Source organism: Triticum urartu, chromosome 5 (assembly GCF_003073215.2).
Source record: "Triticum urartu cultivar G1812 chromosome 5, Tu2.1, whole genome shotgun sequence".
NCBI lineage: Eukaryota > Viridiplantae > Streptophyta > Magnoliopsida > Poales > Poaceae > Triticum > Triticum urartu.
The window spans coordinates 121,619,123-121,691,211 of record NC_053026.1 but is presented as its reverse complement, the minus strand read 5'-3'; positions in this window follow the sequence as shown (position 1 = coordinate 121,691,211).

Here is a 72,089-nt window from a genome sequence, read left to right as displayed (position 1 = left end):
GCCCTTGCCGACAAAGCATTCCAGCAAGGCTTCTTCTGGCCCACTGCCCTCCAGGATGCGACGGCACTAGTAACCAGGTGTGAAGCGTGCCAGTTCCATTCAAAGAAGCTTCATCAACCAGCTCAAGCCCTTCAAACAATTCCTCTCTCCTGGTCATTTTCGGTCTGGGGTCTCGACATACTGGGCCCCTTCCCCCCATGTTGTCTGGGGCTTTGAGTACTTGTACGTTGCAATCGACATGTTCACAAAGTGGCCGGAAGTGGAAGCAGTGAGGAAGGTGACAACACAGTCAGCCGTCAAGTTCTTCAAGGGGCTAGTCTGCCGTTTTGGTGTGCCAAACAGAGTCATCACCGACAACAGCATGCAGTTCACAAGCCACACCTTCATGCAGTACACCCAAGACCTCGACAGCAAGGTCTGTTTTGCTTCCATGGCACACCCACGGAGCAACGGCCAGGCGGAGAGGGAAAATGCTGAAGTACTGCGAGGCCTGAGAACAAAGACTTTTGACAAGCTGCATAAAAGCGGAAGGCGCTGGATTGATGAGTTGCCGACGGTTCTTTGGTCGATCAGGACGACGCCAAATCGAGCCACCGGCCTGACACCCTTTGCCCTGGTATACGGGGCAGAAGCAGTTCTCCCCATGGAACTCATATACGGGTCATCTCGAGTGCTCACTTATGACGAGTTTGAGAAAGAGCGATTGCGGCAAGATGACGCAACGCTCCTTGAGGAAGATCGTCTTCGGGCGGCTGCTGTGAGAGCAGCACACTACCAGCAAGCCCTGCGCCGCTACCATAGCCGCAAGGTCCATGTCCGAAGCCTTGAGGAAGGCGACCTTGTTCTTCGGCGTGTTCAGTCGGCCAAGAATTTCAACAAGTTGACGCCAAAGTGGGAAGGCTCTTATCAGGTAATACGAGTCACCAAGCCCGGCGTAGTCCTTCTAGAGACCGAAGATGCTATCCTAGTAAGCAATTCCTAGAACATCGAACATCTTCGCAAGTTTTACCCACAAGGCATGGTTGCCAGGCCTCCCGGCGAACCACCTTTTGTATGAGCCTTGCCGGCAAGGCATGTAACCCTCTGTACAAAGCCAGGCGCAGACCCTGAGCATAAATAAACGAAGAGCTGGTGCCCTAAGTTATAGCATGCATGCTAGGTCAAGTCTTTCCCTCGGTTAGGGTTAACAGTGCTTAGCAGCGACTAACCCCTAGCCTAGAGGTCAAGTGTGCGTCTTTCTGTTCTCTTTGGTTCGCAGGGCACACGTACACTTCTGCTGAGCCGCTTGGGAAAACGAGATCGAACCGGCGCTCCGGCCCCGGCAAGCCAAGACTGCCGGGGGCTGAAGATACAAGGATCCAACCACGGCAAGCCAAGGTTGCCGGGGGCTGTGGATTCAGATAAGTCTTTCATCCCCCTGTTGTGCATTTCCATATAGAACTGGGACATGTGAAACCTCGTTTATGTTCTTGAAAACACCGTGCTCCCCCTTTCTTGTACCCAAGAGTTACCTCCTGGGTCGGAATTTGGTAGTAGTCGCAGTGGCGAGGAGATGAACGAGGGGCCTAACTCTACTTCGCCCCTGTCTCCGCCAAGAGCGCGAGAATGGTGGACCGAAGTGGGGGGACGACAAGGCATGTTGCCGGGCGACATGTTTATATTAAAAATAACAAGGATTCATCCTTGGCATGGGCCTCGCTCACGCACAAAGAACCCGGCAAGCACCCTTTTTCATTAAAAACATCCCATACAGGTACAGTTCATACAGAATTAAAAACATGAGCAAGGGTATAACAAGTCTTAAAATTAACAAGTGCCCGCAGGCTTACAAACTAAAAAAAGATAAGATGCCCGTAATCCCTTTCTTGTCCCTCTCCTCAAAAGGTGGAACAAGAGGGCAGGAGGGTGAAAAGAGCGCCTAGGTGAGGTGCGAGGAGCAGAAGGCGCCAAGAGAACGTCCTGGTGCCGCGAGGGGTGCTGGAAGATGAGGCAGTGGGCCGGCAATACGCGACAACGGCATCGGTGCCCGCGTACTCTGACTTGACGGCCGCCACCCGCCTTCTTCGCCCTCTACGGCCCTCCTACGCCAGCTGCCCAAGGAGACGATGGGGAGCACCCCGATGGAGAGCTTGGTGAGGATGGCCCCCGGCAAGGTGCGTGGCCGAGGGAGGGGTGGCGCGGTCAGTTGGAGTCGGCATCCCGCCGCTTGACTCCCTCGCCGTCGTTGTTGCTGTCCTCCCTGTCACTCCCGCTTGAGGAGGAATCTTCATCGTTGGAGGAGCTCTCCACGCAACACTTCAAGCGAGTTCCGAGATCTCTGAAGACCTTGTTGGAGAGCAGGTTGCCCTCCGGTAACTTGAAGTAGAGGACAATCCCCGCCGTCAGGCTGTGGTTGCTTGTGAACGTCTTCCATCCGCGGCGGAGGTACATGACGTGAGGGGCAGGGAAGTCGACATCGACCCACGTGCCGCCGTACCAGCAGCCCTTCATGTGCAACCAGAGGGTCTGGGTGGATCGAGCTCCATCTCTCGAGCAAAGGCAGTAGGGAGACGGAGGCGGCGACGCGGTGGCCGGTGCAGCCTGATGAAGAACTCGCGGGGCTGGTCCCTGACATTGTGCTTCGTCGGGGGAGGCATCACTGGCGGAGGCAAGGCCGATACGCCGCCCCATCCTCCTCTCCCCCGAGCGCCACGATGACCTCGACCTCGCCCCCTCCCCCGTACTCTTGTAGCCGGTTCCACCACCACGAGCTCTTGGGAAGGAGGAACGCGCTGGCGAGCAGCAACCCTCGCCGCCACCGTCGAAGGGCCAGCGCTTCCTCTCGCCATGGAGGATGGAAGGAAGAAGAGGAGGTGGAAGGAGACGGATGATGGAAGAATGTGGAATGCCGCCCCATCCCCTCCTTATAAAGGGGCAGAGTTGGGGCTCGGCCGCCCCACTCGACCAATCCGGTCATCGGGGGCGCAGGGAATCAGGACCGGCCTGCTGCCCCAATCAACGATGGCCCGGTTTCTCGCCTCCACCTCCTGCCACCTGCACGAGGGACGCATGGCGAGCGAGCAGCATTGAAGGGACAGGAGAAGCAGCTGCTCCCCACCCCATGATCATGGGGTGCGGGCGCCTTGAAGGCCACGACCCGAGTCCACCTGATTAAATGGGTCGTGCCTCTGCGCCTCCCTCCTTTTACAGGGAAGGCATGGGCCGCCTCTTTACCACGATGTGACGCATGCGTGCGGGAACTGCCCCACGCATGACCCCCACGTCACGCATGACCCTCCACGTCACGCGTTCAACGCGGGTCGTGGGGAAGCACAACGGACGGGAAGTTACTATAGTAAAAATCCGCCCCACCTGCCCGCACACCGTTATGGGCCTAGCCCAACAACGTGTCGCGCTTATGTGTGGCCTAGGCCCGGGGCTCCTGCCGGTGTAAAAAAGTAAGGGCTCTCCTTTTGACCCCTTTACTTGTGCATGGGTAGTCAGAGCCACGCGCCGCAGCCACACCTAGCATGGCAGAGGAGGGAAGACGGAGAGAAGCCAAAGCACAAGATGACTAAGGCGACGCCAAGACCGGAAGCGCGGGAGGGCAAGAGGGCGAGGTGGACTCCCTCGGCAAGATCCTTGCCGAGGCGGCCCCCCGCAGCCCCGGCAAGAGCCTTGCCGGGGCTACTTGCCCGATGCTAGCGGAGTGAACCACCCTTGAGCCCACCGGCTCCAACCTAACCAACTGCGTTGAAACCAAGGCTCAGGAGGCGCCTCTGTGGTGGCATGCAAATCTTCGTCAAGCTCTTAAATATATGAGTTCAGATGAGGACTAGAAGACGGCGACCCTCGGCAGGATCCTAGCCGAGGAAATCCACAAGACCCCCGGCAAGACCCTTGTCGAGCCCTCGGCAAGACCCTTACCGAGGGCGTCAGCAGGGCCACTGCCAGGCCCGCACCAGCCAAGACTCCGCTATCGTTCGCACGCAGCTGCCAGCCCAACCAGCTGGCCAGGCACTTGCGTGGCAACATGCAGCTTCTAGGCCAAATCAGCAAACACCTACGTGGCGGCATGGAGATCTCCATAAAGGCCCTACCACCGCGCCACCTCGGCTGCCTGCCTGCCTACGTCGCGCTGCATGCATCACCAGCCTGGGCGCGTGTCGAAGTGAGGCGAAGCGGCGACGGACGGGACAGGCCTCCTTCCCGTCCCCGATAAAGCTAATGGACACCTACGTGGTGCATTTAATGCACCTTGTCCCGTAATACCATGCGATAAGCTCGCGCACTGTAGGCCTATCCACCTCCTGTGTGCCACTATGGCAGCCCCTTTTTCCTACAAAAGGAGCCCCGAGGCGACCAGGAGAGGGATTCGGCTTTTTGGAACGGGACAGCCACCGTAGCTAGTTCAGAAAGCTCAAGAACAGTTAATACATCCACCAAAGCAGGACTAGGGTTTTATGCGTCCTCGCGGCCCGAACCTGGGTAAACGATCTGTGTGCTTGCTCCTAAACCTACTCTTCTCATGACCCCGTGTCCGCCGACCGTAGAAGGGATCCCAGTGATCCTATATGTGTCATTCTCGCCGACAATACGTCTCCAATGTATCTATATTTTTTAATTGTTCCATGCTATTATATTATCTGTTGTGGATGTTAATGGGCTTATTTATACACTTCTATATTATTTTTGGGACTGACCTACTAACCCAAGGCCCAGTGCAAATTGTTGTTTTTTTGCCTATTTTAGTGTTTCGCAGAAAACGAATATCAAACGGAATGAAACATTCGGGAGAGTTATTTTTGGAACAAACGTGATCCAGGGGACTTGGAGTGGACGTCAAGAAATCAACGAGGAGGCCACGAGGCAGGGAGGCGCGCCTGCCCCCTGGGCGCGCCCCCACCCTCGTGGCTCCACCAACCTACTTCTTCCTCCTATATATATCCATATACCCCGAAAACATCCAGGAGCACCACGAAACCATATTTCCACCGCGACAACCTTATGTACCCAAGAGATCCCATCTTGGGGCCTTATCCGAAGCTCCACCAGAAGGGGAATCGATCACGGATGGCTTCTACATCAACACCATAGCCTCTCCGATGATGTGTGAGTAGTTTACCATAGACCTTCGGGTCCATAATTACTAGCTAGATGGCTTCTTCTCTCTCTTTGAATCTCAATACAATGTTCTCCTAGATCTTCTTGGAGATCTATTTTATGTAGCTCTTTTTGCGGTGTGTTTGTCGAGATCCGATGAATTGTGGGTTTATGATCAAGTTTATCTATGAACAATATTTGATTCTTCTCTGAAATATTTTATGTATGATTGGTTATCTTTGCAAGTCTCTTCGAATTATCAGTTTGGTTTGGCCTACTAGATTGATCTTTCTTGCAATGGGAGAAGTGCTTAGCTTTGGGTTCAATCTTGCGGTGTCCTTTCCCAGTGACAGCAGGGGCAGCAAGGCACGTATTGTATTGTTGCCATCGAGGATAAAAAGGTGGGGTTTATATCATATTGCTTGAGTTTATCCCTCTACATCATGTCATCTTGCCTAATCCGTTACTCTGTTCTTATGAACTTAATACTCTAGATGCATGCTGGATAGCGGGCGATGTGTGGAGTAATAGTAGTAGATGCAGAATCGTTTCGGTCTACTTGTCGCGGACGTGATGCCTATATACACGATCATGCCTAGATATTCTCATAATTATGCACTTTTCTATCAATTTCTCGACAGTAATTTGTTCACCCACCGTAATACTTGCGCTATCTTTAGAGAAGCCACTAGTGAAACCTATGGCCCCCGGGTCTATCTTTTATCATATAAGTTTCCAATCTATTTTATTTTGCAATCTTTACTTTCAATCTTTATCATAAAAATACCAAAAATATTTATCTTATTATTATTATCTCGATCAGATCCCCCGAGTTTTGTGTTGTGAAGTTTTCAAGTTTTGGGTAAAGATTTGATGGATTATGGAATAAGGAGTGGCAAGAGCCTAAGCTTGGGGATGCCCAAGGCACCCCAAGGTAAAATTCAAGGACAACCAAAAGCCTAAGCTTGGGGATGCCCCGGAAGGCATCCCCTCTTTCGTCTTCTTCCATCGGTTACTTTACTTGATGCTATATTTTTATTCACCACATGATATGTGTTTTGCTTGGAGCATCTTGTATGATTTGAGTCTTTGCTTTTTAGTTTACCACAATCATCCTTGATGTACACCTTTTGGGAGAGACACACATTGGAATTTATTAGAATACTCTACGTGCTTCACTTATATCTTTTGAGCTAGATAATTTTGCTCTAGTGCTTCACTTATATATTTTATAGCACGGTGGTGGTTTTATTTTATAGAAATTATTGATCTCTCATGCTTCGCTTATATTATTTTGAGAGTCCTTTAGAACAGCATGTTAATTTGCTTTGGTTATGAAATTAGTCCTAATATGATAGGCATCCAAGATGGGTATAATAAAAACTATCATAGAAAGTGCATTGAATACTATGAGAAGTTTGATACTTGATAATTTTTTTGAGATATAAAGATGGTGATATTAGAGTGTGCTAGTTGAGTAGTTGTGAATTTGAGAAATACTTGTGTTAAAGATTGCAAGTCCCGTAGCATGCACGTATGGTAACCGTTGTGTAATAAATTTGAAACATGAGGTGTTCTTTGATTGTCTTCCTTATGAGTGGCGGTTGGGGACGAGCGATGGTCTTTTCCTACCAATCTATCCCCCTAGGAGCATGCGCGTAATGCTTGGTTTTTGATGACTTGTAGATTTTGGCAATAAGTATGTGAGTTCTTCATGACTAATTTTGAGTCCATGGATTACTCGCACTCTCACCCATCCATCATTGCTAGCCTCTTCGGTATTGTGCGTTGCCCTTTCTCACCTTGAGAGTTCATGAAAACTTCGCTGGTGCATCCAAATCCCATGATATGATATGCTCTATCACACATAAACCTCCTTATATCTTCCTCAAAACAGCCACCATATCTACCTATTATGGCATATCCATAGCCATTCTGAGATACATTGCCATGCAACTTTCCACCGTTTCATTCATGACACGCTTCATCATTGTCATATTGCTTTGTGCTACCTCTTGAGCACCGTGTTGGTTTTCCCCGAAGAGGAAGGGGTGATGCAGCAAAGTAGCATAAGTATTTCCCTCAGTTTTTGAGAACCAAGGTATCAATCCAGTACGAGGCTATGCGCGAGTCCCTCGTACCTGCACAAAACAAATAAATCCTCGCAACCAACGCGAATAGGGGTTGTCAATCCCTACACGGCCACTTACGAGAGTGAGATCTGATAGATATGATAAGATAATATTTTGGTATTTTTGTGATAAAGATGCAAAGTAAAATAAAGGCAAAGTAAAAAAGCAAAGGAAATAACTAAGTAGTAGGAGATTAATATGATAAAGATTGACCCGGGGGCCATAGGTTTCACTACTGGCTTCTCTCGAGAGCATAAGTATTCTACGGTGGGTGAATAAATTACTGTTGATCAATTGACAGAATTGAGCGTAGTCATGAGAATATCTATGTATGATCATGTATATAGGCATCACGTCCGAGACAACTAGACCGACTCCTGCCTGCATCTACTACTATTACTCCACTCATCGACCGCTATCCAGCATGCATCTAGAGTATTAAGTTAAAAACAGAGTAACGCCTTAAGCAAGATGACATGATGTAGAGGGATAGACTCATGCAATATGATGAAAACCCAATCTTGTTATCCTCGATGGCAACAATACAATACGTGCCTTGCTGCCCTACTGTCACTGGGAAAGGACACCGCAAGATTGAACCCAAAGCTAAGCACTTCTCCCATTGCAAGAAAGATCAATCTAGTAGGCCAAACCAAACTGATAATTCGAAGAGACTTGCAAAGATAACCAATCATACATTAAAGAATTCAGAGAAGATTCAAATATTGTTCATAGATAGACTTGATCATAAACCCACAATTCATCGATCTCAACAAACACACCGCAAAAAGAAGATTACATCGAATAGTTCTCCACAAGAGATGGGGAGAACATTGTATTGAGATCCAAAAAGAGAGAATAAGCCATCTAGCTAATAACTATGGACCCGTAGGTCTAAGGTGAACTACTCACACTTCATTGGAGGGGCTATGGTGTTGATGTAGAAGCCCTCCGTGATCGATGCCCCCTCCGGCGGAGCTCCAGAACAGGCCCCAAGATGGGATCTCGTGGATACATAAAGTTGCGGTGGTGGAATTAGGGTTTTGGATCCGTATCTGATCGTTTGGGGGTACGTAGGTGTATATAGGAGGAAGGAGTACGTCGGTCGAGCAACAGGGGGCCCACGAGGGTGGAGGGAGCGCCTGGTGGGGGTAGGCGCGCCCCTACCTTGTGGCCTCCTCTTTTGTGTCTTGACGTAGGGTCCAAGTCTCCCGAGTCTTGTTCGTTGAGAAAATCATGTTCCCGAAGGTTTCATTCCGTTTGGACTCCGTTTGATATTCCTTTTCTTCGAAACCCTAAAACAGGCAAAAACAACAATTCTGGGCTGGGCCTCCGGTTAATTGGTTAGTCCCAAAAATAATATAAACGTGGATAATAATGCCCAATAATGTCGAAAACAGTAGATAATATAGCATGGAGCAATCAAAAATTATAGGCACGTTGGAGGCGTATGAAGCATCCCCAAGCTTAATTCCTGCTCGTCCTCGAATAGGTAAATGATAAAAACAAAATTTTTGATGCGGAGTGCTACTTGGCATATATTTAATGTAATTCTTCTTAATTGTGGTATGAATATTCAGATCCAAAAGATTCAAGACAAATGTTCATATTGACATAAAAATAATAATACTTCAAGCATACTAACTAAGCAATTATGTCTTCTCAAAATAACATGGCCAAAGAAAGTTCATCCCTACAAAATCATATAGTTTAGTCATGTTTATTTTTCGTCACACAAGAGTGCTCTCATCATGCACAACCCCGATGAAAAGCCAAGCAATTGTTTCATACTTTAGTAATCTCAAACCTATAAACTTTCACGCAATATATGAGCGCGAGCCATGGACATAGCATTATGGGTGGAATAGAATATAATGAGGGGGTTATGTGCAGGGGCGGAGACAGGGGGGCGAGCAGGGGCTAGACCCCCCCCCCCAATGATCGGCCCCCCTCAACAATACGTATGTACGCATACGTGTACTAGCTAGCCGGACTTTGATTACAATTAGGACTAATCCCCCGGAAAACAAAAAAATAGGCCTAATATTTCCTGGCATGTACTTACGTTCGTACGACAAAGAAGCCCACTAAACTTTGCAGCCCAGCTGTCCATTTTAGTTAGGCTATCGTAGACATTCCTTTCGCCAGACATCGTATCAATCTCCTCTCCAACCCTAAAATAAAGATTGAACTTCTGTATGCGACGCCGTCGGCCACCTGCGGCCGATCTCGCCCGCTCGCCATCTGCAGGGGCCAGGTGATCTGACCAAGACAATGGAGAGGTGCAGCTGGTGCTTGTACCTTCTCCTTTCACGCTCTGCTGATCCTGACAGACTACCGACTGGCTCAATCTGCCTCGGTGCGGTGCCATCGATTCTACCGGCCGTCACAGCGTCGATCAAGTAGGTATTAACTTGTACATGATTATCTGATGAATAAACACTCAATTCTGAAGTTACATCAGTACTATATACAACCTTTAGCTAGTATCTAAGGCAATTGAATAATAATGTTTCTATTTCTTAATTATGATGCCACAAGGATTAAGAGAACACACCAACAATAAATTCCTTGGTTATAATATACTAATATAAAAAAACTTCTGTTCTCTATAGACAAACATATGTTGCCATAAGATACACATATGGTTAGCAAACTCCAAATTCAATGCTATATCGACACTCAATATATTGTGATGTTTTATGTCTTTCGTGATCACTTTGTCATTCCGCCCCCCTCTATGGTCAAATCCAGGCTCCGCCCCTGGTTATGTGGAGAAGACAAAAAGGGAGAAAGTCTCACATCAACGAGGGTAATCAATGGCCTATGGAGATGCCCATCGATTGATGTTAATGCAAGGAGTAGTGATTGCCATGCAACGGATGCACTAGAGCTATAAATGTATGAAAGCTCAACAAAAGAAAACTAAGTGGGTGTGCATCCAACTTGCTTGCTCACGAAGACCTAGGGCACTTGGGGAGGCCCATTGTTGGAATATACAAGCCAAGTTTTATAATGAAAAATTCCCATTAGTATATGAAAATGACAAAACAAGAGACTCTCTATCATGAAGATTAAGGTGCTACTTTGAAGCACAAGTGTGGCAAAGGATAGTAACATTGTCCCTTCTCTCTTTTTCTCTCATTTTTTGGGCCTTCTCTTTTTTATGGCCTTTCTTTTTTTATATTCCTCACTTGGGACGATGCTCTAAAATAATGATCATCACACTTCTATTTGTTTAAAACTCAATGGTTACAACTCGGTACTAGAACAAAAGATGACTCTATATGAATGCCTCTGGCGGTGTACCGGGATATGCAATGGATCAAGAGTGACATGTATGAAAGAATTATGAACGATGGCTTTGCCACAAATACTATGTCAACTACATGATCATGCTAAGCAATATGACAATGATGAATGTGTCATGATAAACGGAATGGTGGAAAGTTGCATGGAAATATATCTCGGAATGGCTATGGAAATGCCATAATAGGTAGGTATGGTGGCTGTTTTGAGGAAGATATAAGGAGGTTTATGTGTGAAAGAGCATATCATATCACGAGGTTTGGATGCACCGGCGAAGTTTGCGCCAACTCTCGATGTGAGAAAGGGCAATGCACGGTACTGAAGAGGCTAGCAAGGATGGAAGGGTGAGAGTGCGTATAATCCATGGACTCAACATTAGTCATAAAGAACTCACATACTTATTGCAAAAATCTACAAGTCATCAAAAACCTCGGTAATACATGCATGCTCCTAGGGGGATAGATTGGTAGGAAAATACCATCGCTCGTCCCCGACCGCCACTCATAAGGAAGACAATCAAATAACACCTCATGTTTCAAATTTGTTACATAACGTTTACCATACGTGCATGTTACAGGACTTGCAAACTTCAACACAAGTATTTCTCAATTTCACAACTACTAAACTAGCACGACTTTGATATTATTACCTCAATATCTCAAAACAATCACCAAGCATCAAACTTCTCTTAGTATTCAAAACACTCTTAAGAAAATTTTACTAATCTTGAATACCTAGAATATTAGGATTTTAAGCAAATTACCATGCTATTTAAGACTCTCAAAATAATCTAAGTGAAGCATGAGAGATCAATAGTTTCTATAAAACAAATCCACCACCGTGCTCTAAAAGATATAAGTGAAGTACTAGAGCAAAACTATATAACTCAAAAGATATAAGCGAAGCACATAGAGTATTCTAACAAATTCCAAATCATGTATGGCTCTCTCAAAAGGTGTGTACTGCAAGGATGATTGTGGTAAACTAGAAAGTAAAGACTCAAATAATACAAGACACTCCAAGCAAAACACATATCATGTGGCGAATAAAAATATAGCTCCAAGTAAAGTTACCGATAGAAGTAGACGAAAGAGGGGATGCCTTCCGGAGCATCCCCAAGATTTGGCTTTTAGGTGTCCTTAGATTATCTTGGGTGTGCCATGGGCATCCCCAATCTTAGGCTCTTGCCACTCCTTGTTCCATAATCCATCAAATCTTTACCCAAAACTTGAAAACTTCACAACACAAAACTTAAAGTAGAAAATCTCGTGAGCTCCGTTAGCGAAAGAAAATAAAAGGCCACTTCAAGGTACAGTAATGAACTAATTCTTTATTTATATTGGTGTTATACCTACTGTATTCCAACTTCTCTATGGTTTATAACTATTTTACTATCCATATATTCATCAAAATAAGCAAACAACACACGCAAAACAGAATCTGTCAAAAACAGAACAGTCTGTAGTAATCTGTAGCTAGCGCAAGATCTGGAACCCCCAAAATTCTAAAATAAATTTCTGGATGTGAGGAATTTATCAATTAATCATATGCAAAAATAATTAACTAGATAGACTCTCCAAATAAAAATGACAGCAGTTCTCGTGAGCGCTAAAGTTTCTGTTTTTTACAGCAAGTGTAACAAGACTTTCCCCAAGTCTTCCCAACGGTTCTACTTGGCACAAACACTAACTAAACACAAAAAACACAACCAAAACATAGGATAGATAAATTATTTATTACTAAACAGGGGCAAAAATCAAGGAATAAAAATAAAATTGGGTTGCCTCCCAACAAGCGCTATCGTTTAACGCCCCTGGCTAGGCATAACAAGCAAGGATAGATCTAGGTATTGTGCCATCTTTGGTAGGCAATCCATAAGTGGCTCTCATAATAGATTAATAAGGTAATTTAATTTTATTTCTAGGAAAGTGTTCCATGCCTTTGCTTAATGGAAATTGGAATCTAATATTTTCTTCCTTCATATCAATAATTGCACCAATCGTTTTAAGGAAAGGTCTACCAAGAATAATAGGACATGAAGGATTGCAATCTATGTCAAGAACAAAAAAAAATCTGCGGGTACATAATTCCTATTTGCAACAATAAGAACATCATTAATTCTTCCAATAGGTTTCTTAATAGTGGAATCCGCAAGGTGCAAGTTTAGAGAGCAAACATCAAAATCACGGAAACCTAACAAATCACACAAAGTCTTTGGATCGTGGAAACACTAGCACCCAAATCACATAAAGCATAGCATTCATGATATTCAATTTTAATTTTAATAGTTGGTTCCCACTCATCATAAAGTTTTCTAGGGATAGAAAGTTCCAATTCAAGTTTTTCTTCATAAGATTGCATCAAGGCATCAACGATATGTTTAGTAAACACTTTATTTTGACTATAAGCATGAGGAAAATTTAGCACGGATTGCAACAAGGAAATACAATCAATCAAAGAGCAATTGTCATAGTTAAATTCCTTGAAATCCATAATAGTGGGTTTAGCATTATCTAGGGTTTTAATTTCTTCAATCCCACTTTTATCAATTTTAGCATCAAGATCAACAAATTCCGAATTCTTGGAACGCCTTATAGGTAAAGGTGGATCATATTCAGTCCCATCATTATCAAGATTCATATTGCAAAACAAAGATTTAATAGGGGACACATCAGTAACTTTTAGATCTTCATCATTATTTTCATAGCAATCCGGTTTAGCGGCCATCTTATTAACTAAGGTAGCCCGCCTATCCGAAATTTCAGCAGTTAATTACTCAAGATGAGCAATTTGGTATCTTAAACCATCAAATTCTTTAGACATATCATCAAGCTCTTTATTCATAAAACTCATAAAACTTTTCTGTTCTTTAAGCTCGTTTCTGAAGAAACTATTATGTTCGAATTACAAGACCATGAAACTCCTGACATTGCTTTCGATCTCTTCTAACCTTTTAAGGTGAAGGTCACCAAATTTAGGTAGAGCCATCGCGACAAGCAAGCAAACTAACACACAAGCAAAAAGCAAGCGGGCAAAAAGAGGCAAATAGAGAAAGAGAGGGAGGATAGAGAGAGAGGGCGAATAAAACGACAAGGGTGAAGTGGGGGAGAGGAAAACGAGAGGCAAATGGCAAATAATGTAATGCGGGAGATAAGGGTATGTGATGGGTACTTGGTATGTTGACTTTTGCGTAGACCTCCCCGGCAACGGCGCCAGAAATCCTTCTTGCTACCTCTTCAGCACTGCGTTGGTTTTCCTCGAAGAGGAAGGGGTGATGCAGAAAAGTAGCGTAAGTATTTCCCTCAGTTTTTAAGAACCAAGGTATCAATCCAGTAGGAGGCTACGTGTGAGTCCCTCGTACCTGCACAAAACAAATAAATCCTCGCAACCAACGCGAATAGGGGTTGTCAATCCCTACACGGCCACTTACGAGAGTGAGATCTGATAGATACGATAAGATAATATTTTTGGTATTTTTGTGATAAAGATGCAAAGTAAAATAAAGGCAAAGTAAAAAAGCAAAGGAAATTACTTAGTACTAGGAGATTAATATGATAAAGATAGACCCGAGGGCCATAGGTTTCACTAGTGGCTTCTCTCGAGAGCATAAGTATTCTACGGCGGGTGAACAAATTACTGTTGAGCAATTGACAAAATTGAGCATAGTTATGAGAATATCTAGGCATGATCATGTATATAGCCATCACATTCGAGACAAGTAGACCGACTCCTGCCTGCATCTACTACTATTACTCCACTCATCGACCGCTATCCAGCATGCATCTAGAGTATTAAGTTAAAAACAGAGTAACACCTTAAGCAAGATGACATGATGTAGAGGGATAGACTCATGCAATATGATGAAAACCCCATCTTGTTATCCTCGATGGCAACAATACAATACGTGCCTTGCGCCCCTACTGTCACCGGGAAAGGACACCGCAAGATTGAACCCAAAGATAAGCACTTCTCCCATTGCAAGAAAGATCAATCTAGTAGGCCAAACCAAACTGATAATTCGAAGAGACTTGCAAACATAACCAATCATACATAAAAGAATTCAGAGAAGATTCAAATATTGTTCATAGATAGACTTGATCATAAACCCACAATTCATCGGTCTCAACAAACACACCGCAAAAAGAAGATTACATTGAATAGTTCTCCACAAGAGAGGGGGAGAACATTGTATTGAGATCCAAAAAGAGAGAAGAAGCCATCTAGCTAATAACTATGGACCCGTAGGTCTGAGGTGAACTACTCACACTTCATCGGAGGGGCTATGGTGTTGATGTAGAAGCCCTCCGTGATCGATGCCCCCTCTGGCGGAGCTCCGGAACAGGCCCCAAGATGGGATCTCGTGGATACAGAAAGTTGCGGCGGTGGAATTAGGGTTTTGGCTCCGTATCTGATCGTTTGGGGGTACGTAGGTATATATAGGAGGAAGGAGTACGTCGGTGGAGCAACAGGGGGCCCACGAGGGTGGACGGCGCGCCTGGTGGGGGTAGGCGCGCCCCCTACCTCGTGGCCTCCTCTTTTGTGTCTTGACGTAGGGTCCAAGTCTCCCGAGTCTTGCTCGTTGAGAAAATCACGTTCCCGAAGGTTTCATTCCGTTTGGGCTCCGGTTGATATTCTTTTTCTTCAAAACCCTAAAATAGGCAAAAAACAACAATTCTGGGTTGGGCCTCCGGTTAATAGGTTAGTCCCAAAAATAATATAAAAGTGGATAATAAAGCCCAATAATGTCCAAAACAGTAGATAATATAGCACGGAGCAATCAAAAATTATAGATACCTTGGAGACGTATCACTTTGCATGATCATGTAGTTGACATCGTATTTGTTGCAAAGCCACCATGCATAATTTATCATACCTGTCACTCTTGATTCATTGCCCTTCCCGGTACACCGTCGGAGGCATTCATATAGAGTCATATTTTGTTCTACTATCGAGTTGTAATCATTGAGTTGTAAATAAATAGAAGTGTGATGATCATCATTAATAGAGCATTGTCCAAAATAAAAAAATAAGAAGAAATGCCAAATAAAAAAAGAAAGGCCCAAAAAAAGAAAAAAGAAAAAAGGGACAATGCTACTATCCTCTTTTTCCACACTTGTGCTTCAAAGTAGCACCATGATCTTTATGATAGAGAGTCTCTTGTTTTGTCACTTTCATATACTAGTGGGAATTTTTCATTATAGAACTTGGCTTGTATATTCCAACAACGGGCTTCCTCAAATGCCCTAGGTCTTCGTGAGCAAGCAAGTTGGATGCACACCCACTTAGTTTCTTTTGTTGAGCTTTCATACATTTATAGCTCTAGTGCATCCATTGCATGGCAATCCCTACTCCTTTCATTGACATCAATTGATGGGCATCTCCCTAGCCCATTGATTAACCATGTCAATGTGAGACTTTCTCCTTTTTTGTCTTCTCCACATAACCCCCATCGTCATATTCTATTCCACCCATAGTGCTATATCCATGGCTCACGCTCATGTATTGCGTGAAAGTTGAAAAAAGTTTGAGATTACTAAAGTATGAAACAATTTCTTGGCTTGTCATTGGGCTTGTGCATGATGAGAGCATTCTTGTGTGACGAAAATGGAGCATGACCAAACTATATAATTTTGTAGGGATGAACTTTCTTTTGCCATGTTATTTTGAGAGGACATGATTGCTTAGTTAGTATGCTTGAAGTATTATTATTTTTATGTCAATATTAAACTTTTGTCTTGAATCTTTCGGATCTGAACATTCATGCCACAATAAAGAAAAATACATTGAGAATTATGCTAGGTAGCATTCTACATCAAAAATTCTGTTTTTTATCATTTACCTACTCGAGGACGAGCAGGAATTAAGCTTGGGGATGCTTGATACGTCTCCAACGTATCTATAATTTTTGATTGTTCCATGCTATTATATTATCTATTTTGGATGTTAATGGGCTTATTTATACACTTTTATATTATTTTTGGGACTAACCTACTAACCAAAGGCCCAGTGCAAATTGTTATTTTTTGCCTATTTCAGTGTTTCGCAGAAAAGGAATATCAAACGGAATCCAAACGGAATGAAACCTTCGGGAGAGTTATTTATGGAACAAACGTGATCCAGGGGACTTGGAGTGGACGTCAAGAAATCAATGAGGAGGACACGAGGCAGGGAGGCGCGCCTGTAGCCTGGGCGCGCCCCCACCCTCGTGGGCCCCTCGTGGCTCCACCGACCTACTTCTTCCTCCTATATATATCCATATACCCCGAAAACATCCAGGAGCACCACGAAACCATATTTCCACCGCCGCAACCTTCTGTACCCAAGAGATCCCATCTTGGGGCCTTTTCTGGAGCTCCGTCGGTGGGGGAATCGATCACGGAGGGCTTCTACATCAACACCATAGCATCTTCGATGATGTGTGAGTAGTTTACCACAGACCTTCGGGTCCATACTTATTAGCTAGATGCGCTACAAAAAAAATACACTTCCATGATGATACGTGTTTGTCACAGTAGGTCGCGTTTTTTGTCATGCATGTACATCCATGACAAATTTATGACAGAATCAAGATAGTCATACCTGTGCTGTCGTAGAAGTGTTTCATGACATTACCAAAATTATCATCACGGAAGTGTCCACTTCCATGACGGTAAATCGCGCATCACAGAAGTGCTTTCTTCAAGGGTGGCCGACACGTGACATCCACCGTAACGGAACGCCGTTAAGCTATCGGGTCGGATTTTGGATCCGATAACCCGTTAACAGCCCCGACCAATGGGAAATTTACACGTGGAAAATTCTTATTGGCCGGATGAAACACGTGTCAGCTCGTCTGTGGGTCAGATAGGCGCCTATGATACGTCGACATGTGGCACGGCCCAACAAAGGCCCATTCTTGTGAAAAGGCCAGCCCGTTTGACTTGGTCAAAAGGTGCGGGTCGGCCCATGGAAAGCCTGTTAACGGCATGTTCGCATATAGCCCATTTACAGCCCGCTAACCCAAGGCCCGTTACGCCCTATCCGAATTAGGCCCAGTAGCGTTATCTGGGCCATCCAATATGATTCCAGCCCATTTTCACTTCTGGCCCATGTATGGCCCATGACGTCTTTCGGCCCATATGAGGCCCTATGTAACTCTTGGCCTATTAACGGCCCGTGGTGAAACTGGCCTGTAATGAATAGTGTATCACTTTACACCCATTAACGGCCCGTGGTGAAACTGGCCCGTAATGAAAAGTGTATCACTTTATACCCATTAACGGCCCGTTATTCCATTGGGCCGTTTCCAGCCCATGTTATCTTTTGGCCTTCTCAGAGCCCATTTATTCTTGGGCTCATTTCCAGCATTCGTTTACTTACGGCCCGTTACTGTCATTTTCTGTTTGTGGGCCAAATTCAGCCCGTGGTTACAGTCGGCCCGTTTGTGATCCGTTAATACGTTGGGCCGTTTTCATAGCGTCATCAAATACGACATATTAACGATGGCCCATTACGGTCGGCGCATGAACGGACGATTCCAACTCTAGCCCGTTTACGACCATAATGCGGCCTGTTATTGGCCCATGTTTGGCCAATCGATCATACGACCCGTATAAGGCCCATTGATGATACGACCTGTAGAAGGCCCATTGTTTCTACGGCCCATAGAAGGCCTACTATTTCTACGGCCCGTAGAAGGCCCACTGTTTCTACGGCCCGTAGGAGGCCCAGTGTCACTACAGTAAATATTAGCCCATGGTTATTGTGGCCTAGTTTTAAAAAATAGGTTATTGCAGCCACTAGTTAACCGTGAAAAAAGAACTGCAATGACTACAAGCAAACAAATAAACAAGACAACAAGGAAATAAATAAGCAAGCAACTAACACTAGGCTATCACGGCTATTACACATATTACATCCACTGGGCATCAAAGTTCGCCACCAGTGCAAATATAGGGAACAAAGCAGCATATCATATACACTGACCGTCAAAATTGGCCACCGGTGCAAATAAACGTGGCAGCAAAACAAGAGCATAACTTAAACAACTTCGGAAGAGCTCAAGAAATGTTATCCTGGGTATCCACCATGCTGGCAATAAGCTTAGCAAGCTGATTAGCTTTGTCCTGTTTGGCGCTAAAATCCTCCAACGCTTGCTGTTGCACCAGAAAGTATGCATCTGAATGCTCCAGGCACTTCCGCAGTCCTTCCGCTTCTTGTCGCAGCACAGCTGATCGGTGTCTTTCAACTTGTAGTTGAGACTCAAGAAACTGAACTGATTCAGACAGTGAGTTTGAATAGCTTGTGCAAGCAGTAGTGGCCAGTAACTCCAACACTAAACCAAGACAGGATGTGTCACTATCCTGAACCTTATCTGCATTACTTCCTTTACCGTTGCTTAATAAGGCACTCTTCCCGAATATTATGTCAGCATTCTAAAAGAAGAAACAAGCAGACACATAACAAGTTTAGCATGTACTAGTATATGAAACTCATTTCGGTGAACCAGTTCATTAGTAAGGTGGACATGATTAAACTACCAAGTCTTCTGTTGCCAAGTACTAGTACATAATAAAAGCATCAAACAAACATATATCTATGTCCTATGGTAGCAATGGAATCTTAAATTAGAACAGTTGTTCTTCAGGTTTTGGCACTTGTTCTACATGAACAGAGTACAGTAAGACGCAAGAATATAATACTTAAAAATAGAAAATGAGCTCATAGACCTTACCACATTCTTGGTTCAGGACCAGTACAGAACAAGGCATTCCCAGTCATCGTCCAGTAAATGTGTCTTAGGAGAACGTAAGGGAATTTGATGAGTTTCTTTGCCGGTGAAGTACATTTTCTTTGGGTAATTCCGATACTGCCACCAAGCATTCTTGAAGATAGCAGAGGTATTAGTACAGGTTACCTCATCCTGAGTTTCCAAATCGGTCCTTCTCTATAGAGAAAAATGGGAAAATTTGTTGTATTATAACCATCATGGAGGTAGGATTTATGCGACGAAGCAAAGTAATTGCCATGAATAACATTACTTACACATAACTCCTGGACAAACACATGCAACTGGCATTTTCCTTCATCTTCAGTATAATATTTCCAAGATGGGAAGATACGCACATACGATTTAACAACATCAAATGCGATAGATGCTAAACTACGACTAGCTAGTTGTGATTCCTCCAAAGGAATAGGAGTACTAACTGGTGGAGTTGGGGTTCGCCGTGATAGTACTAGCCCTTTGGGCACTGGAGCTGCCTTACTAACTGCTCTTGTTTGGGAGCTCTGTGGTGGAGATGGTGTTCTGTCAACAGGAACTGGGTTACTATCGGCTGGGGTTGGGGTTAGATTGGGTGAAGCTGGTTCTCTGTCCATCGTAGTAGGGATACAATCTGCGAGAGTTTGGGTTATGTGTGGTAGCGCTGGTTCTTGTGCATGTACAACCGGGGTGCTATCTCCACCAAGAGGTAGCACTGTTTTATTTGAAGACCGTGTTTTTAGTCCGCTAGATACTGGGATCACCCGCTCCAATTCAAATGGCTGATAAACAGGAAACATAGTTGAATGTACAGACATTGTACGAGAGACAGATGCAATAGATAGTGTGGAAAAAAGAGGGCATGAAATAGTTGACATGTATATTATTTAACTAAAACGGATAGCATGACATAATTTCACATATATGATGTCTATCTAAACTGGATAGCATAGCATAACATAATTCAAAGATATGATGAATAACTAAACAGGATCGCATGACATAATTCACCTACATGTTATCTAAGTAATCAGGATCGCATCATTTAATTGACATATGTGATTTATATGCTAAACAGAGGGCATTCGATATGATGCCTGAACTAAGAACATGGTGTTGAATATTGTGTATATGATGTCTAAACTATGCAATGCAAGACACCGTATGCATGATATGAGCAGTATAACCGTGCCAAGTTAGAGCATACACCTCAGTGGGGGAATAGGACTGGTCATCTGTCTCTGAATCCATCTCTGAGGAGCTATCGGGACCCAACAAGATATTTGCTTCGATAGGTAGCATTGTCTGCTCTGAAGGCCTTGTTTTCACTCCAGATTTTTCCATCTCCCACCCAAATGGCTGATTCACAGGAAGAGTAGTTTAATGTACAAACATTGTCGCCAAATGTAAATGTAATGAAGAAAAGGATGGGCAAGATATCATTCAAATATATGATGCCTGGTTAAACAGGATGGCATTGCACATTTCACATATATTATGGCTGGCTAAAAGACATGAGACTGCATAATTCCCATATATGATATAGAAACTAAACAGGTGGCATTACAGAACATGTCTAAACTAAGCAGATGACATATATGATGTCAAAAGTAGGCACTGCAATGCAACATATGCATGATATGACTAACACCATCATGCCAAGGTAGAGCAAACACCTTGGGGGGTAAATAGGAGTGGTCAGCGGCATCCGAATCCGCCTCAGAACAGATATCTTCCTCTGGATTACAATCTGGAGAGGGGTGGGGAGGGTTTGCCATTGAACCCACCATGGAGCGATGTCTGCATGACATTGTATTGCCACGCAAAACTCTTCTCTTTTTCTCTACATGTTCAGCATGACTGTGTACAATATATGACAAGCATACGAAAAATATATGGTGAGATTATGTAAGGAGAGCATGCAGAAATATAGAGTGATGGTAACAACTAGTGGATCGATGTTTCTCCGTTGAACCAAACTAGCCCTAATGGATCGACGTGAATGTATAGTAATAAGTGATGCAACAAGTGTACAACCTCTTTGCCGTAGACGTGTCGACCTCAGCATCATTGGGTTGGTCGCTGAAGCAATTGAGGCAAAGGTGGCTGTCGGAGGTGTGGAGGAAGATCTGAGGAATCTGTAGATGGCATCCAGGGCACTGCTCTGTTGTGATGGATCGTTCTGTCGTTGGAGCAGCTCCGGTGAGCCGTAAGACGTCAAGGCTGAAGCAGCACAAGACAGACATCGTCAATCTCAAGTGGGATTCTAATAGCATCTCCAATAGATGATGTAAAATGGATGTAAAATTAACATCACCAAAAACCACCTAACTACAACAGATGAGGTAAAAACTGTTGACTCTGAACTTAACTGTCGAAACTGAAATTTACTATGGAATCTGAATGCTACTGTCGAAACTGAATGCAATGGTAGCGGAGAGGCACTTGACATGTAGTTTAGGGAGGGCCTGCAGTTCATCTTCAACCTGCACCCCCTGAGCCGCCAGCCACCACCAGCCGAACCGCCGGCCCCAGTGCCGCCTCGCCGCTCTAAAACAACTCGCCACCGCCGCCCCGGCCAGCCCTCTAGGCCCCCCGCCCCCACCCTGAACCCTAAGATAGATAGTGGGGTACCTCTCCGGCGAGCCCCCGTCCCCGCTGCAGGTGGTTCTTCCTTAACTCCGGCGAGCCCGCCAACCCCTGAAAATCGACTGACCCAAAAGTCGATTCAGTCGACTGAAGTGTGGCTTAATCGGAGCAGAGAAATAGGACGAGCGAGGGGGAGAGCAGCAACAGCAGCTGGGCGAGCGAGCGATCGAGCGAGAGCCGGAGCAGCATCAGCAGATCCGGCTGGTATGGACGCCGCCGTCGAAGGGGCCTCGCACTGGGGGAGAGCCGTCGTGGAGATGTCGCCCGCGGTGCCGGCTTCAAGGTAGCCGCTCCATGGGGGTGCGGGATGGAGCATCGTCGGCGCCGGGAGGTCGAGTTAAGGAGAAGGTGCGATGCGATGAGTGTACAACCCCTTTGGTGGCCCCGAGTAGGCCTCGACTTCGTCTGAGGAGTCGGTGAGGATGATGCGGTTCCGGTGGAGCAGGTTAAGGCGGCGCTGTGGGGATGGAGCAGTCACGATAGACGAGGCGATCGTCGGAGCAGCTCCTTGGAGGTGAAGGACGGGGCGGCTGAACCGGCGGGACGACGAGATGCACGACGGATCCTCATCCGGGGAGGTGGACGAGGGACGTCGAGCTGTTGTGGTGGACGACGTCGTCAGGGAAGAGGCTCCGGCTGGGCAGTGGTGACGTGGCGGACAGAGGAGGGTGGGGTTTCGCGGCTGGAGCGGAGAGGTTATGGCGGCTTGGGATTTCGAATGGCGAAAAGGGGGCGATGGGAGGGGGTGAAGCATGACTTAGGAACGCGCTTGTCCAAAATGTAGGGTGTGTTACAAAAGTACCCCCCACCGATTTGAACTACCGGCCCTTTCGGCTCAGGGTTAGAAGGGGGATTTCGCGTGTCGGGATATGGCAGCTGGAGGGAGTTTTCGCGCGCGTTGTAATTTCGGAATAGCAAGGCACGGGTTGTGAAGGCGCCAGTTTTGGGAGCACGATATCTGAATTTTCGGGATATAACAAGACGCGGGTTGAATTTTAGGGACAAGCCTAACGTGTAGTAATATTGTACTTGTGCGTACCAAATCAATTCGCACTTCCCTCAACCAAAAAGAAAACGAAAAAATAAAACTATTCACACCACACAAAGAGAGAGTCTTTCCCCGTTTTACTATACAAATGCTATTCAAAGCTACTCCCTCCTTCCATCTATATAGGGCCTAATGTGTTTTTCGATGCTAACTTTGACCAAATATTAGAGCAATGATATATGACATGCAACTTACACAAAGCACACCGTTAAATTCGTCTGTGAAAGGTTCTTTCAATGATATAATTTTCACATTGTGCATGTCATGTACTATTAATCTTGTCAATAGTCAAAGGCGGTCTTAAAAATCTCATTATGCCCTATATAGATGGAAGGAGGGAGTATGAATCCATGTTATGTCTGATTAATTTTTTCCGCTTGCTGTATAATGCATGTAACCTACTCATACCAACATTTTAGTGCATTCCAAATGTCTATACTACCGCTGCAATTCGAACTAAATTTGAATTCGTTTCTCTATTTCAATAAGAATCTACAATCATGATTGTTGCCAACTTCAACCATCATAGTTTCCTTGCTATCCGCCAGATATAAATCAGACGGCCTATAATGCAGGATGGCAGGCACACCATCATCAACAACTCCGTTTTTTATAAGAGTAGAGATAAAATATATTAAATGTAGTATACCATGTTCATAACCACACCATGTGTATCACCGTTATATATATTCACACATCCGTCGGTTTGAAACACTATGATAAATTCTTCAAATATCTGAATTTGCTTTTTATAATGAAGTATATATGATCTCTATTCGTCTTTTACACCCACACAACCCTCTTATCTTTGTAGCTAGCGCTAACTTTCTCTTGTGCATGCACACGCCCGCATCCCTCTCACCCTCCCTCAGCATTCTCTAGCTCCATCGCGCAAATTCATCTTTTCACTTTAGGTCGTTCACCCACGGTGTGTGTAGGCCCCCCAGCTCCTTCTTTACGGCACACATCGATCGATATGCCTCTCTAGCCAGGTGTGCCTAGCACAAACACAAGCTTCCCCTCTTCTCTTGTCACCGTCCATGCCTCACTCCCACCACTCTTTTCATCGTTCTCATACTCGCACACTCCTCCCCCTCGATATAGTATGCCTCTCGTACCACCTCCTACATGCATCCCTCTCTATCTATCCTTCTCCTCGTGCCTCATTTGCTTCTAACACACACATGCATGTATACCGATCGATCTCCCAACATATACCTAGATCGACTTTAACTACCCTCCCCCCATCGATCGACGTACCTCACAAGTTATGTCTCTCCTTTCTCTTACAAAGGGCGATTGATCTTCCTATGTAGTTACGTCTGCTTACCACAGCCACATCGTCCCCCCTCATCATTCGTGCATGCCTCCTGACCCGTCTCTCACACGCACGTGCACAGACAACAAGCAGCCATCTCCTCTCTTATTGATATTGCGGGCGTGCCCTGCGTTTGTCTAGCAAGCCTATCCCACCATTTGTTAGAAGCAACTCCACTACCACCCCCTCCAACACTCTAGCTCTGTCTCTCTCCCAACCTTATTCATCTCCTACACATATGCATGGATGCCGATCGATCTCCCTTAATACATGAGGCAGATCGATCTCCTTAATACATGAGGTAGGCCTCTCTCCTCCTCCACACATATACCAGCCATTGTACCTCTATAGTTAATTGGGCCTCCCTCTTCCCCCACCACACACCGATAGTCGAGTGTTGCAGGTAGGTATCCATGCACAGAGACAAACTACACATGTCCCATCTCACGTTCCAGTAGGCCAGCCACTCTATATCTTTAACGTGGGCACACACAAATTCGATGGCACTCTTTATCGATCACGCGCGCACACACACACACATCATCCCTCTCTTCGATTCTATGGACACCTCAAGCCGATGATACCTCCACTCTCTTCTCGTGGATCGCCCCCTCTATATATATGTTATATCCAGGACTCTATTTCACACACATTGCATATGTTAAATTTTTTGATTGCCCCCCCCCCCCCACACACACACAAAAAACTCTCAAGAACCCACACACTATATCTCTCTAGGTTTGTATCTCTCTCACACAACCCCACGTAGGTGGTGTACGTATACAAGAAGAGAATAGGTGCACCGCCGTGCACGTACTCACGCTTCGTGCCCAGCTACACCCGCGCGGGTACACGGTGGAGCTCATTTCTTTACGAAATGGCAGCCCACGTGCTAATTTGAACAACTGTACCAGTTGTTTACCTAGGGAGGTCGTGTACCACGCGTGCACGAAACAAAGTTCGACTTGACGCGTTGCCGCGTTATTTTTAAATAAAGTTATAGCACTCAATGGCACATACACAGAATATAAAACGATTTTTATGGAGGAAAAGGTAGTCCGCTCTTCAGAGTATCTCACACAAGGCTCCGATGGCCTCTCTCTCCCTCTCACCATTGGTCACTGATCCGGCCACATCCCGTCCGCCGGGGGAAAGGGAGTGTGGTGGCCCTCTCTCTCTCTCTCTCACCGTTGGTCACTGATCCGGTCGCATCCCGTCCGCCGGGGGAAAGGGAGTGCGGTGGCCTCTCTCTCTCACCGTTGGTCAATGATCCGGCCGCATCCCGTCCGCCGAGGGAAAGGGAGGAAGTGCATCGTTTCTCTGTTCGACGGCGCCGAGGCAGCACGTCCCGATCTGCGGTACACGCCGTTCTCTCAGACCAAGCTCCGGCACGGCAGGGCCTACACCACCTGCTCGCAGATTCCGCCCGCCGCCGCTCACCTAGTTACATCCCGACGACCTCCAGGTATCCCCTCCGGCCTTGCTCCACTGCCCGTTTTCCCACGTCGCTGCATGTGGATCTTCCATAGTTCTTTGCCCAAAACGTAGCTCGTCCGGCGTACTTTCCATATTGCATTCTCGTCCTCACACCATTTTAGACAAACACAACCGTGTTTTTATCTTCCCTTAGGACAAGGAATATGCTTTCTTTTTTGTTGCTGCATGTGTCATCAACTGTTATTGGCCAGTAATTGTTTCCTTTCTACCTCTTTTTTGCAAACAGGGCTATCCATTTCACCTCATTGCTATTGGGACCTTTTGGTGAACTACACAAATCACTTTTTTCTTAAGAGTGTTTTGTGCAGTTGTACTAAAATGTCACACGGGCAACGTCTCTACATTTCAGTGCGACTACACAAAGGGAGATTGGTTTTGCTCTATCCTCCTCATCCAACTCCGAGCCTAATCTTCTCCAACTAGTTAGTCTTAAGAGAGACTGCAAAGGTGACCGGCTTCTATTTGTGTGTTTATTGTTTCATCAGCAGTCCTCTATTATCGTAATCTGTGACGCCCCCGATTCAATCGTACACTAATCATACACGCAAACATGTATGATCAAGATCAGGGACATATGGGAAGATATCACAACACAACTCTACAAATAAAATAAGTCATACAAGCATCATATTACAAGCCAGGGGCCTCGAGGGCAAGAATACAAGAGCTCGATCATAGACGAGTCAGCGGAAGCAACAATATCTGAGCACAGACATAAGTTAAATAAGTTTGCCTTAAGAAGGCTAGCACAAACTGGGATACAGACCGAAAGAGGCGCAGGCCTCCTGCCTGGGATCCTCCTAAACTACTCCTGGTCGTCGTCAGCGGGCTGCACGTAGTAGTAGGCACCTCCCGAGTAGTAGTAGTCGTCGACGGTGGCGCCTGGCTCCTGGGCTCCAACGTCTGATCGCATCAATCGAGTATAGAAAGGGGGAAAAGAGAGAGCAAAGCAACCGTGAGTACTCATCCAAAGTACTCGCAAGCAAGGAGCTACACTACATTGGTATGCATTGGTATCAAATGGAATAAGGATATCATATGTGGTCTGAACTGCAGAAAGCCGGAATAAGAGGGGGTTAGCTAGTCCCTTCGAAGACTACGCTTCTGGCAGCCTCCATCTTGCAGCATGTAGTAGAGAGTAGACTGAAGTCCTCCAAGTAGCATCGCATAGCATAATCCTACCCGGCGATCCTCTCCTCGTTGCCCTGTTAGAGAGCGATCACCGGTTGTATGTGGCACTTGGAAGGGTGTGTTTTATTAAGTATCCGGTTCTAGTTGTCATAAGGTCAAGGTACAACTCCAAGTCGTCCTGTTACCGAAGATCACGGCTGTTCAAATAGATTAACTTCCCTGCAGGGGTGCACCACATAACCCAACACGCTCGATCCCATTTGGCCGGACACACTTTCCTGGGTCATGCCCGGCCTCGGAAGATCAACACGTCGCAGCCCTACCTAGGCACAACAGAGAGGTCAGCACGCTGGTCTAAATCCTATGGCGCAGGGGTCTGGGCCCATCACCCATTGCACACCTGCACGTTGCGTACGCGGGCGGTGAGCAGACCTAGCAACCTCCATTACAAAGGAAGTTGTGTTACGCGGTCCAACCCGGCGCGCGCTGCTTAGTCGCTAACGTCACGAAGGCTTCGGTTGATACCACGACGTCGAGTGCCCATAACTGTCCCCGCGTAGATGGTTAGTGCGTATAGGCCAGTAGCCAGACTCAGATCAAATACCAAGATCTCGTTAAGCGTGTTATTCTGAAATAACCACGAACACCGAACAGGGCCAGGCCCACCTCTCTCCTAGGTGGTCTCAACCTGCCCTGTTGCTCTGTCACAAAGTAACCGTCGGGGGCCTTCGGGAACTCAGTCCCACCTCTACCGGGATGGAGCCACCTGCCCCTTCAGCCCCCAACATCGGAATCACTCACGGGTACTCCTACGAGCCGACCCGACTTTAATCACCACAAGTATCATATATTATGTATAAGTATATACCCGTGACCACCTCCCAAGTGATCACGGCCCGATAGTATAGCATGGCAGACAGACAAGAATGTAGGGCCACTGATGATAATCTAGCATCCTATACTAAGCATTAGGATTGCAGGTAAAGGTAACAACAGTAGTAGCAAGGACAGGCTATGTATCAGGATAGGACTAACGGAAAGCAGTAACATGCTACACTACTCTAATGCAAGCAGTATAGAGAGTAGAGTAGGCGATATCTGGTGATCAAGGGGGGGCTTGCCTGGTTGCTCTGGCAAGAGAGAGGGGTCGTCAACACCGTAGTCGTACTGGGTAGCAGCAGCGTCGGTCTTGATGTCTAGCGAGAGAAGAGGGGGAAGAAACAATAAATATAATGCAAACAAATGCATGACGATGCATGACATGACAAAGCACGATGCTAGGTGTGCCCTAACGCGGTACGAGGTGGTACCGGTGAAGGGGGAAAACATCCGAGAAAGTATTCCCGGTGTTTCGCATTTTTGGACAGATGAACCGGAGGGGGAAAGTTGCGTGTTCGGTATGCTAGGGATGCGTGGCGGGCGAACGGGTTGCGTATCCGGGTTCGTCTCGTCGTTCTGAGCAACTTTCATGTACAAAGTTTTTTCATCCGAGTTACCGATTAAAACATATGATTTTCTAAAGATTTAAATCATTATCTGATTTTAATTAGTTATTTAATTCTAACATTATCCAAAACTGTGAATGATGACGCATGCATGACATCAGAGTGATGTCAGCAGGTCAACTGGTCGGTTGACCAGTCAAACCAGACAGGTGGGTCCAGTGGGACCCACATGTCATTGTCTGGGCCACTAACAGGGGATTTAGTCTAACTAATCTGGGTTAATTAGCAGGTGGGGCCCGTAGTCAGTGAGAGATTAGTGTTTAATTAATTAATTTAGTTAGTTAATTAGCAGTTTATCTATTTGTTTTTATTCTTTTTATGGCATGGGGCCCGCATGTCAGTGGCAGTAGCTGCCACGTCAGCGTAGTTGACTTCGGTCAACATGGCCAGTTGGGGCCCCCAGGCCCACAGGCAGTGACCCAGGGTGGGGCCCCAGGGCCAGCCACGTCAGCGGCGTCGGCGTTTAGCCGCCGACGGCCACAAACGCGGCGGTGGCGCACGGGAGGCCGCGGGATTTGGCTACAGGCCAACAAATTTGACGCAAGTGGTTGCGTTCGAACGGGGAGTCGATGTCGCGTCTACTAGGACCGGTGGCGTCGCCGGAGTTCGCCGAAGCTGATGGCGGTGAGCACCGAGGCGGATGCCAGAGCTCGAGCGTGGGCGGCTACGGCGAGGAGAGGCACAGCCGGGGACAGGGATAGCTGCATTGGGGCCCTAGAGACGTGCTGAGAACGACGAGGCGGTCGGACGCGAGCCACGCTTGCGGTGGCCGCGACGGAGAGCTCGACCGTGGCGGCGGGAGGGTGAGCGCGACGGGGGAGCGAGCTACGGGATGCGGTGAGCTACGAGGGGAGGAGGAGGAGGTTCAGGGGCTCACGGCCGTTGCAGAGAGGGCCCGGGGAAGACTCGATGTGCTCGGGGCAGCGCGGATTCCGGCGATGGCGACGACGGAGCAGACGAGGGAGACGAGGTCGCCGCGGTCGCTGTAGGGGCTCTGAGTTCCAGCCCGAGGTGGCGGGAGGCGTAGGGGACGACGGCGGGGCTGTTGAGCACTTCGATGAGGTGAGGGAGGGTCGGCGGCCGCGTCGACGGCGAGCAGCGGCGCCGAGCTCGAGCGACCGAGGTCGGGATCGAGCGTGAGGAGAGGGGAGAGGTGAGGTGGATCAGATGGGAGGGGGAGATCTGGCAGGGGGCGAGTGGGAGGAGGGATCGAGGAGGCGAAGGCGTGGCGGCCTTATCCTCGCCTCATCGCCGACGAGAGGGTGCGGCAGGGACGCGCCCCTGTTCCGTCCCTGGTCGGGGGAACAGGGATGGGGAGGGAGCGACCGAGCGAGGTGGGTCAGGCCGGCCGGATGGCCTGGTGGGCCGAAGCCCAAGGGGCCAGGGGGTTCTTTTCTTTTATTTTTTACTTTCTGTTTTGTTTCTTTTCCTTTTTCTTTTAGTTATTTTCTTTTACTATTTTAATTAGTTTAAAGCACTTAGGCACTTTATAAAAATATGTTTATTACTCCATTATTAAATATGCAAATTATGGCACTGCCCGAACATTTTTGTTTTAACTGTTGAAAACTTTTATAATTTAACTTTATTTTAAATTTGAATCTGACTCGGTTTTGAACTAACGGTAGATTAGCAACAGTAATCATGGTGACGTGGCACCATTAGCATGGAATTACTGTAGCTTGATTACCCGGGCGTTACAAAACTCCTCCACTACAAGAAATCTCGTCCGGAGATTTAGGAAGTAGAAGGAAACAGTACGGGGTATTCATCACGCAGGTGATCCTCGCGTTCCCAAGTGGCTTCGTCTTCAGAGTGATTCGACCACTGGACTTTGAGGAACTTTATCGCCTTCTGACGTGTGCGGCGTTCAGCTTGGTCAAGAATGCGGACCGGATGCTCTTTATAGGAGAGGTCCTGTTGCAATTCGAGCACTTCATGATCCACCGCTCGGATTGGATCCTTGAAGCAACGGCGGAGTTGTGACACATGGAACACATCGTGAACCCGAGAAAGGTTCGGCGGAAGCTCCAGTTGATATGCCACTTTTCCACGCCTTTCGAGAATAGTGAAGGGACCGATATAGCGAGGAGCTAGCTTACCCTTGATCCCGAAGCGGTGAGCACCCTTCATTGGTGTAACTCGAAGATAGGCCTTTTCGCCAGGTTGATAGACCATGTCTTTATGATGACGGTCATAATTACTCTTTTGACGTGACTGAGCAGTCTTGAGATTCTCGAAAATAATGCGAACTTGTTCTTCGGCCTGTTGGATAATATCCGGACCGAAGAGTGGACGTTCCCCAGTTTCTGACCAGTTCAGAGGGGTTCGACACTTTCGTCCATATAGCACTTCGAAGGGGGGCATCTTCAGACTAGCTTGATAGCTATTATTATAAGAGAACTCGGCATATGGAAGAGATTCCTCCCATTTCTTGCCGAAGGAAATTACACAAGCTCGAAGCATGTCTTCGAGAATTTGGTTGACACGTTCAACCTGTCCTTGCGACTGAGGATGAAACGCCGTACTGAACGACAGATGAGTTCCCATAGCTTCTTGGAAACTTGCCCAAAATCTTGAAGTGAATAAGCTGGCACGGTCTGAACTGATAACCAGTGGAATACCATGAAGTGAAACAATTCTGGAAATGCAGAGAGTAGCAAGCTGACTAGCAGTGATTGTCTCTTTGACCGCCAGAAAATGTGTAACTTTAGAAAGTCGGTCAATGATGACAAGAATAGCATCATTACCTTTCTTCGATTTGGGAAATCCAGTGACGAAGTCCATTTCAACATGGTCCCATTTCCATTCAGGAATAGGGATAGGTTGCAGAGTTCCAGCAGGCCTTTGATGCTCTGCTTTGATACGGCGACAAACGTCACACTCAGCAACATAACGAGCAATATCCTACTTCATATTAGACCACCAGAATCTTTGGCGGATGTCTTGGTACATCTTTGTACTACCAGGATGAATAGACAAAGGCGTATCATGAGCTTCTTTCATAACCCCTTTAGTCTGATCCAGGTTTTTCCTCGAACGTGGTACCACTAGGCGGCCTTTGAAGTACAAGGCGCCATCATCGGCGATAGAGAAGAAGGAGGGCTTTCCTTCTGCTAGATGACGTTTAATCTTATGGACTTCAGAGTCACAACCTTGAATAGTCTTTATACCAGCTACGAGATCTGGTACGACAGCCAGGGTATTTAGAGAACCCATAGTAACAACATGAAGATTCATCTTCTGAAACTCTGGGGGAGGTGGGGTGAGTGCTCCAGGAGGAACAATATGAAGGTTCAGCTTTCTAAATTCTTCGACAAGCGAGGGCTGAACTTTGTGAACCTAGAGGTGATTGCAGTAAGACTTGCGGCTCAAGGCATCAGGCATTACATTAGCCTTGCCGGGGGTATAGGATATACCCACGTCAAAGTCTGCAATAGTCTCCATCCATCTTTGTTGACGGAGGTTCAGATCTGGCTGAGTAAACAGATACTTCAGACTTTGGTGGTCGGTGAAGATCTCGCAATGATTACCGAGAAGGTAATGTCGCCACTAGTTCAGTGCATGAATGCCAGCAGCAAGCTCGAGGTCGTGAACTGGGTAGTTTTCTTCATGAGGGCGCAGTTGACGAGAGGCATAAGCAACCACTCTGCGCTCTTGCATTAGGACACAGCCTAATCCTTGACGGGAAGTGTCGCAGTAAATGATGAAGTCCTTAGTATCAGGTGGAGCAAGCACTGGGGCAGAAGTCAACTTGTCTTTGAGTGCCTAGAAACTTTCCTGACACTTGTCTGTCCAGTCGAACTTGACACCCTTATGCAACAGATTAGTCAGGGGCCTGGCAATCTTGGAGAAGTTCTCGACGAATCGACGGCAATAGCTGGCGAGACCGAGAAAACTTCGGACTTGCTTGACATTCTTCGGAGGAGTCCAGTCGAGAATAGTCTGAACTCGTTCAGGGTTGACGGCAATACCATCCTTGGAGATGACATGCCCAAGATAGGTTACTTCGGGGATCCAGAATTCACACTTGGAATACTTAGCATACAGTTGATGCTCTCGAAGCTTTTCCAACACAAGACGAAGATGTTCAGCATGTTCTTCCTTGTTCTTGGAAAATACAAGGATATCGTCCAAATAAACCACGACGAACTTGTCGAGGTAATCCATGAATATATAGTTCATCGGACGAGAGAACGTGGCTGGAGCATTCATTAAGCCGAATGACATGACTGTGTACTCGTAAGACCCATACCGAGTCACGAAGGCGGTCTTTGGGATATCCTCTTCACGAACACGGATCTGGTGGTAACTCAACCTCAAATCGAGTTTGGAGAACACTGATGAGCCAGCCAGTTGATCATAAAGATCATTGATCCGAGGAAGAGGATATTTATTCTGAATGGTAGCTTGGTTTATAGGACGGTAGTCTTGGACTAATTGGTTTGTCCCATCCTTCTTCTTAACAAAGAGAGAAGGTGCTCCCCAAGGAGAGCAACTTGGGCGAATGAAACCTTTGACAAGAGATTTGTCAATTTCCTCCTTAAGCTCAATGAGTTCATGCAGCGACATCTTGTAGGGTCATTTAGCTATAGGGGTGGTGCCGGGTTTCAAGTCGACGATGAATTCAATAGCTCTAGCAGGGGGAATCCCTGGAAGTTCTTCTGGGAAGACATCTTGGAATTCACGAATGACGGGAATGTTTTCAATGCCCTTGAGTGGTGCAGCATTCAATGCATTCAAGGCATAAAGCCGTGCCTCGGCGTTCTGAACTAGATGAGCTTGGTAAGATATTATTTCGTCAGAAGGGTGTAGCAGATGGACGACCTTAGTGGGGCAAACTATAGAAGCAGTATGCGCTTTCAACCAATCCATTCCCAGAATGAGGTCGATGTTAGACGACTTCAGGATAATGGGAGAGGCATAGAATAATAGCCCTTCGATTTCCACGGGGACATCGATGCCAACCAGTGAGGTTTGACATTGTCCCACGGGGTTTTTTACCAATACCGAAGTGTTCATCTCCTCACATTTAACGTCATGCTTGTATGCAAAATCTTCTGACATGAATGAATGTGATGCTCCTGAATCAAATAAAACAGATGCAGGTACTGAGTTTACGAGGAGTGTACTCATCACGGTAGCAGGCTAGTCTAGAACTTCATTGAGATCAACGTGGTTGGCATGAACACGACCATAAGACTTGGCATTGTTGTTGCAAGGTTGGTTGCTTCCACGGCCAGCTGTGGGGAGGGCCAGTTGATTCTAGTTCTGATTCTGATAGCAGTTCCTGGCAAGGTGACCAGGTTGGCCACACTTGTAGCACAGACCATTATTGGGAGTGGAAACGGGATCTTGGGGTGGTGGAGCTAGAAGCCTTGGCTGCCTAGTTGGTGGAGCAGGCAGACGAGGTGCAGCATAGAACTGCCTTGGGGCAGGTGCAGTTGGCTGGTACATGCTGTTGGGAATCCATATCTTACGCTTCTGCGAGGACGGGCCCGAAGATGAGCCCGTGTCACGGTTGCGCCTATGAGAGCTCTGGTATTCCGGCAGACCTGTTTCGACATTGATGGCCTTGTTCACCAGGGTGGCGAAATCAGCAAAGTCATGCACTAGAAGTGCGAGCTTGATATCAGCTTGAAGGCCATCACGGAACTTCTCCTGTCTGCGTGCATCAGTTGCAATGTCTTCTTCAACATAGCGGGACAGATCCAGAAACTCCCGCTGATAAGCTTCCACAGTTTTGTTGCCTTGGGTGAGGCTGCGGAACTCACACTTCTTCCGGTCCATGACTCCCTGAGGAATGAAGCGAGCACGGAAGGCAGCTTGGAAGTCTGGCCAGGTGATGATTGTTCCAGCTGGCAGAGTACGCCTGTGGCTGTCCCACCATTGAGCTGCGGGTCCTTTTAGGAAGAAAGAAGCAAAGGTGACGTAGCTTGTAGGGGCTACATCAGCAGACTCCATCTCATAGGTGATGTCACGGAGCCAGTCATCAGCATCCAGAGGCTGAGTTGAGCTGCGGTACACGGTTGGGTTGAGGCGCATGAAATCCTGCAGAGTCACTTGGGTTGGCTGCTGGTTCATATTGGCGCGAGGAAACTGAGCCATGATATTCTCCATGAACTGACGATTCAGCTCAAACTGTTGCATCATCCCAGCCATGTGCTCAGGCGGCGGTGAGGCGTTGCCACCACGACCACGACCACCTGGTCTAACCATCCTGCTAATATATAACAGGGGTAGTTCAGCATTGAGAAATTTGCAAAGACAAGAATCATTCATGATGAAACATGCACAACGAAAGCAGCACGATAGATACTACATAGTAGTCGGCATATCTTACAAAAGAGATCATGCATAGAGTTCGATACACAGAGTTCAGTACATAGACTAAGACATCATAGGCGGCACACAGGCTCGCGGCGAATGCAACTAACACTAACAAGCAAGTCTACATCAGTCCCACGCGGTACTGCGGAGGTAGGTGTAGCCCGATAGCTGATAGTGACGCGAAGGGAAGACCTCCACGCGAGTAGCCTGGGGTCCGCGGATACTCTGGTGCGGAACCCGATGCGCAGGTGGCAGGAGAGGACCAAGTGCAGGAGAGTAGCCTCCCACATCTGGCCAGCCGACGCCCTGGGGCATCATGGTCCTGGCAGGGTAGATCGCAGAACGCGACAGATCACCAGATCGGACAGAGGGGTGCAACAGGGTCAGAGCACGATACAGGTGCTGACGGGTGGTGTACAACTCATGGCGAAGAGCTCGGTTAGCTCTCTCCAGCCCATCAGCATGCAGAACCAGGTTCTAATGGTAGAAGTGCTCTCGGGTGACAGTGGAGTAGGCCGCAGTGTAGTAACCCTCCGCACCAACATCGGATGCGATAGCAATGTCCCTGAAGGGGGAGGTGTCCAGCTCCTGATACTCTCCACGAAGACGTGTCAGGGCAGCATAAGCAGCATCGTGGACCGCCATATCGATAGTCACTCCAACACCATGAGCAGTGTGCAGCACGGTAGTCGAGTCATACTCCTGAGAGTAGAGGTGGACGATGGCACGGTACTGCTCCTGGTTGAAGTCTTGATACTCCTCATAGACGGTGTACTCAGGGTGCCAGCGATAACCCAGATAGGTCATCATCTCAACCAACATAGCAGGTGATCCTGAGGCACCAATGGCCGTCGTGTGGCGCACGACCTGCCTCGTGGATTCCATCTGAAAACAAAGATGTTTTCACAGGAGTCAAATGACAATGTGGATAATGTTCAAATACTACTCTAAAGAATAACTAGGGCTTATCCAACTTTGGGGTGAACGTGGTCACGAGATCCTAGTGTTAGAGTTAGTAAAATCGTTTAACCCGAGTAGGAGAGAGTTCAGAGTCCCAGAGTAAGGATCGAGGAGTAAAAGATCCTAATACCACCCAAATGGCGACGTGGGCCCGTAAGGCACACAGCCATGTTAGTAAAAGTTTTTGTAATGTCTAGACTCGTATTCGGCCAAGGAGTATGGAAGGGGGATTCCTACAGGCAGTCGGCTCTGATACCAACTTGTGATGCCCCGATTCAATCGTACACTAATCATACACGCAAACGTGTACGATCAAGATCAGGGACTCACGGGAAGATATCACAACACAACTCTACAAATAAAATAAGTCATACAAGCATCATATTACAAGCCAGGGGCCTCGAGGGCTCGAATACAAGAGCTCGATCATAGACGAGTCAGCGGAAGCAACAATATCTGAGCACAGACATAAGTTAAACAAGTTTGCCTTAAGAAGGCTAGCACAAACTGGGATACAGATCGAAAGAGGCGCAGGCCTCCTGCCTGGGATCCTCCTAAACTACTCCTGGTCGTCGTCAGCGGGCTGCACGTAGTAGTAGGCACCTCCCGAGTAGTAGTAGTCGTCGACGGTGGCGCCTGGCTCCTGGGCTCCAACGTCTGGTCGCATAAATCGGGTATAGAAAAGGGGGAAAAGAGAGAGCAAAGCAACCGTGAGTACTCATCCAAAGTACTCGCAAGCAAGGAGCTACACTACATTGGTATGCATTGTTATCAAATGGAATAAGGATATCATATGTGGACTGAACTGCAGAAAGCCGGAATAAGAAGGGGATAGCTAGTCCTTTCGAAGACTACGCTTCTGGCAGCCTCCGTCTTGCAGCATGTAGTAGAGAGTAGACTGAAGTCCTCCAAGTAGCATCGCATAGCATAATCCTACCCGGCGATCCTCTCCTCGTCGCCCTGTTAGAGAGCGATCACCGGTTGTATCTGGCACTTGGAAGGATGTGTTTTATTAAGTATCCGGTTCTAGTTGTCATAAGGTCAAGGTACAACTCCAAGTTGTCCTGTTACCGAAGATCACGGCTATTTGAATAGATTAACTTCCCTGCAGGGGTGCACCACATAACCCAACATGCTCGATCCCATTTGGCCAGACACACTTTCCTGGGTCATGCCCGGCCTCGGAAGATCAACACGTCGCAGCCCTACCTAGGCACAACAGAGAGGTCAGCACGCCAGTCTAAATCCTATGGCGCGGGGGTCTGGGCCCATCGCCCATTGCACACCTACACGTTGCGTACGCGGCCGGTGAGCAGACCTAGCAACCTCCATTACAAAGGAAGTTGCGTTACGCGGTCCAACCCGGCGCGCGCCGCTCAGTCGCTGACGTCACGGAGGCTTCGGCTGATACCACGACGTCGAGTGCCCATAACTGTCCCCGCGTAGATGGTTAGTGCGTATAGGCCAGTAGCCAGACTCAGATTAAATACCAAGATCTCGTTAAGCGTGTTATTCTGAAATAACCACGGACGCCGACCAGGGCCAGGCCCACCTCTCTCATAGGTGGTCTCCACCTGCCCTGTCACTCCGTCACAAAGTAACCGTCGGGGGCCTTCGGGAACTCAGGCCCACCTCTACCGGGATGGAGCCACCTGCCCCTTCAGCCCCCAACATCGGAATCACTCGCGGATACTCCTACGAGCCGACCTGACTTTAATCACCACAAGTATCATATATTATGTATAAGCATATACCCGTGACCACCTCCCAAGTGATCATGGCCCGATAGTATAGCATGGCAGACAGACAAGAATGTAGGGCCACTGATGATAATCTAGCATCCTATACTAAGCATTAGGATTGCAGGTAAAGGTAACAACAGTAGTAGCAAGGACAGGCTATGCATCAGGATAGGACTAACGGAAAGCAGTAACATGCTACACTACTCTAATGCAAGCAGTATAGAGAGTAGAGTAGGCGATATCTGGTGACGGGGGGGGGGGGGCTTGCCTGGTTGCTCTGGCAAGAAAGAGGGGTCATCAACACCGTAGTCATACTAGGTAGCAGCGGCGTCGGTCTCGATGTCTAGCGAGAGAAGAGGGGGAAGAAACAATAAATATAATGCAAACAGATGCATGATGATGCATGACATGACAAAGCGCGATGCTAGGTGTGCCCTAACGCGGTATGAGGTGGTACCGGTGAAGGGGGAAAACATCCAGGAAAGTATTCCCGGTGTTTCACGTTTTCGAACAGATGAACCGGAGGGGGAAAGTTGCATGTTCGGTATGCTAGGGATGCGTGGCGGGCGAACGGGTTGCGTATCCGGGTTCGTCTCGTCGTTCTGAGCAACTTTCATTTACAAAGTTTTTTCATCCGAGTTATGGATTAAAAGATATGATTTTCTAAAGATTTAAATCATTTTCTGATTTTAATTAGTTATTTAATTCTAACATTATCCAGAACAGTGAATGATGACGCATGCATGACATCAGAGTGATGTCAGCAGGTCAACTGGTCAGTTGACCAGTCAAACCAGACAGGTGGGTCCAGTGGGACCCACATGTCATTGTCTGGGCCACTAACAGGGGATTTAGTCTAACTAATCTGGGTTAATTAGCAGGTGGGGCCCGTAGTCAGTGAGAGATTAGTGTTTAATTAATTAATTTAGTTAGTTAATTAGCAGTTTATCTATTTGTTTTTATTCTTTTTATGGCATGGGCCCGCATGTCAGTGGCAGTAGCTGCCACGTCAGCGTAGTTGACTTCGGTCAACGTGGCCAGTTGGGGCCCCCAGGCCCACAGGCAGTGACCCAGGGTGGGGCCCAGGGCCAGCCACGTTAGCGGCGTCGGCGTTTAGCCGCCGGCGGCTACAAACGCGGCGGCGGCGCACGGGAGGCCGCGGGATTTGGCTACAGCCCACCAAATTTGACGCGGGTGGTTGCGTTCAAACGGGGAGTCGATGCCGCGTCTACTAGGACCGGTGGCATCGCCGGAGTTCGCCGAAGCTGATGGTTGGGAGCACCGAGGCGGATGTCGGAGCTCAGGTGTGGGCGGCTACGGCGAGGAGAGGCACAGCCGGGGACAGGGATAGGTGCATTGGGGCCCTGGAGACGTGATGAGAACGACAATGCGGTCGGACGCGAGCCACGCTTGCGGTAGCCGCGATGGAGAGCTCAACCGTGGCGGCGGGAGGGTGAGCCCGACGGGGGAGCGAGCTACGGGATGCGGTGAGCTACGAGGGGAGGAGGAGGAGGTTCAGGGGCTCACGGCCGTTGCAGAGAGGGCCCGGGGAAGACTCGATGTGCTCGGGGCGGCGCGGATTCCGGCGATGGCGACGATGGAGCAGACGAGGGAGACGAGGTCGCCGCGGTCGCTGTAGGGGCTCCGAGTTCCAGCCCGAGGTGGCGGGAGGCGTAGGGGACGACGGCGGGGCTGTTGAGCACATCGACGGGGTGAGGGAGGGTCGGTGGCCGCGTCGACGGCGAGCAGCGGCGAAGAGCTCGAGCGACCGAGGTCGGGATCGAGCGTGAGGAGAGGGGAGAGGTGAAGTGGATCAGATGGGAGGGGGAGATCTGGCAGGGGGCGAGTGGGAGGAGGGATCGAGGAGGCGAAGGCGTGGCGGCCTTATCCTCGCCTCGTCGCCGACGAGAGGATGCGGCGGGGACGCGCCCCTGTTCCGTCCTTGGTCGGGGGAACAGGGAAGGGGAGGGAGCGACCGAACGAGGTGGGTCAGGCCGGCCGGATGGCCTGGTGGGCCGAAGCCCAAGGGGCCGGGGGGTTCTTTTCTTTTATTTTTACTTTCTATTTTGTTTCTTTTCCTTTTTATTTTAGTTATTTTCTTTTACTATTTTAATTAGTTTAAAGCACTTAGGCACTTTATAAAAATATGTTTATTACTCCATTATTAAATATGCAAATTATGGCACTGCCCGAACTTTTTTGTTTTAACTTTTGAAAACTTTTATAATTTAACTTTATTTTAAATTTGAATCTGACTCGGTTTTGAACTAACGGTAGATTAGCAACAGTAATCGTGGTGACGTGGCACCATTAGCATGGAATTATTGTAGCTTGATTACTTGGGCGTTACATAATCACACTTGATATCTTTGGAACAGGGACGCTCAGCTCTATTTTAGTGGAACTGCACAAAATGATCGGAATGTTGCATGCTCCAGACAGCTACTCTTTTTCCCAACATGCCTTGTTGATTTAGACAGAGCTGGGGGGGCGTTGCTACCAATGAAAGCATGGATCAATTTTAATTTAACACCTTCTCACAACTTTGTCTTCAGTTGTGATGTAATTATTAGCTCTGATCTGCTAATAATTGACATGCATTAGCAAGGAAGTTAGTTTTTTATTGTATCCAAAAGAGCATCGATGGCAAGACACACGAAACAAAAGCTGAAAGCTCACACCATTGTTCAATTTCATGTCGCTGGAAAATTATTTGTATAGTACGTCAATTATGTAAACAAATGATGGAAGCTTGATAGCATTGCCAGAAGCCTCTTTATCATCCGGGTCCATGTGCCATGCACAAAATTATACTCCTTCGTTCCTAAATATTTGTTCTTTTACAAATTTCAAACGGGCATATTTTAGAGTGTAGATTCACTCATTTTGCTTCGTATGTGTACTCCCTCCGTTCCTAAATATTATATTCGTCTTAACAGAGATTTCAACAAGTGACTACATACGGAGCAAAATGAGTGAATCTACACTCTAAAATATGTCTATATACATCTGTATGTGCCAGTCCATTTGAAATCTCTAAAAAGACAAATATTTGAGTAGTCACTCGTTGAAATCTCTAGAAAGACAAATACTCCAGAGTATATTTAATAACCGATGGGGTAGTGCACAACCGCATGGGAGACTCAGCCCGGTCGTTGTGCCGCATTAATAGTGAGTAATGAGCAGTCAAATCATAAGCCTCACCTTTCCTACTGTAAGTTGCTCTGAAGAAGCAACCATCAATACGCTCTTCTTTGAATACGCTCATGCTACTCCATCTGTCACTGTTTATACAGCGTGCTTCAGAAAAAAGAAAAAAATCCGTGGGACCAAGGCGACTAGCGATCGGCCTGAAAAATAGCATTGGTAGTTATAGCACGACGTCTATTACTAGAGGGAATAATGCGTACACACATGCATGCAGTGCTTCCACCCCAGGTACACAAATGCATGCACTCCGTAGTAGTACAGTACATGGAGAGAAAATTGTGGACTTGATTGCGGTTACCATGCCCTAATTAATTGAGCATTAAACCAAGCGCGTCTAAAGTCTCTCTGGTGGTGGAAATGCATTGGGAGAAATGCATCATAATGAAGCGCGCCCTGTAAACTGTGACGGAGGGTGGAGTAGTATGAAGCTGCAAAACCAAGTACGCGTACTACTGCACTTGGCTCTTCGCCCCTTCGTGAAGTTGAACAATGATGGTACTCCGCATGTTGGGTACTACAGTGTATGCCTCTGACAATCTGACACCGAATGGACTGATGCATGTCCACCGAGGGTAGGTTGCATTAGTCAAAAGGCGTAAGCAAGCTTCACCTTGTCCTGCAAGCTTCCTCGTTCTACGAGTTGACGGGACACACCAAAAAGTAGTGCTAGTCCATACTCCCTCCTTTCCAGTTAATATGGCTTAATCTTTTTTGCGGGTAAATGAGAGAGCTTTATTCATATATAAGCATTCTTAGGACGATCATCCAAGACACTGGTCACTAGGAAGCGAGGTACCCCGCAAAAGAAGAAGTAGGAAGCGAGGTGTTTCAACAAGCCAGCTCTCGGTCACATTCAAAGTGCAGCAAGCACGGTTCGCACGAAGATGCGCCGCAAGGTTTGCTGACCTGTTTACATGCTGAATAACAAAAAAGAGGAAATATTACTGAGCACTACTATTTGTAATAGGATATGAGCCAGAATTAAGCGAGAATTGTGGCGAGTGTTCCATGCAATCAACTTCCATTATCACATGCGAGAACCCTCGAAGAGAACAAAATGTGTTGAAGATTGCTTTATCGCATTTTAAAATTATAATAAGAGTGCAGATGCTCCTCCATCCGGTTCCTAGTACTATTATAGTACGTACCTTTATGGACTATAGTAGTAGTACTAGTAAACTTTGCGCTTGGCTGTTCGGGAAGTCGAACAATAATAGCACTAGTAGTATAGTGTATTCTTCTCGCAATCTGACACCGAATTAACTGTTGCACATCCACCGCCTGAGCGAGGGAGAGCTTGCATTAGTCAAAAGTTTCTCCATGTCATGTGAGCCACCGCGCGCAAGCTTCTCCCATCCTGCAACCTTCTCCTTGTTTGGCAAGTTGACGGGACACATCAAAGTAATGCTAGTCCATGCTGCCTCCTCTCCGGTTAATATGGCTTAATTTCAAACGAGATAAATACACTGCCTGTCACTGTATATTTGTAAAAATACGGTCAGTGGACTTCATAATACGCTCATTGCGCTCAATATATATATTTTTCGGTGTTCATACAGTCACTAGCTCACCCTGACTGAGTATGTGTGTGCATGCACGTGTTGGTTGAGCACTTGAGTGTGACCGTGTGTGTTCCGTCGTGCGCTCGGACATGCATGCATTAGGGCGTCGCGCGCGTTTTTGTGTCCATGTGTACGTGTGACTGTTGCATACACATAGGGGGAGTACGTGTAGGGGCCACTAAGGAGCAGTCAACTCACACAGTAAGTTAGTCGGAAGAAGCAACCATCATTTCACTCTTGAATGACACGTACGCAATATAAAATGGTTGATATGGAGAGAAAAAGAAAACCACTATATATACACTAGCAGGAGCCTAAGCTACAAGCCTGCTCGCTTAGGTTGCTCTCTTCACAAGCATAGAACGGCGGGCCTGATCCCGCAGTTGGGGGAAGAGAACAATGTTCTGCGTAGACGCGGTCGACATCGGCGAGGGAGAAAACCCACAGTCGGTGCGTCCCAATCAGGGGTCACCGCGGTATGGGCCGATGCCGCATCCCAACCGCCCTTCTAGCTACAGCCCGACGTCCCAGGTAGTCCATCTTGCTTTTGGAGCCGGCTTGCTCCACTACCGTAGCTCCATCTCCATGTCGATCTTTCTCTACTTCTACCGGCTTCTACTTGTGATGAGTTTATGTCTCATGAACTAGTGCCAGTACTATTATTCTAATCACACTTCTTCAATATCTTTGCCATCAGGGATGCTCAGGTCGATTTTAGTGGAACTGCACAAAAGCATCGTATGATCCGAGGGTGCCAGCCGTCTTTCCTTCGACAGGTTCTACCTGGCCAGGAAATTAAATCATGTTTAGGGTTTAGGGTTTAAGTTGTAGTGACCCCATCAGTAGTTTTTCTATCGTACATGCTCTCACAACTTTTTTCTTTAGTTGTGAAGTAAATATTGGCTATGATCTGTGAATCATTGAGATGCATCAGCATGCGTGTTAGTTTTCCTTTGTATTTGATGGAATGTTGTAACGGGGCAACCTTGGAATAGGAATGAAAATGGAGTGGAAAAGTTTCCGTTTTTCCGGAGAAAAAATGGAAACGGAGAGAAACCAACGTTTCGTTTCGTTGGATCGCGCCATCGAGCAAAACCAACGTTTAAATCACGTCTGTCGAGTTTGTGTCTCACCCTCCTCCACGGCTCGACCCCACATGGTCGCTCGACATGCCACTCACCGCAAACCGAGTAGTATACCATAACTTTCCCGCCTGTTTGTCGATGGATCGCGCCATGGAGTACTAGCACTACTGGAAGAGATTGACGAGTTGGGGAAGGACAGCTAGCTGTAGCACGGACTCCCAAGAACTTACTACTGGAAGAGATTGCACATGTTGTAGCCGGCTATTGCGACCTTTGAACGCGGAGCAGCCGCGTGCACCCGGAAGCGGCGCTGGCGATGCTCTCTCGACCGGTGCGCCGCTTCAATGCCGGCGCCAGTGAGAGGTCGTGTCCGCTCTGGCCGGGCATGAATGCGTCACTGACCGTTTCGGGCGGGAAGCACGCGCGGGTGATGAAGAGGGTTCGGGTTGGTCAGGATCGGCCGTGGCAGCGGTCCGGACGTGCGCAAACAAGAGATGTTGTACATTAATATTGCTGCGTATATAATTAACAACGTAAATAATGTGCCAGTTGGACAAATATGATTGGAGATGGAGATGGAAATGGAATTTTACGTAAACACGGATATGCATGTCTATGTGTGTGTGCGCGACGACTCTCGCGACCTAGAAGCGGGGGCGTGTTTTTGATCGAGTTTTCTTTCTTGGTACGTTAGAAAATCAGTTTGTCTAATTCACATCTAGATGTTATTTAAGGATATCACATCTAAGCTCCCACAACTATATAATGTAGCAACAAGAAACAAAAAAAACTAGGAAAAGACCACAAACAGAGTGGACATCAACTTATATGTGACATAACTATGTCACATCTAGATGTGTCCTAGACAGACCCTTAAAAAATTGTCCGCCAGTTTTCGTTTCTTTTTTCCGGGAACGCGCGTATTCTATTTAAAACCACTGGTATGGAGAGATTTTTTTACTCCATTATAGCCTCTTGTTTGATAGAGTTTCTTGTGTCTTGCTCTCTCACCCTCTCCATATCAAAATAAGATGACAGTGTCCACTCTATCTCTCTCCTCACCGGTGGTCACAGATCCGGTCGAATCCCGTCCGCTGCGGGAGGTGAGGAGGTGCAGCGTTGACGTTGTCACCGTTGGCGACGGAGGAAGCCGATGTGCACCGTCCTCTTGGAGCCGGTGCTGGCGCGGACGAAGATCCTCCGCGCCCTTGTTCGCTGCCGTCGTGTGGGTAGATCCCGCCCGCCCGCCTAAACGACATCTCGCCCACCTGAGGTATAACTTCTTGTACTGGTCCGGCTCCCCAGGTCGCTGTGTGCGGGTTTTCTTCTATGCGACTACTCCCCAGCTCCCCATGCATAGTAGCTTAGGGTTCGTCGGCTGGTCCAACATCACCTACTAGTACTATTATAGAGGAAATGCCAATCAAAAAGTTGTCCTGATTTATGCCTCGGTGAAGGTATACATGTTGTTTCGACAAAAAGTACATGGTGGTTGTGCGGTCATTGTCCATATGGTGGTAGTACTATCACTGGTTAAATGAAGAAATGCTTTTTTTCTCGGGTATCCTGGTTTAGTTCCCATCAAGATAATTATGATGCTTTTGTTTGTTGGTGTACTTTTCATTAATTCTTATTGACAATTGAGATGTCGTTGCTAACCCTTTTTTATATTTTTGGAAACAGCGATGCGTGTCTCCATACCCGGGCATGTCTTCCTCAATTTTATAGGAACTGCACAAAATTGGATGGCCATTGTTGTTCCGCCTCACTGTCCTCTGCCACGTGGTTCTTCCTTCCTCGAGCTTGATTACTGGGAAGAAACAGACCACAGTGAGGATTTGTCGAACTTCTTAGGTGCCTCACCCATACTTGATGCCAAATGGATGATGCATCACCACGATGACCTATCGATGCTCATGGTTGCGCCTCATGGTTGCGTCGGCTGGTGAAGCTGATCGATTTTTGATGAAAAACAAGATGTCTTCCATCAGTGCTCTTTGCTTGTTATGCACAAAGATGATATCCTTTGTCAGTTCACCTTGGTTGCGTTGGAGACGCAGTCGTCTTTCACGTTGGTGCAACTTTCGCTAGGGTTTTATGACAGGTGGGCCCAAAATGTGGCTGGCTCACCTGTCATACAGCCAAAAGCATGTGCAGTGAAGGCACCAGAGCTCAGTCCGTACTACAGTAGTATATATATAAGCGGGAGCCTCAGCGCTTGTTCACTAGGGTTTGCACTCTCCACACGCTCGCCGCACTACATATATGTTACACGCTGGAGGCTCAACGTTCATTTACTAGGGTTTGCTATATTCACATTCTCTCACCCTCTCTTCACCAGATCTAAACAAGACTGTGTTGGCATCTTGTCTCTCTCCCCCTCATAGCTGGTGAAGGAGGCGTCCGTATCCCGTCGCACCGGGAAGGGGAGGAGGTGCAACGTTCACTCTATCGCCTTCGGCGAGGGAGGCAATCCACTGCCGGCTGCGCTGTTCTCTTTCACCCAGCGCCTGTGTGGGAGGGCCACCGACCCCTTCTTCCTCACTGCCGTACGTAGTGTGGGCAGATCCGGCCTCCCGCTGCATGCCTTGCCACATCTCGACGACCCTAAGGTCTATGTTTCTTTGAAACCGTCATTGCTCTAGCTGCATGTGGATCTTTTTCGATCTGTAGTCGAATCTAGGTCTTGGTTCAAAGAGGAAAGAAGGGTGCGGTGGGCTGGAGCAAGAATCTAGGACGTGGTTCAATGAGGAAAGGAGGGGCGAAAAGTAGTATAGACTGGCTATCTAGCCGCTTTGTAGGTCGAAAAGGGAAAAAGGGGGTAACCCAGTACACACATCTGTAAGGAACCGATCTCTTTGTTGAAAAGGGAAAGAAACTGGGGGGTCGGGTAGTTTGTGCACGACTAGATTTGCTGCCCTCACATAGGAAGAAGGTTCAAAGAGAACAAATATGGGACCAGCGCATATATGCTGCTTGGCTACATACTCTGCATCACCCATTTATACGTGTGGACGCACATGGTGTTGGCATGTCCCATGCAGCTATTTTGCTGTTGTTAATCTCAGAATTAACTACTGATCTGTTTTAAAAGAATTTCTCAATTAATATGAATCAATGCAACCGTTTTCGAAATGCTACTGTCCTATACTTTGTTTTCCATCAAGATAAGGTAGATGCTTCTTTTTGTGGCCGCATGTTTCATCCTCCTTTATTGGCCAGTAATTGTTTTCTTTTTTGCCTCTTAAAACAGGGATATCTATTCAACTTTTTGCTGTACAAAACTTAAATGTCACACCGGCAACTTTGCTTGATTTCAGTGCAATTGCACAAAACTTGATTGGATTTCCTATTCATGTTGGTAGATTCGCATTTTATGTTGGTCGTCTCATGAAAGGTCAGTACAGGCCTTCATCCACATGATTGTGCAGTGTGCTACTTGTATCGGTACTGTTTTAAATAAATGATGAATTGAAGCTATTGTATTGCTGTCTTTTCCCGTTAAGTAGTGAACAAAAATGGGACCAACCCAGACATGATGCTTGTTGCTTTGTTACAACAAATTCAGCATCACCCCCTTTATAAGCCAGTAATTGATGCCACTCTCAGAATTAACTACTGAATCTTATTTCAAAACTGCAACACTTGTTAGGGATTAGCGGGATTACCATTTTTGTGGCCGCATGTTTCATCCTCCTTTATTAGCCAGTAATTGATTCCTTTTTTGCCTCTGTTTATACAGGGATATCTATTCATCTTGCTGCTATTGTGACATTTTGCTTCGCTACGCGAAAAACTTTGCTTGATTTCAGTGCAACTACACAAAACGAGATTGGATTTCCTATTTGTGTTGGCAGATTCGTACGTGATCTTGTGTGCGTCATGACAGGTTGGTACTTGCCTTCATCCACATGATCGTGCAGTGTGTTTTGAGATGCTGTGCTACTTGTATTGGTACTGTTTTAAATAAATGATGAATTGAAGCTATTGTATTGCTGTCTTTTCCCATTAAGTAGTGAACGAAAATGGGACCAACCCAGACATGATGCTTGTTGTTTTGTTACACCAAATTCAGCATCACCTCCTTTATAAGCCAGTAATTGATGCCACTCTCAGAATTAACTACTGAATCTTATTTCAAAACTGCAACACATGTTAGGGATTGGCGGGATTACCATTTTTGTGGCCGCATGTTTCATCCTCCTTTATTAGCCAGTAATTGATTCCTTGTTTGCCTCTGTTTATATAGGGATATCTATTCAACTTGTTGCTATTGCGACATTTTGCTTCGCTACGCGAAACACTTTGCTTGATTTCAGTGCAACTGCACAAAATGAGATTGGATTTCCTATTTGTGTTGGCAGATTCGTATTTTATCGTTGTCGGTCTCATGAAAGGTCAGTACAGGCCTTCATCCACATGATTGTGCAGTGTGCTTTGAGATGTTGTGCTACTTGTATTGGTACTGTTTTAAATAAATGTTGAATTGAAGCTATTGTATTGTTGTCTTTTCCCATTAAGTAGTGAACAAAAATGGAACCAACCCAGACATGATGCTTGTTGCTTTGTTACAACAAACTCTGCATCACCCCCTTCATAAGTAGATGGAAGAACATACTATTGTTGCGCCCACTCTACCCTGGAACTGAATCTTAGTTCAAAACTGCAAACACTTGTTAGGGATCGGCAGGAGTACCATTTCTGTTAGGGATCGGCCGGAGTACATGTTTAAGAAATGTATTGTTCAGATAATGTCGTTGTTATTATATATCAGTTACAGACTTACAGTGTTTTACAAATGGTACTATCCTGCTTTGTAGTTCTTTCTACATGTTTAACCAAGGTATTGTTAAGATAATTGCTTTGTTAAAATGAATTAGTCGCATTGTTTTAGGAATGATACTTTTCTGCTTTTTCGTTCTTTATACATCTTGAAACAAGGCATTGTTAAGATAATGTCTCAGTTAATATGAATGAATCACACTGATTGAGAATTGCTACTCTCCTGCTTTGTTTCCCATTAAGATAAGGTAGATCAGTAGATGTTTTTCTTCTGGGAGTACAAGTCATCAACCGTTATTTCTCAGTAATTGTTTCCCTTATACCTTTTGTCTCTTATAGGGATATCAAAATTAAAGCTCGGTTTTATTCCGACTTTGATTTTAGTTCAACTGCACAAAAGGAGCCAATGTGTCCAAGGCAAACTGCTGCATTACTGAGTCCAGTTGGTCGTTCCACTTTGCAGAAAGAAGCAGTCATTGTTTGCGCTACATTACAGAAGGAATGACCGAGAAGCTTTACAGAGTATTAGGCCTTCCACTATGTAGGCCAAAAGAGGTGCCAATTTCACCTTTTCTTAGTTTGGCACCGAATCCCTCCATTGCTACAGCCGGTGCCATAAATATTAGACACCGGTGACATGACTAGTCTGCAAAGACCATTGGCAATTTAACAACACGTGGAGTGCCCTGGGCAAGAAGTGCCCAAACGAATACAAGAAGCGACAGGACTCCACGATCATAGGCATTACATATTTTAAATGGGAAAAGCTTGTCAAAGTTTAATCATTGATGTTAGCAAGAAGCGACAGGACTCCACGATCATAGGCATTACATATTTTGAATGGGAAAAGCTTGTCAAAGTTTAATCATTGATGTTAGCAAGAAGACGTTAGTTTAATATATTGGAATTGGAAAACCTTGTCAAAATTTGCTCATTGATGTTAGCCAGAAGACATGCATTTGATATTTTTGAGTGGAACGCCCTTGCTGTGAGCAGCGTCGAGTGTTTTTTCCTATTCCTGTGTTCAGTTTAGAAGTAAATAGTTACTCTGCTGAGATATTCCTGTGTTAAGAGTTTGTTCTGAATATTGTCTATGTAATGCCAGGCCTTGTGTTTGATTGCAAAGTTGAGCTTGGAATGTTGTGGCATGTGGCATCACGAGCTGTTCACCGTGCCTCCTGAGAATAATGCTTCATATTGTTTTGCATGTCGATATAATGCCAGTGATTTGCTTGCTAAGAAGATCATCCTCTTCTATTGTTTTCGTGCTTAAGAAGTTCATCGTCTGATGTTTCATTCATAGCCTATACAACAAGTCGGGTAGGTTAGACGTGAAACCATATGATCTTCCGACCAACTCATGATATTAGGCCGTGATTGGATCGTCGTTTTCCAACCAAAACCGCTTGTAAAACTGACGCTTGTAAATTAAAGCAGATGGTCTCAGGCGAAGGCACTTGGTTGGTCGATTTCGACTAGTAAAATATCGGAAGTACTTGACACACGATAAACACGCTGAACGACACTCGGACGATTGATAATCTAGCCGTTAGCTGTTGTTCAGCCTTGCCCATGGATGGCATGATATGCACGTCGTGCATGTATCGTTTGGTAATGTCGTCCATATAGCAGTGCTCGTAAAATATACACTGGTCTCTCAAATTACACGCGTAACCCGCCGGTTTTACTTACAGACATCGGGCCCTCGGTTTCATTACGCCTGTATTTTACGTGTTGTTTTCGATGACGAGTAAATTACACTTGTATGTTAATACAGGTTTGAAATAAACCAGAGCTCCCAAGCGCGGCCTTACCGTTTCATACCGTATATCAAAGCCAATTTTTATTAACAATGATTTATAATTTAGTAGTGAGCACAAAGCAACATATATCATGGAATGATGAAGTCTAACTCTCTTCCTATGCATCGACATGTCATAGAATTACAATTCATGCACATCAAGTAAAGGCCAATACATAGCATAAGCAATTTCTTGCAATTTTATCGTGTTGGAAACATAGAGAGGTGGAGATGTAGTTCCTCTCTCATAATAATTATAAGTAGGATCAGCAAGCACATGCATATTATATTCATCAAAACCATCATGCGTAATGGTAAAACGCAACCCATCAATATAATACTTAATGAGAGCAAACTTCTCTGATATATTGTAGTTTGGAGAATTCAAAAAGATAATAGGACTATCATGTGTGGGTGCAATAGCAACAATTTCATGTTTAACGTAAGGAACAATAACAAGCTCATCTCCATAAGCATCATTCAAATTGGCATCTTGACCACAAGCATAGCAAGCATCAATTTCATCAAAAAGGGATATTTCAAATGAATCCAAGGGATCATAGCAATCATCATAGCATTCAGCCTTGGTAAGAATGAATTGGGAAATTAAACAATGTATGGGATAAAGAGTTACTCTCATTAGAAGGTGGGCACGGGTGATCAATCCGCTTTTCCTCCTTTCGTTCTTCACTCCCCTCATCTTTTTCATCTAATGATCTCACAATTTCAGCAATTTCTTCTTCCATAAATTTCATGCAAAATATTAGTCTCTTCCTGGACAGCGGAGGAGCCCTACGTCTCATGCCCTGAAGCGTGTTTTCTTTGAGGGGTATGATTACAGAGGTTGCTTAACCCCAGTTTAGGAGGAGGACAGCTTATATAGAGTGCACTGCAGCCTCCAACACTCCCACGTCGCCGGGGCACTTAATGTTCATAACTACGGTCGCTACAAGTATAAATAGTCACAACTACAGCAGTTACAGGTAACGGTAGCTATGACTCTACTTTAAGACTGACTCAGGATCCCTCGACCGTTGCAGCTCCCACGTCGTCCCTTCACCTCTCTTGTTCGAGTGATGGTGGTCATGCCGACTGGAGAGTGGTGGTCTAAGTGGACCTCCTGATACTCGAATCTGAATGCTCGCGTGGTCCTGAGACCCACCAATGATGGTGTGGGACCCCAGGTGGGCCCCAAATGATAGGTCCTTGACCCTACCTGTAGTAGGTGACCTCATCATCCACCACTAGCTAAGCTCAAAATTGTCAAAAAATTAAAATTGGGAAAAATTCTCTAGGTTGCTTGCAGTCTATTCACCCTCCCTCCTCTAGACATACTAAACGATCCTATGTGTATGACATGATCGAGAATCCTACCAACACATTCAAGATGTGTCTGGTGGATGCCCTCTGCCTATCTGATGGCTCCCGTGCTAGGTGGATCCGACATTAGCTCCTCAAATAAGCTCGTCTTGCTAGCCCTGATCAAGTGGATTCGGGAGCTTACGCCTTGTGTTCTCCTCACTGTCGAGATGGTTGAAAGGAGGGTCGATGGCGTTAAATTTGGCGTTGGTGTCACTAGACCCGATGTACCAAGGGACAATAAAGCTGGATATGGTCATTTTTGTCTTCTAAGAAGCACAACATCGACCTTGGTATTGGAGCTATTATTCCTCCAACCTCTTTGGTTGGTCCCTCAGTTGTCTCTAATATGCATCTATGAGAGACATGGTTGATCCTTCTATGTGTGATGGCTCCCGTTGTAGGTGTCTCTCGACAGCATGGAGTAGAGGGGTCTCGATGGTGGACCCGTGGTGATGGACGAACATAGAGTGGCAACGCTGTCTGGCGTCGTGGTGGCGTCGACGACAGACCTGGCAAGGTCGATAAGTCAGTACCTGCTCTAAAGACCTCTGAGAATGCGTCGGACCAGTGTGTACCCCACACCCAGTATGAGGCTTGGTTGGGGCTCCGGTTTTAGATGTTAGGCTTTGGTGCGAGGCCTGTTTGGTATTCGACTCGGACAATTGGCACCCCTTCATCAAGTGGTTATAAGTAGTGACAGATGTTCTCAAGATGGTGGCTTCAGACTTGCTGACGTATTACTTTTTATGGTCTTTGTGAATAATTAATAAAATGGATGCATGCATCGCCAGATGCAGAGGCCGTGGGTCATCCTCCTTTTCAAAAAAAAGATCCTCAAATATGCTCATCTTACTAGCCCTGGTCAAGTGGATTTGGGAGCTTCTACCTTGTGTTCTCCTCGCTGTCGATATGGTTGAAAGGAGGATCTATGGCATTGAATTTGGTGTTGGTGTCCCTAGACCCGATGTACCAACGGACAAGGAAGCGGGCTATGGTCATTTTTGACTTCCAAGAAGCACAACAATGACCTTGGTTGTTGGATCTATTGTTCCTCCAACCTCTTTGGTTGATCTCTCGGGTTGTCTCTGATATGCATCTATGAGAGATAGGGTTGATCGCCAACTTTGGCTCAACTGAATGCTGATCCCACTTTGTTCTCCTCTTCTACCTAAAAATCACGAGGCCCTCTTCATCTTGCCATGTGACGGCTAGGTAATTGTCGGCGATGGTGGCTCAGATAGTGTCACATGTCCGATCAACTTTTGCATCAGGACTCGATTGTGATCTCCATGTATTTGTTGGGGTCATGTTTACAAGAAGAAACAACATGTTTGCAATTTTCATGTTTCTTTGGATCCTCTCGTGTGCTGTGATGTAACCTCCCTTCCTGCGTGTCGGGTGGTAGGTGCGACATATGCCAACGGGTGGCTTATCATTGTGGGAGCCAATAAGACATCGCCGGTGCCTGGAAACGGGATGAGGCGAAGACATGCACGCCGGAGAATCTTACCCAGCTTCGGGGCTCTCCGTGGAGATAACACCCCTACTGCTGCTCTGCGGGGTCTCCGCATGATCACTAGATGGATAAGTAGCTACACGATGCTCCTTGAGCTGTTTGGCGAGAGGAGGAAGAAGGGCAAGGCTTGCTCTCTTCTCCTCCCTACGTGGTGTCTAAAACTAGCATGGATCGATCTCTTTTGCATGGATGCCCCGGGGGGTTTATATAGGCCTACCCCCCGGGGGTACAATGGTAATCCAGCTGGGCGCGGGGCCCAGCCGTCTGTGTCTACGCTCTCTGGCTTCTGCGCTGGCTGCTGGGGCCCGCCGGCTGCCGGCTCCTTGGTCGACAGGCAGGCCCCACTGTCCAGGGCCTTGTCGGCGGCTAGTTACTGTTGCTTAATCTTGGTGACGAGGGCTTCGCCGAGGTGGGCATGGCTACAGTGCCGCCGCCCGGCGGGCGATCGCTGTAGCCTCACCGCGTCTTGTCTCCTTAATGGGGCGTCTTCTTCGAGGGAGGTGGCAAGCCGGCTGTGGGGAGCCGGCTCTATCTTGGGCCGACTGGGGGAGGCCTGGCCGCCTTCGGGTGTCTCTCTGCCCGAAGGGGCCCACCGCCCGTGGGCCACGCCGGCGGTCCGTCGTGGTTGACATCAGGGTCATCGTGGCAACAGTGCCGCGCCGGACGGGTCATGGCCACCCGTACGGCGCACTGTGCCAGGCGTGCTCCGGGATTCGGGGGTGGCAGGCTTCACTGTAGCCACGCCCCGTCACATCGCCGTTATGTGGATGCAGACTTCGAGGGTACGATCTTGACCGCTTTATGGGAGTCGGCTTCTTGGAGTCGGCCCTCTTGCGGCCAGCTTCTCGGAGCCGGCCCTCCCGCGGTGTTTCTTCATGAGGGCTGAAGTCGGGCCGCCTTCCGATAGCCGGCCTGGAGACAGCCGGCAAGGGGAAGGCGGCCCTGTGTCTTGGATTCTTGAGGGCCGAATCGGCTCGTAATTTTTTCAGAAGGGCCAGGGGGAGCCGGCTAGGCTACCCATGGTTATTTACTCCGACAGTAGTCCCCGAAGCTGATCGAGCTTCGAGGCGGACAAAGGGACGAGAAGCTAGGTCAGCTTCCTATCCCGAGGGGCCGGCTTTTGCGTGTGCGCGCCGTTTTCGGAAAGCTCCGTTCCTTGTAGGCGGGAACGTGGGTCGCCCTGGGAGCTGACCCCGCGCCATTCCGCGGGCCACGTGCCGAGGAAGTCCTGCCAACGCACGCGCGCGACGGGACGCCGCCGTAGGCCCGGGCCCGCCACTCGCGGGCCTCGGTCCGAGCGCAGATCTTCTGCGGCCCACATGGACCGCTCGCCTCCCTGCGGTGGTTTTATTCTGCCATCAAGGCACAATAATCGCGGGACGTGGGGGAGTGGGCACAGTTGATCCCCACGTTCCCCCACGCTGCGCCTCCTCGGCTCCGTCGCGCGGTCTGTAAGTAGGAGGAGGAGGGGGAGCGGCAGAGGCTCGCGCGCTCTCCCTCACTCCGCCCCTTCTTTCCCTCCTTCTTCTTCTCTTCGCCGCAGCAACTCTTCGCAGCGTCGTTCCGCCGTTGCTTCGTCTTGCTCCCTGCCGTATTGCTCCCATGGCGTTGTCGAGCTCGTGGGATAGCTCCAACGTCCACGAGGACCACGTCGAGTTCCTCCGCCAGACGCGGCGTCTGCCCGGCGAGAACCTAGTGCGGGTTCATCAAGCGCCGGCGAGGGAGATTTCGCCGGCACCGGAGGAGGGCAAGCGGGTGATCTTCCGCTCGCACTGCCTGCGCGGCTTCGGCCTCCCGGCGAGCGGATTCCTTCGAGCCTTCCTCGAATTCTACCACCTCCAGCCGCATCACCTCACGCCCAACGCGGTGATGCTGCTGTCGGCCTTCGTCACCCTGTGCGAGGGTTTTCTTGGAGTTCTCCCCACGCTCGAGCTCTGGGGGGGTTCTTCCAAAGCAAGCTCGGCACCGTCGTCGCGGGCGTGCCCACCCCCTGCGGAGCCTTCATTGCCATGAGGCGGGCGAGCGAGAACAATCCGTTCCCGTCCATTCCGTTGATCCAGTCGGTGAAGCTTTGGCAGAAGTCTTATTTTTATGTGAAGAACGTCGCCCAGCAAGGCGACTACGTCAACCTGTCGGCTTACGTAGCCGGCCCGCCGGCTGGGAGGCAACCTTCGTGGAGCTACCGGGCCAGGTCGCTGTCGCAGGCCGGGAACGCAGCCGTCTCCCGGCTTCGGGTGATGATCCAGTCGGAGGGCCTGACCGGGGCCGACTTGGTGGCCGCCTTCGTGGAGCGCCGGGTTCTTCCGCTCCAAGGCCGGCCTCACATGATCTGCCAGATGAGCGGCCGCTTCGACCCGTGCCGGCTGAGCACCAGGGAGATGCCTCACGAAGAGGTGTCTTACATGGTGAATTACATCTCCAACTGCAAGCTCGCCGAGGATTGGCGATACGGCAAGGAGCCGTATTCCCGCACCAACCCTCCGCCTTCCGTAAGTTCTTTCTTCTTTTCTTCCTTTTTGTAGCCGGCCTCATGATAGCCGACTCTTGATCAATTGGTTTGCTTTTAGCAGAACCCTCTTCTTCCGCCGACAGCCGGGGCCGCGGGGGTAGAGCGCCAGCTCCTCCCTGACCGCACGGTGGACGACGCCGACGATCCGGACCTGGGAGCGGCCGCCATGGAAGACGCCATCGTGGGGAAGGCGACAAGGCCGGAGGCGCGGGACTCGGGGCCAGCTTCGAAGACTGGCCGGACGACGACGAGGTCGAAGTCGCCCCGCACCACCAGCCGGCGCCTGATCATCAAGGCGCGGGCTCGTCCGCCGTGCCGGCTGCCCGTGGCGGCACGCAGAAGCGCCGGGCCGCATCGACCTTCTTCGGCAGCCGGCCGAAGAAATCCAAGGCTTCCACGGCGGCGACCAAGCGGGATGAGGCTTCCGCGAAGGCGGCCCGCTTCCGCAAGGTGGTGAAGCAGCCGCAGGCGGTCTCTGCGTAAGTCGTTGAATGTCTTGCGTATATATTATTATTTTTGTCTTTTTTGTCCGAAGCTCTTCTAAACCTTTCTTTTCTTGCCGGACAGGGCGCCGCTTTCTCTCAAGCGAGGTCCTGGCGGCTCCGTAGTCGGGCCGACTGGAGGGTCCTCAAGCTCCCGCCGCGTGGACCCCCGCGCCGACCTTAGGGAGGCCACGGAGCGGAACGCGCGGGAGGCGCGGGAGGAGTGGGAGGAGTGGGAGGCGGCGAAGCGAAGGACCGCCCAGGCGACGAAGGAGCAGGCCGATGCGGCGGCCAAGGCCCGGGCGAAAGCGGCAGCCACGGAGATGGAGGCGGAGGCCTCGCACAACCAGCCTCCGCTGCTCGTTGTTCCCCTCCGCGTCGTGGCCCCCAACATTCCCGTGCCCCCGTTGGAGGAGGTCGACCAAGGCCCGCCGGTGATGGAGGGGCGGGAGGACCACGTGATCTTCGTGGAGGGGGCGTCGCAGACGGCGCCGACTGGAGCGGGCCAAAGCGGCCAATCAGCTGCGGCGCCAGAGCAGCTGTCCAGGGGCGAGCCAGAAGCAGGGGCCAGCCTCGAGGTGCAGCCGGCATCGCGCCGGCGCGTAGGGGGTGGCGCCTCCGCGCCGGAACCGCACCGAGCAGCGGGCGCCAGCCAGACGGCGGAGGCCCTAGAGGCGGCCAGCGCCAGCACGTCCGAGTGGACTCCCAGGGGGGACGGGCGAGCTGAACGCGGCGGCCCAGGAGGTCCGGAACTGGCTTCAAGCTTAGGCCGCCTCGCTGCAGCGATACACTCAAGAGTTTCTCTCGACGCGGGCCGTCATCCGGGTGAGTCTTCTGGCCTTGGTTATTTTGTTCTTTTGGTTTCTTCCGTGGGGGCGCGTCAGCGCACCCACTGGGTGTAGTCCCCGAGTTCCGAGCCGGCTGTTGCACAGGCGGCTTGGAACTTACTAGGTTCTGACAACTTAACTTATCCTTGCTTCCTGTATAATCTTTCAGGAGTATCACAACCTCCGTGCCGCCGCCTTCAACTCCCAGGCTCAGGAGCTGGGCAGGAGAACCGAGGACCTGACCAGCAGCCAGAGTGCGTATTTGTTTTGTTCATCTCCTGTGGGGGCGCGTCAGCGCACCCACTGGGTGTAGTCCCCGAGATTCGGGCCAACTGCTAAGCAGTCGGGTCGGATCTTCCTTGACGACTTCACCTTATTAATTTCCTTTATCTTCATGCTTGCAGGAGCCAATGCCGACTTGAGGGAGCAGCTCAGCGGGGCCCAGGCCGCCCTTCGCGCCAAGGAAGCCGAGTACAGCACCTTGGTCCTGGAGCGTGACCGCCTGGTCAAGAAGTTGGCCGACCAGGAGGAGAGCCATAAGGTGGCCCTGAAGAAGGCGCAGGACAACGAGGACGCCCTGAAGGCCGAGTTCGAGACCGAAGCGGCGGGCTGGCCTGAAGCGAAGCAGGCGCTGAGCGAGGGCTTCAGCCGTATCGAGGATCTGATCGACGGTAAGCCGCCTTCTTCACTCCCTGCTTGCCCTTTGATCCCTGATTTGTGTTCTGACGTGTGCTGCTTTTTGTTCTCTGTGCAGACTACTTTCCCGGCTACTCCGTCTTCGCCACCCAATCCATCGAGGCCCATCGCGAGGCACGCCGGCAGGCGGGGGCTGAAATCGCGCCGGACGCAAGCCGGACGCTTGAGGAGCAGCTCTTGGCGGTCCAAGCCCGGCTGCAGCCGGCTCACCGTATGCTCCGCCGCCTCCAGCGCGCCGGGGCGCAGGTGTTGGCCGCCCTCTGGCCAAGCGAGACGATTCCCCGCACCCCGAATCGGACTGCTGACTGGCTGGAGGTGGCGGTTGGCCGCTTCGAGGCCTGGAAGGTGTCGGCAGCCCGGCTTGGAGCTGGGCGGGCGCTGGAGTTCGTCCGAGCCTGGTATCCGGGGCTGAACCTGGACCAGTTGCGCACCTGGCGGCTGGAGGCCGACGAAGAGTTGGAGGAGGTGCGGCTGGCTATCGCTCAGCGCGCTTCGACGATCGCCGAGTGTACTGACATCAGCGTCTTCGCTCCTGAGATCAATGACGACGGCGTTGCCCAGCTGGAGGAGTGGTTCGGGCTGGACCCGGTAGCGGGTGAAGACTCGGCAGAGGAGATCGCCTCCAGCGATGAAGGCGAAGACGACGAAGGAGAGGAAGGCGAAGACGTTGAGCCGACTGGTGAAGCGGGCAGCCAGCCTCAGCCTGATCGTGCCTCCGGCAACAAGGCGCGTGCTAGCGCGCCCTTTGCGGGAGGCGGTGATCATGCCGAGGTTCGCCAGCCGGCCACTCCTCCAGCCGGCACTGCCGTCTCCACCAACCTGCCCGACTCGCTAGTCGCTCCCTTGGCCTAGTCTGCCGTCCTTGTTTTTTCCTGCTTGTTGCCTTTTGAACAACTTTATTAAACTTGCGCAGTTCCACCCACTGGGGGTGTATTCGAACTATGTTGAATGCTGGCCTTTTGAAGGTCTTTTATGTAAATATTATTGTGTGTTTGGTTTCCATTCATGTATGCTTTTTATCCTTAGGCTGTTTCCTTTGCCGCCTTCCCCTTCTGGGAAGGCAAGTACTCGAGCTTTCTTAGATTGGAGCGAGGTGAATGGAAGCCGGCCGGCCGGCTACTCTGGTAGCCGGTCGGCGATGGGAGAAAAACCGGCTTTTGTTATATTAGTCCGTTAGTCCCTAGCCGTTTTTCGTGTGGGCACCCGTTCCTGCCTTTAACTCTTGCCAGCCGGACAGCCGGTTCTTCGAACTGCGACTTTTGGCAAGAGAAGGCTTGGGAGCCGACACACTACTTGTCTGACTGCGGGTAGGACTTCTAATATAACTCCAGGCGGCCAGTCCCCGGGCCGACTAGTCGAACCCGGTGCCGGACGGAAAAAGTGAATGCAATGACAAGGCCATAAGCATGATACTTTTCATTCATAGATAAAAGATGGCAGTCCCCGAGCTCTCCTCGGGGGGCCTATTGTCTCGTACTTAGAACAAAAGTTAGCGTGATACATACTGCATTTCAACTGTAAAACCTTCGGAGGAGGTTGGCGTTCCATGGTCGTTCCGACTCCTTGCCGGAGTCGTCTCTCTTTCGTGCCTTCGGCTTCTGCGCGTCGATCAGGTAGTAGAAGTCGTTGCCTAAGGCTCTGCTGATGATGAAGGGGCCCTCCCAAGGGGCCGAGAGTTTGTGCTGGCTGGCTGTTCGCTAGATCAGCCGGAGCACAAGATCGCCCTCTTGGAAGGATCTTGGCTTGACCTTCCGGCTGTGGTAGCGGCGCAGGCCCTGCTGATAGATGGCGGACCGGCTGAAGGCTAACAGCCGGCCTTCTTCCAGCAGGTCTACGACGTCTTCTCGTGCTTCCTTGGCCTTGGCTTCCGTGTAGATGGTCACCCGAGGCGAGTCAAACTCGATGTCAGTTGGGATGACTGCCTCGGCACCATATACGAGGAAGAAAGGTGTGAAGCCGGTTGACTTGTTTGGTGTAGTGCGCAGACTCCAGAGGACAGCCAGCAGCTCATCGAGTCAACAGCCGGCTGAACGCTCCAGTGGTACGATCAGTCGGGGCTTGATGCTGGAAAGGATGAGGTCATTGGCTTGCTCGACCTGGCCGTTAGACTACGGGTGGGCAACAGACGCTAGGTCCAACCGGATGCCTTGCGTCACGCATAAACGTGCCAAGGCTCCCTTGGCGAAATTCGTGCCATTGTCGGTGATGATGTTGTGTGGTACGCCGTACCGAGTTGTTATATCTGCGATAAATGTCACGGCAGTCGGCCCATTCAGCTTCTTGATCGGCTTTGCCTCAATCCATTTGGTGAATTTGTCCACGGGGACAAGCAGATGTGTCATGCTGCCGCGCGCTGTTTTGAATGGGCCCACCATGTCTAGTCCCCAAACGGCGAAGGGCCAAGTGAGGGGAATGGTCTTGAGTGCTGAAGCCAGCATGTGTTGTTTGGAGCTGAAGAGTTGGCACCCTTTGCAATGTTTAACTAACTCCTTGGCGTCATCCAAAGCAGTCGGCCAAAACAAACCATGGCGGAAGGCTTTGGCGACGAGTGATCTTGAGGCCGCATGGTGGCCGCATTCTCCTTGGTGGATGTCTTTGAGGATTGCAATGCCCTTCTCTTGCTCGACGCATCGTTGGAGGACCCCAGTGACACTGCGCTTGACGAGTTCTCTGTTGACGATTGTGTATGCTCCGGCTCGGCGTTGGACTTGTCTTGCCTCTACTTCGTCAGCCGGCAGATCTTGGTTTATTAGGAAGTCGAGGATGGATTGAGCCCATGATGGAGCTGCGACCTCTTCTATTGCCAAAACGGCTACTGCGACTAGGGCGGGCGGGCTGGGCGGTGAAATGCTTGAGTCGGTCGCCGCCTGCTATGGTGGTGTAGTCTCCGGGCCGACTACCGCAGTCCCCGAGCCGGGTGTGGCAGTCCCCAGGTCGGGCGTAACTACGGAAGTCCCCGAGCCGCCTGCTGATGCCCCCTGACCGACTATCGAAGTCCCCAGGTCGCCTGCTTGGTTCTTCGAGCCGGACCCGGCCGCGTCGGGGTCAGGCGGCACGAAGATGGAATCGGACTCTGGAGACGTCTTGATAGACGGCTTGAGGAGGCGTTGTAGAGAGACACCGGTTGGTATTGCTTGCCGAGTGGAGCCTATTCGAGCCAGGGCATCAGCTGGCTCGTTGTCGGCTCGTGGTACGTGGAGGAACTCGCATCCTTCAAAATACCCACTGGTCTGCTGAACGAGGAAGCGGTAGCTTGCCATATTTGCGTCCTTGGCATCCCAGTCTCCGGATGATTGCTGGACCACCAAGTCCAAGTCGCCATAACATAGGATCCGGCGAATGCCGAGTTCTTTGGCAAGCCGGAGCCCGTGTATGAGTGCCTCGTACTCGGCCACGTTGTTGGAGGCGGTAAAGTGAATTTGCAGTGTGTATCTGAGCTTGTCCCCTTTGGGAGAGGTGAGGATGACGCCAGCTCCCAAGCCGGTGCGCATCTTGGACCCATCGAAATGCATGCGCCAATGAGTGGAGTCGGGAGCTGGCGGTAGGTACTGGGTCTCGGCCCAGTCGACGAGGAAGTCGGCCAATGCTTGGGACTTGATGGAGGTGCAAGGATGGTAGAAGATCGTGTAGGGGGCCAGCTCGATGGCCCATTTCGCCACCCGGCCGGAAGCATCCCGGCTGCCTATGATCTCGGCCAGCGGGGCGGTGCATACAACCGTGATGGGATGCTCTTGGAAGTAGGGCTTCAGCTTCTTGGCGGCAAAGTAAACGCCGTAGCACATCTTCTGGTAGTGCGGGTAGTTCTGCTTCGAGGTAGATAGCACCTCGCTCAAATAGTACACCGGCCTCTGGACCGGCTGGGCTCGGCCTTCTTCTGGGCGCTGGACTACGATGATGGTGCTGACCACCCGGCTGGTTGCGGCGATGTAGAGGAGCATGGGCTCTTTCTCAGTCAGCGCCGCTAGGACAGGCGGCGTGGCCAGCATCTTCTTCAGCTCGTGAAAAGCTTGGTCGGCTTGGTCATTCCACTCGAAGTGGTTGGTCTTCTTCATGAGGCGGTAGAGGGGAAGAGCTTTCTCTCCGAGCCGGCTGATGAAGCGGTTCAGGGAGGCCAAGCATCCGGTAAACTTCTGGACGTCTCGAAGTTTGGTGGGAATCGCCATTCTCTCAATGGCCTTGATCTTTACTGGGTTGCATTCGATGCCGCGTTTGGAGACCAGGAAGCCTAGGAGATGGCCGGCTGGCACTCCGAACACGCATTTCTCGGGGTTAAGCTTGATTTGGAACCGGCGTAGGTTCTCAAATGTTTCCTTGAGGTCTTCCAGCAAGGTGCCGCGCTTCTCCGTCTTCACCACAATGTCGTCTATGTAGACGTGGGCATTTCTGCTGAGTTTCTTGAGGAGGCACTTCTGCATGCAACGCTAAAAAGTGGCACCGGCATTTCTCAAGCCGAATGTCATAGTCAGGTAGCAGAAGGCTCCGAATGGCGTGATGAAGGCGGTCTTCAGGCGGTCTGCCGGATCTAACTTTATCTGGTGATACCCTGAGTAAGCATCCAAGAAACTCAACAGCTCGCATCCGGCCGTGGAGTCTATCACTTGGTCAATCCTTGGCAGGGCAAAGGGATCTTTGGGGCAGGCCTTGTTGAGGCTCGTGTAGTCTATACACATGCGCCACTTGTTGTTCTTCTTTAGCACGAGGACCGGGTTAGCGAGCCACTCTGGAAAGAAAACTTCCATAATAAAGCCGACTGCCAGAAGCCGGGCTATCTCCTCTCCCACAATCCTGCATTTCTCCTCCGACAGTCGGCGAAGGGGTTGTTTGACAGGCTTTGCGTCTTCTCGGATGTGTAGTTTGTGCTCGGCGAATTCCTTCGGAACACCCGGCATGTCCTTGGGGGACCATGCAAAGATGTCCCGATTCTCACGGAGGAAATCGGCGAGCTCGCCTTCCTATTTGTTGTTTAGGTTTGCCCCGATGACGGCAAACCTCTCTGGGTGCTCGGGGTCAAGAGGTATCTTCTTCGTCTCCTTGGCCGGCTGGAAAGATCCTTGAGCATCATGCTCCTTGGGATCGGGGGACAAGGCCGACTGCTTGCCGGCCATGGCCACGACTCGGTCCATCATCTTCTTTTCTTCGGCAATCACAAGGGACTCGGCCAGCCGGCTGCTGGCTGCTGCGCACTCAGAGGACTTCTTGTAATCGCCGGCTACGGTGATGACGCCTTTGGTGCTCGGTATCTTCATCTTGAGGTATGCATAGTGGGGAACTGCCATGAACCTGGCCAAGGCAGGTCGGCCAAGCAATGCATGGTAGGGGCTCTCCAGGTCCACCACTTCAAACCAGATCGCCTCCCGGCGGAAATGCTCCTTGTCCCCAAAAAGTACATCAATCTTGATCTTGCCAATGGGGGCGCAGGACAAGCCGGGTACGATGCCATGGAACACAGTCCGAGTAGGCATGAGTTGCTTCATCTTGACATTCAGCTTCTCCATGGTGTCATGGTACAGGATGTTGATGCCGCTCCCGCCATCTATCAGCATGCGGGAGAAACAGGCAGCGCGTCTATCCGTTGCAAGGGTGGCATCCAAAACCAACGCATAAGAGCCGGGAGACGGCATCACCTCTGGGTGGTCGGTCCGGCTCCAGCTGATAGGTTTTTCTGACCAGTGCATGTGCTCGGCGGGGTTGGCAGCAACCATGCTGACTTCTTGGTGCTCTCGGCGTTTGCTGCGCCGGTCTTCGGGCTGGCTCGTAAAGATGACATAGGCGGCATGCTCGTCGGGGAACTCATCGTGCACGGCTTCGACTGCGGGCCGAGCGGCCGGCGGCTACGGAGCCGGAGGCGGCGGACCAGCAGGCGGAGGCGGTGCGAGCCCTTCGCCTTTGGAGATTCGGGTGAGCCAGTGGCACTTTCGGGTCATGTGGTTGGACGGCTTCGCGCCGCTGTGGAACTTGAACGGGGCGTCGAGAGTCTGTTCGTAGGAGAAGGCTGGCTCCCAAGCCGGCTTGCCGCCCCTCTGCTTCTCGGGTGCGGGCCGCGCTTCGGGCTACTCGTCTTCGATTGTGGCCACCTGCCGACTGGTGGAGGGCGGCACGAGGCCCTTGCGCTTGTGGTCGTTCTGGTGTGGGCGTCGGCTGGAGTCCCCAGCCGGTGTCTTGGGCGCTGGGTTGAGTACCTTTCCGAACGCGTCTACCCGGAGTTCGGTCTTCATCGAGGAGTCGGCGGTGGCGTACTTGTCCGCTATGACCAGAAGCTCGTCGAGGGTAGTCGGCTCGTCACAGAGGAGCTTGTGCTTGAGGAGGGTGCCTTCTCGGCACCCGGAAGTGAAGTATTCTATGGCTTGCACCTTGTGCACCCCTTCGCAAGAGTTGCGGAGCTCGACCCAACGCGTGAGGTAGTCGCGAGTGGACTCGGCGGGGCCTTGTACGCACAAGGAGAGCTGTCTGGGCTTGGGAGCCCACTTGTAGGTGCTGGTGAAGTTGCGGACGAAGGCTTCTGTAAAGTCTAGCCAGCTGTTGATGCTGTATGGCTTGAGGCTGTTGAGCCAGGTCCGCACCATGCCCTGCAGCATGAGGGGCACGTACTTCACGGCAACGCGCCTGTTGCCGTTGGCTATGCTAACCGCCGTGGAGTAGTTGATCAACCAATCTTTCGGCTTCACGGAGCCGTTGTACTTGGGCGTGTCTCTTGGGAGCGAGAACCATTTGGGGAAGGGCTCGTTGCGGATGCGGGGGCCGAAGCAAGGCGGGCCGACATCGTCTTCTTCTTCTAGTGCCAGGGATCGCGCCAGGCGGTCGATCCGATGGCGGGCGTCGTTCTCGCCGACTCCTTCACGGCGACCTAGCCGGCCGCTGAGAGTCGGATGCGCAACAGGCGGCGGGGTGGGATATCTCTCTCCACGGGGCCGGGGCGGAGGCGGGTTGCCCCGCCACTCCACGGCCCGGGGGTGGCCTTCTGCGTCTCGCTCGATGGAGATTCGGGTTCGGCTTCGGCTGGCAGCCGGCTCTTTCTCGCGCCGCGCGCGGGTTTTGCCCGTAGTCGGCGTCCGGGATGTCGCGCCGTGATCTCGGCGCGGGGGAGGGCTTTCCGCGCGGGCGTCGGCTTCGTGCCGCCACGCGACCGCATCGATCAACTGCTGGATGCGTCGGGTCATGTGGGGGAGTTCTTCGGCCCCCAGCCCATCCAGCTCGTCTACGGCCACCTGGGCGGCGCGCGGGTTCTCGAGCGGAGTGGCGTAGACTGGGCGGTCGACTCCTAGCGTATCGGCGACGACAGCGCCGCGCTGTCTGATAACGCCGGCCCGGCTGGGCCCGCCTGGGGGCAGCGTGCCAAAGGCAGCGCGGTCGGCCTCGCGTCGGTGGGCCTCAGCGAGGCGTCTCATGGAAACCAACTTCCGGCCCTCCGCGAGGAGGGCAAGGCGGCGAGCTTCCAGTGCTTCAGCGTCGGCATCGGCCGGGAGGGGGATGGACAAGTCATGGACCGCCGCGTGCGGGGCGTCGTGGGCGCTTTCGTCGGAAGCGCCGCCGTGGCCGATGACCATCACATCGGTGGTGACAGCGTCGTAGCCATCGGCCCGGGGAAGCGGGTCGTTGTAGATCGCGACGTCGGTGGGGAAAGTGTCGAGTGAGGCCGTGTCGGAGTCGACAGGCATCGGATCAGTGGAGCCAACCGACTCCAAGTCCACGGCAGGCTCGCCGGAGACGTGGAGCTGGCCGAGGAGGTTGACGAGGTGGTCGGTGCCCGCGTCGGAGGCGAGCTCGTCGGAGATGAGGGTCTTGTCAAGGAGATCGGCGAGGCTGCTCACCGCACAGATGTTGGTGACGCCTTGTAGCGCATCGTGGCAAGCGCCATCGGGCGTGCCGGGCTAGCTACGCTCGCGGGGGAGGAAGAGGGTTCCCGTCCAGAATAGGTCTCCGGACGACGGTGCACCTGGCCCCACGGTGGGCACCAAATGTCGGGTGGTAGGTTCGACATATGCCAACGGGTGGCTTATCATTGTGGGAGCCAATAAGACGTCGCCGGTTCCTGGAAACGGGATGAGGCGAAGACATGCACGCCGGCGAATCTTACCCAGCTTCGGGGCTCTCCGTGGAGATAACACCCCTACTGCTGCTCTGCGGGGTCTCCGCATGATCACTAGATGAATAAGTAGCTACACGATGCTCCTTGAGCTGTTTGGCGAGAGGAGGAAGAAGGGCAAGGCTTGCTCTCTTCTCCTCCCTACGTGGTGTCTAAAACTAGCAGGGATCGATCTCTTTTGCATGGATGCCCCGGGGGGTTTATATAGGCCTACCCCCTGGGGGTACAATGGTAATATGGCTGGGCGCAGGGCCCAGCCGTCTGTGTCTACGCTCTCCGGCTTCTGCGCCGGCTGCTGGGGCCCGCCGGCTTGTGGGTCCCGCCGGCTGCTGGCTCCTTGGTCGACAGGCAGGCCCCACTGCCCAGGGCCTTGTCGGCGGCTGGTTACTATTGCTTAATCTTGGTGACGAGGGCTTCGCCGAGGTGGGCATGGCTACAGTGCCGCCGCCCGGCGGGCGATCACTGTAGTGTAGGATCTAGAAGTAGATGTGTCTAGAGGGGGGGGTGATTAGACACTTAGTGCTAAAGTTGCAATTTTTAGGCCTTTTTGGTTTGAGTGGAGTTTTAGGCTCAATTTCAACATACACAATACATATCAAGCAAGCATGCAAAGAGTATATGAGCAGCGGAATGTAAAGCATGCAACTTGCAAGAATGTAAGGGGAAGGGTTTGGAGAATTCAAACGCAATTGGAGACACGAATGTTTTTCCCGTGGTTCGGATAGGTGGTGCTATCCTACATCCACGTTGATGGAGACTTCAACCCACGAAGGGTAACGGTTGCGCGAGTCCACAGAGGGCTCCACCCACGAAGGGTAATGGTTGCGCGAGTCCACGGAGGGCTCCACCCACGAAGGGTCCACGAAGAAGCAACCACCCACGAAGGGTCCACGAAGAAGCAACCTTGTCTATCCCACCATGGCCATCGCCCACGAAGGACTTGCCTCACTAGCGGTAGATCTTCACGAAGTAGGCGATCTACTTGCCCTTACAAACTCCTTGGTTCAACTCCACAATCTTGTCGGAGGCTCCCAAGTAACACCTAGCCAATCTAGGAGACACCACTCTCCAAGAAGTAACAAATGGTGTGTAGGTAATGAACTCCTTGCTCTTGTGCTTCAAATGATAGTCTCCCCAACACTCAACTCTCTCTCATAGGATTTGGATCTGGTGGAAAGAAGGTTTGAGGGGAAAGCAACTTGGGGAAAGCTAGAGATCAAGATTCATATGGTAGGAATGGAATATCTTGGCCTCAACACATGAGTAGGTAGTTCTCTCTCAGAAATAGGATGCTGGAAGTGTAGGCTTAGTCTGATGGCTCTCTCCACGAATGAAGAGGAGGTGGAGGGGTATATATAGCCTCCACAAAAAATCCAACCGTTACACACAGTTTTCCAATCTCGGTGGGACCGAATCAACAAACTCGGTCGGACCGAAAAGGTAAACCTAGTGACCGTTAGAGATTTTCGGTGGGACTGACATGCAACTCGGTAGGACCGATATGGTTAGGGTTTGGGCATAACGTAATCTCGGTGAGACCGATTACACAAACTCGGTGAGACCGAGTTTGGTAATAAGCTAACCAGAGAGTTGGTCAGGCAAACTCGGTGGGACCGATTTGCTCTTTCGGTGAGACCGAAAAGTTACAAAAGGGAAACATAGAGTTTACATTGCAATCTCGGTGGGACCGATTCGCTCTTTTGGTGAGACCGAAAAGTTACAAAAGGGAAACAAAGAGTTTGCAATCCCATCTCGGTGAGACCGAGATCCCTATTGATAGAACCGAATTGCTAGGGTTTGGCAGTGGCTTATGACAAGTGAAACTCGGTGGCGCCGGATAGAAAGAATCGGTAGGACCGAGTTTGGCTTAGGGTTTAGGTCATATGTGGATATGGGAAAGTAGTTGAGGGTTTTGGAGCATATCACTAAGCACATGAAGCAAGAGGCTCATTAAGCAACACCTCATCCCTCCTTGATAGTATTGGCTTTTCCTAAAGACTCAATGTGATCTTGGATCACTAAAATGTAAAATGAAGAGTCTTGAGCTTCAAGCTTTAGCCAATCCTTTGTCCTTAGCATCTTGGAGAACTTCCCACAACCTTTAGTCCATGCCACTCCATTGTTGAACTTATCTGAAACATACTAGATGAAAATGTTAGTCCAACAAGAGATATGTTGTCATCAATTATCAAAAGCACCTAGGGAGCACTTGTGCTTTCAATCTCCCCCTTTTTGGTAATTGATGGCAACATACATCAAAGCTTTAGCTAAAGATATAAAGAACAGCAAGTAAAGCTTTGGAAGGACATGTAACAAACATAGGCTCCCCCTACATGTATGCAATCATATGAATATAAAATATAGAAGCATGTGAGAGCATGATCATGACAGAGTAGCCAATGTGTTACATGTATCTTGGCCATATGCATCAGAGTAAAAGATTATCAAGGAAAATACCTTCATACCTTCATGCTCATGAGTCCTTCTTGCAAATAGTATGTACATAAGCAAGAATTCCTCATACTCATGATTTTGATGCATACACTTACCTTGTAGTCTTTGGTTGGCTTAGGATGGAATGAACCTGCACAAACAAAGTTAGATAACACAGGTACATCCACTAGCCAGGGCAAACAAAAGAAACCACAAGAGTACCAAGACTGGGATGACATGTAGTGAGTAAGTACTAGGTACTACATTGAATTCAACATGTCCCCAAGAGTAAAGATATGCAATGAATTTGACTGATTTCTTTCCCTTAGGTGTCTTGCTCCCCCTGAATCTTACATGGGATATTGGGAGAAGATAGGAAACAGAAAATCAGAGCTGAAAGATACAAATGGATAGAACTTAATGCAAATACGCGTATATGAACATGTCTTTCCCCCAAAAAGACATGTGACATCTCTCCTATTGAACATCAAGCATCTGGGATCCTTGAGTATTTTCTCTCCCTGGAAATCTCTCTCTCCCCCTTAATAACATCTGGGAAATCTCCCTCTCCCCCTTAACAACATCTGGAATCCTTGAGACTTTCTCTCCCCCTTGAGCTTCCCTTAACAACATCTGGGATCCTTGAGACTTTCTCTCCCCCTTGAGCTTTGATGTGATCTCTTTCTCCCCCTTTGACATCAATTTCCAAGAAGGGCTTTCTGGAATCCGTCATATAGGTTTGGTCCTTGAGACTCAGCACAAAGCAAAGGATAAAATTGTGATGCTTGTAGAGGACAAGATTCATTGAGTGGAGCTGGATCAGAAGAAATGTAGAACAAGTGGCAAATTGTTTTTCTGATTGCAAAGTCGGTGGCACCGAGTGGCATATTTCGGTGGTACCGAAAAGATTCGGTTGGACCGAAAATTGCAAGTCGGTGAAACCGAGTTTACACAGAGAAAAACACTTGTCACCTCAGCTCACTAGACATGTAGGATCTCACAAAGATTTGCAATGAATTACCTGAAGGATTTGCAAGGAATTAAATGCAGAAAATGCAGAACAAAAACAAAGAGAAAAGAGAAGAAACTGAAAGATCTAGATGAAGTTTTTTTTAAAAGAGAAAGAAAATAAACATGCATGAGACAAATGCAATAACACAGAAAAGAACACAAGAGAACTTCATCTAGAGTTGGGCGGTGACATAGTCACCTATGTTAGAGTATATTGACTTAGGAGTCAAGTGAGAACACTTGATCATAGGTCATACTCATCGTTTAAGTTCAAAATGGGGTTACCATTTTTCGTTTAAGCATCTTGATGTATTCACATCTTGTTGAGTTGCTTTGACTCATGTCTTGGAGTAAAGCTTCTCTAAGATGGAATAACATACCTTGAGTGGTGGTGTGGTTCTTGCTCATGTAGTTGAACTTGTGTGGGTGCTCAAGGTTGATGTAGCTCATCAAGAGTTGGGAGCACCACTTGGAGTTTGAGTTCATCTACCTACATGGGTTAGTTCTTGCAAGGAAGAGCACTTGTGTATCCAAAAATGACAATCATGAAGCTCAACATAGAATTTGTCAAAGGATATGTTTGAATGGTTTTGTGCTTCCTTGTCTTCAACCACCATTGTGTAGAGTCTTGGTGATGTAGAGATTGATCAAGATGTGAGTGAGTCGCAATCTCATGGAATTAGATTCAACCAAGCACCTACATGGGTTAGACAACATGCAAGGTGCAAATATATCCAAGATAAGATAGTTATCATAAGAGATATATCATGGATTAGTCATAAGCTCATGTCTTGCACGTATCCAATGGAGTTTCTACTCCAAGTTCGAAGCATCAATGATGTTCAATTCTCCTCTAAACCTGCAAAACACTTTCTCATCAAGAGGTTTAGTAAATATATCCGCTAATTGCTTATCAGTGCGAACATGCTTAAGATCAATGTCACCCTTAGCAACATGATCTCGAATGAAATGATGACGAACTTCAATATGCTTAATTCGAGAATGTTGTACAGGATTATGACCAATTTTGATAGCACTCTCATTTTCACAAAGTAGTGGAACATGTTTCACATAGATCCCATAATCTTTAAGAGTTTGGGTCATCCAAAGTAATTGAGCACAACATGAACCAGCGGAATATATTCCGCTTCGGCGGTGGATAAGGATACCGAGTTTTGTTTCTTGGAAGATCAAGACACAAGAGATCTACCAAGAAATTGACAAGTACCCGAAGTGGACTTTCTATCAACCTTGTCTCTGGCATAATCCGAGTCGGAATAGCCAACGATATCAAAAGAAGATCTCTTAGGATACCAAATGCCAAAGTTTGGTGTATGGATTAAGTATCTCACTATCCTTTTCACAGCCTTAAGATGACATTCTTTAGGAGCAGCTTGATATCGTGCACACATGCACACACTTAGCATAATATCGGGACGTGAAGCACATAGGTATAACAATGAACCAATCATAGAGCGATAGACCTTTTGATCAACCGGTTCACCATCTTTGGTTAAATCATTATGTCCACTAGTAGGCATGGGTGTAGACATACCTTTGCATTCTTGCATATTGAACTTCTTGAATAAGTCCTTGGTGTACTTTGTTTGAGAGACAAATGTACCTTCCTTAGTTTGCTTGATTTGCAAACCGAGAAAGAATTTGAGTTCACTCATCATAGACATCTCAAACTTCTCTGACATTAGCTTTCCAAACTTTTCACTAAAGAGAGGGTTAGTTGAACCAAATATGATATCATCAACATAAATTTGGCACACAAATAGTTCTCCATTAACCCTTTTAGTAAAAAGAGTAGAATCAATTTTACCAATTTCAAAACCACTTGTAGTAAGGAACTTGGTCAAGCATTTATACCATGCTCTAGGAGCTTGTTTAAGACCATAAAGAGCTTTGTGAAGTTTGTAAACATGATTTGGTTTCTTAGGATTGATAAAGCCGGGAGGTTGTTTGACATAAACTTCCTCCTCTATTTCACCATTTAGAAAAGCACTTTTAATGTCCATTTGGTACAAGGTGATATTATGGTGATTAGCATAGGCAAGTAAGATGCGAATGGACTCAAGTCTAGCAACGGGAGCATATGTCTCACCATAGTCCATACCTTCGACTTGTGTGTATCCTTGGGCGACGAGACGTGCTTTGTTGCGAACCACTTGTCCATCTTCATCTTGCTTGTTGCGAAACACCCATTTGGTACCAATGATGTTGTGGTTGTTGTCGGGCTTCTCAACTAATGTCCAAACTTGGTTTCTCTCAAAGTTGTGTAGCTCTTCATGCATAGCGTTTATCCAATCCGGATCTTCCAATGCTTCTTCAACCTTCATAGGTTCAATGCTAGAGATGAATGAATAGTTTTCACAAAAGTTAGCTAAACGAGTCTTTGAGCGAGTGATTCTCCCGGTTTGTATATCATTTAAGATTTGCTCGACGGGATGATCTTTGGCAATTCTTGCTCGAACTCGTGAGAGCTTTTGCTTGGGTCTTTGTTGAACATCTTTTCATCTTGTTCTTCTTCTTGGTCTTCTTCATTGTTTACATTGTCGTTCTCTTGTCGTGGTTGAGAAGGAGGTTGTTGATGTTCGTCTTGATGTATTTCCTCGTTTTCTTCATCTTGGTGTGTCCCACTTATGGATGCTTCCGTGTCGATTCTTGGTTCACCTTGTCGTGAAGTAGAAGCTTCCACTTGGACGGATGAAGTACTCTCCTTCACCTCCGTTGGACGAATTTTGCCAATGGACAAGTCTTGGATTGCTTCTGAAGAGTCTTTGTCTCCTACATCAATTGGCAATTGCTCTACTTGCGAGCCATTAGATTCATCAAATCACATCTACCGTCTCTTCAACCTTTCGGGTGAAATTGTTGTAGACATGGTAAGTGTGAGAGTTTGAGCCATAACCAAGTAGAAAACCTTCATGAGATTTAGGAGCAAACTTTGAACGACGATGCTTATCAAGAATGTAGCACTTTGAGCCGAATACTCGAAAGTATCCAACTTGGGGTTTGTTACCGGTGAGAAGCTCGTATGCCGTCTTGCCGAGTAGCTTGTGAAGATATAAGCGATTTGTTGCGTGACAAGCTGTCTCAACCGCTTCTTCCCAAAAGTGCTTCGGCGTCTTGTATTCATCAAGCATCGTTCTTGCCATTTCGATGAGCGTCCGGTTCTTCCTCTCAACAACTCCATTTTGTTGAGGTGTGTACGTAGCCGAGAACTCATGTGAAATCCCTTCTTCGTCAAGAAAGGTGTCCACATTTGCGTTCTTGAA